This window comes from Vombatus ursinus, unplaced genomic scaffold (genome assembly GCF_900497805.2).
Source record: "Vombatus ursinus unplaced genomic scaffold, bare-nosed wombat genome assembly UNPS02014248.1, whole genome shotgun sequence".
NCBI lineage: Eukaryota > Metazoa > Chordata > Mammalia > Diprotodontia > Vombatidae > Vombatus > Vombatus ursinus.
The window spans coordinates 397,764-468,639 of NW_020954026.1; the positions used below are offsets into that span (position 1 = coordinate 397,764).

The window sequence follows — 70,876 nt, forward strand, 5'->3', positions numbered from 1 at the left end:
AGACAGAGTGAAGCAAGTTTCCAGCCCAAGACAGCCTGAATGGTCAATCAGAAAGTTATATTATGCAAGGCGGGGAGTGAGAGCAGTTCGGTGTGGGTGCACAGACAAGGCAGGCCTCAGTGAACCTGGAGCAGGCCTCAGAGGACTGAATCAGTGGAAGCTGTAGTGATTTCCAGATGTCTCAACCCACAAATATCAAAGGCAACTTAGAAGGTCAGTAGAAAAATTCTCTGTCTGCAGTGAGACAGAGAAGCATGGTTCCAGTCCTATTTCCCAAGCGTGGCCCTGGGACAGCAGCTGCTTCTGAAGCTTCCAACCCTCAGAATGAAAGGAAATCAGGGAACTGAGTGGCTGATCAGAGAGGGATTGCAGGGGTCTGTCTGCTGGTGAAGGATTCTCTTGCTTTGCCCATGCTTGGATATGGGTCACAGTTCTGGGTGGCAGTCCTAGAGCAAGGAGGAGTGTAGGCATGGTGGAGCTTGTAGTGACTGTGGAGAGGAAATCCTCCTCACAGTTCCAAGGCAGAAAAGAGTGCTTGTGGTCACTCATAGAACAGAGTATAGGGCAAGAAAGGGGTAAACATCTCGCCCCTTATTATACCACCTTGGAAGAACTGAAAATTTACAGTTCCTAGAGGTATCTCAGAAAACAGCTGCAAAAAACCCCTAAAGATTAGGACAGTACATTCTCCACATTGGAAGCAGATCCCTACCTTAAGAAAAAGTTTAAAACTCTGGTAATTGACTGGAATCATGAATAAACAAAGATCCAAAAAAGTCGGACCATAGAATCTTTCTTTGGTAATAAAGAAGATTAAAACATACAATTAGAAGACAACAAAGTCAAAGCTCCTACATCCAAAGCCTCCAAGAAAAATATGAATCAGTCTCAGGCCATGGAAGAGCTCAAAAAGGATTTTGAGAAGCAAGTATGAGAAATAGAGGAAAAACTGGGAAGAGAAAAGTGAGTGATGCAAGAAAATCATGAAAAACAATTTAACAACTTGCAAAAGGAAACCCCCAAAACTACTGAATAACACCTTAAAAAATAGCCAACCCAAATGGCAAAGAGGTCCAAAAAGCCAAGGAGGAGAAGAATGCCTTAAAAAGCAAAATTAGACAAAGGAAAAGGAATTCCAAAACTTTACTGTAGAAAATACTTCCTTAAAAATTAGAATGGAGCAATTAGAAATTAGTGATATTATGAGAAATCAAGACACTGTAAAACAAATCCAAGAGAATGAAAAAATAGAAAGCAATGTGAAATATCTCATTAGACAAACAACTGACCTGGAAAATAGATCCAGGAGAGAGAATTTAAAAAAAAAGTTATTGGACTATCTGAAAGCCATGATCGAAAGAAGAGCCTCGATATCATCTTTCAAGAAATTATCAAGGAAAACTGCCCTGATATTTTAGAAGCAGGGGGCAAAATAGAAATTGAAAGAATCCACTGATCACCTCCTGAAAGAGATCTTCAAAGGAAAACTCCTAGGTATATCGTAGCCAAATTACAGAGTTAACTGGTCAAAGAGAAAATATTGCAGGGAGCCAGAAAGAAACAATTCAAATATTGTGGAAACACAATTAGGATAACACAAGATTTAGCAGCTTCTACATTAAGGGACCGCAGGGTATGGAATATAATATTCTGGAGAGCAAAGGAAATAGGATTACAACAAAGAATCACCTATCTAGAAAAACTTAGTATAATCCTTCAGGAGAAAAAGTGGTCACTCAGTGAAATAGTGAACTTTCAAACATTCTTAATGAAAAGACAAGAGCTGAACAGAAAATTTGACTGTCAAATACAAGACTCAAGTGAAACATGAAGAGGTAAACATGAAAGAGAACTCATAAGAGACTTATTAAAGTTGAAATGCTTACATTCCTGTGTGGAAAGATGATATTTGTAACTCATGAGACCTTTGTCAGTATTAGGGTAGTTGGAGTGAAAAAATTTGATAGATAGATAGATAGATAGATAGATAGACAGATAGATAGATAGATAGACAGATAGATAGATAGATAGGTGTCACAGGATGAGTTGAAGATGAAGGGGTGATATCTGGAGAATAAAATTAAGGGGTGAGAGAAGATTATACTGGGAGGAGAAAGGGAGAGGTAGAATGGGGTAAATTATCGCACATGAAACAGAAAAGAAAGGCTTTTACAGTGGAGGGGAAACGGGGGAAGGTGAGAGGGAATGAGTGAATCTCATTCTCATATGATTTGCCTTAAGGAGGGAACAACATTCACACTCAATTGGGTATGGAAATCTATCTTACCCTATAGGAAAATATGGGGGTAAGTGGACAAGAGTTCAAGGAGATGATAGAGGAGAGGGCAGATGGGGTGAGGGAGTAATAAGAAGCAAACACTTCTTAGGAGGGACAGGGACAAAAGAGAGAATAGAATAAATGAGGGGTGGGATAGGATGAAGGGAAATATAGTTAGTTTTTCACAATGTGACTACTATGGAAGTATTTTGGATGACTACATATTTGTAACTGGTATCAAGTTGCTTGCCTTTTCAATGAGTGTGGGTGGAGAGGGAAGAAGGGAGAAAATTTGGAACCCAAAGTCTTAAAAACACATGTTAAAAATTGTTTTCACATGCAACTGGGAAATAAGATATACAGGAAATGGGATATAGAAATCTATCCTACACTACAGAGAAATAGAAGGGGAAGGGGATAAGAAAAGTGGGGGAATTATAAGGGAAGGCAGATTAGGGGAAGGGGTATACAGAATGCATGCCATCTTGGGGTGGGGGAGTGATGAGATGCAGAGAAAATTTAGAACTCAAAATCTTGTTGAAGTGAATGTTGAAAACTAAAAATAAATAAATTTAAAAAAAGGAAAATACCCTGATTTGGGGGCTGGATCCCAGAGTTGGGAAGGTACGGATTGGATTTTCCCTCTAAGAAAAAAGATGATCCAATTGAAGTTGTTGTCCCCTCACAGGTTTCCTAAAAGTATTCTTGACCTCTTCGTTTCTAAGGCTATAGACCAGAGGGTTCAACTGGGGATGCCCATGGTGTAGAACATTGACACTACTTTGTCTGAGTCCACGGAATGGCTTGAGCTGGGTTTAAAGGACATGAAGATGATTGTTCCATAAAATATGGACACTGCTGCGAGATGGGATGCACAGGTGGAGAAGGCTTTCTGGAGGCCTTCAGTATAATGGATCTTCAAGATAGTGATGAAGATTAACAAATAAGGAGTAAAGATGATGAGAAATGGGAAAAAGTCAATGAATGACCCTAAGATAAAGAATGCTAACTCAATGATATGAGTGTCAGATCAAGAGAGAACTAAGAGAGGAGGAGTATCACAGAAAAAGTGATGGACTGTGTTGGACCTACAAAATGAAAGGCTAAACATGTTTCCTATGACTGTTGAGGAGGTTAGAATATCTCAGATGTAAGCACCACTGAGCCGATGTGCACATACAGTTGATGTCATGGTAGTGGTATGATGTAAGGGTTTGCAAATAGCAGCATGGCAATCATAAGCCATGGAGGCAAAAGGAAACTTTCAGTAGTAACAAAAGCTCCAAAGAAGAAAAATTGTGTAGCAAATCCATTATAGGAGATAACCTTGTTCCCCGTGAGGAGTCCAGCCATCACCTAGGGAGTAATAGCTGAGGAGTAGCAAAAATTCACCAGAGAGAGGTTACTGAGGAAAAAGTACTGGGTCTATTTCCTTATGCTTTAGACATTCTTTGGGATTCTAGGTAAATAACTGAAACTCTCTAAGAATATGAGTTGCAGAGTAGGTCAATCAACATTATCAATCAATAAACATGCGTTAATGGCTTCCTATGTCCAAGGCACTGTTCTAAAAGCTGGGGATACCAAAGGAGACAAAAGACTACCCCTGCCCTCTAGGACCTTATGATCTAATAGGGGAGACACCATGGAAAAATGCAAACAAAGAAGCTATATACAGGATAAATAGAAAATAATTAAGAGAGTAGGTACTAAAATTAAGAGATATTGGGGAAGACTTCCATTAAAAGTGAGGAGAGACTCATTATTGCCAGGAGCAGTGTGATTACTGTTTTAGATGGCTCTACTAGTTCAAAAAGATTTTCCTTTTACCAAGTCTAAATTTGTTTCTTTACAACTTTTGTTCTTTGCTTCTCATACTGAAATCTAAGACTAAGATACAAATCTAATTTCTGCTCCACATGGTAGTTCAACTATTCTCCTCACTAAACACCAGATCCTTAAATTGATCCCCATGTGGTAGGGGATTCCGTCTCCTTGATATGTTGGGAATGAAGGATAAGAAGAACTGAAATTTTTTCAGGACTTGAAACACTATCAGTCACCCAGGAAGCATTTATTGTATGTCCACCCTGTGACCATCATCGTACAAGACACTGGAAAACCTGAGAAGGAAACAGAATTGGGTGTCTTTACCTTAAGCTTATAATCGAATAAACATTACAAGACACACAAATCTGAAATAGTTGCTAATGCAAATGAGAAAAGATGTATCGATGTGCAGATGAAGTAGTATAAGACTACAAAACTAAAGAAATTAGGAGAAGAAAGGAACATTTATGAGTAGATTGATTGAGGATATCTGTGAGGTGAGTCTCAAGTATTGCTTCAAATCATACACACACACACACACACACAACATTTTTGTGGTGTAGAAGAAGAAAAAAGATATTTTAAGTAGAATTAAGATTAATTCATTACATATAGCATATCCTCCCTAATTAAAATCACATGCATACCAGAGGCTTTGCCCTCTGAAAAGCTTTCCTAAAGGCTTTATTGACCTCTTTGTTCCTCAGACTATAAAGAAGAGGGTTCAGCATAGGGATTACTATGGTGTAGAACACTGAGCCCATTTGGTCATTGTCCATAGAATGACTTGAGTTGGGTTGTAAGTACATGAAGATTACAGTCTCATAGAATATAGACGCTGCTGTCAGGTGTGAGGTATCGCTGGAAAAGGCTTTCTGTGGGCCCTCTGCAGAATGCATTCTCAGGAATGTGATGAAAATGAACAAGTAGGAGATCAGGATGATGAGGAGGGCAAAAATGACATTGAAGACAGTCAAGACGAAGAGTATCACTTCATTGATATGGATATAAGAACAGGAGAGAACCAGAATTAGGGGAATTTCACAGAAAAAATGATGGACTATATTTGAACCCCAGAAGGAGAAGTGAAAGGTAAAGCCAATGTGGATGGAGGACTCAATGATACCCCAGATATAGCAGTCAGTCACCAGTTGTGTGCACAGATTTGCTCTCATACTGGTGGTATAATGGAGAGGCTTACATATGCCTGCATTGTGTTCATACACCATAACAGCCAGGAGGAAAAAGTCCACACTAGCAAAGGCCACAAAGAAGAACATTTGAGCAGCACAGCTATCATGGGAGATGACCTTGTTTCCTGTGAGAAGCCCAGCCATCATTTTGGGAGTAATATTTGATGAATAAACACAATCCACCAAAGACAGATTGCTAAGGAAAAAGTACGTGGGAGTGTGGAGTGGGGGATCTAAGTAAATCAGCACAATTATCCCCACGTTTCCCACCAGTGTTATGAAGAGGATTACCTGAAGCTCTGGGGCATCTGTCAGTCCCACAACAGTAAATTCATTCACCTCTGTGCTGTTCTGCATAAACTCAATTTGAGAGATGGTTCAGGCATCAATCACAACAGGAGAAAAAAGAATAAATTATCCTCTGAAAGACATTACTTATTAATAAAATAAATCATGAAGCCATTGGCTGGCTTCAGGTACAAATATCCTTTATTCTTCATCTAACTTCTTGGTGTACCCTCTGATATATCTTTGAACTTTGCTAACGGACCTCTGCTGCTACTCAGGAACAAAACACGAGCTTTCGATTAGAGTACTGTGGAATGCATGCTAAGCATAAGCTAAGAAGATTATGTGTTCCTGTAGGCATCCACCCAGGGAATGAGGTTCATAAGTCTGCCTCCCTAGAAAGCATTACAAGGTAAGTCATAAGTGAGCTTAGGACCTCTGATGATAAAGGATACTTGTATAGAGCTAATAACTCTGTTGGTGTATGCGTATGTGTGAATATATACACATATATATATGTATATGCATATATAATCATATATATCTGTGTGTATTTGTGTATGCATGCATGTATGCATATGTGTATTATATAAATACGTATATATGTATGTGCATATATATACATATATGTATATATATGTATGTATGTGTATATATATATATACTTGTATTTAATTAAAACCTCTATTTCCTCAGTACACATAACCTCCTTAACCTTGTGCAAACCAAAGGCTGGTCTGCCTACTCTACTAAATATACTCACTGTATCTATTATCATCAATAGGAACTTGCTTATCAGTATAGCCAGACATCACTTCTTTATTCTCATTCCCTGTTAGTCATTCAAGACAATTCTTGGAACTCTCTTCTCCTCTGACTTCTGTGACACAGCACTTGTGTTTTTCTTCAGTTTGCTCTAATTATTCTTTCTCTGTCTCCTTTGCTAAGTTCACTTTCTCCTAGTGATAAGCATTCCTTGTGGCTCTGTTCTAGGCCTTCCATCCTTCTTTTTCTACATTCTCTCAGACAGTTCATCTAGTCCTGTCAAGTCAAGCACCATCACTATTCTGAAAACTCTTCAAATAATATCTTTCATTCTGTCTGCTCATTGCTGCTCTGTGACAACGACACTGTTTACCAGAGATGGAGAACCTTTGGCCTTAAGGCCACATGTGGCCTTCTAAATTCTTAAGCATGGCCTTTTTACTGAATCCAAATTCTGCACTTAAGGATTGAGAAAGCCCCTTTGGCCTTAAGGCTGCAAATTCCCCGCCCCTGGGACTCTACTCCATCTAGTTTATAGTCCTATATCTGACTTTCAAGGAGTGGCATCTCGCATCATCTCAAGCTACTTTAAGGCTAAGAAATTCAGGCAAACAAGAAGTCTTAATATCCCTATTGATTTCCTAAGATAAATCAGTGATGATCTAGAAAAAGCCCTGGACTTGGAATCATAGGATAGTGATTTCAATGCTTGCTCTGTCACTTATTACTGGAAAGATTTAGAGTAAGTCACCGAACATTGCTCATTTTCCTCATCTTTCAGTGAAGATATTGGACTGAATCACATCAAAGTTTCCAACTGGCTCTAAATAAATGATAGTATAATTTCTTTAAAAATACAAGTAGATAATATAACCAGCTAAGGCAGCTAAGTTATATTATTTCTTGCATTTGTGCATCCAAAACTAATATCTTTCACATCAGTCCCTTCATCCAAGGTGATTCACAACTTGCAATGGTCTACTTCATCACATCTTCCTCTTAGAATCCCTAACTTCCTTCATGGTTCTACTCAAATACCACCTTCTACACACAAAACCAAAACAAACAAAAAAAAACCTACCTTCATTAACTCTCTCATGGTTTGGGTATTCAATCCTCAAGAAATTACTTTGTTTCTGCTTTTATATGTTGTGTTTACTTCTCTATCTACAGTTGTTTCTAGATTTCAGGAATATCAGAAGACATGTCAAAGATCAAGAACTTCACAAACCTCAAAGTATTATCATCATCATCATCATCATCATCATCATCACCAACCACTTGAGGGTAGAGTTTGTTTTCTTTTTGTATCCTTGTGCTTATTAAATTGCCTCGAATAGTATGGATATTTAATAAATGTTTACCAAATTCATTTGAATTAATTGATTTTAATTGAACATATAAATAATATTGACAGAAAGACCTTGTAAACAGTATTTAAGGAAAAAAAAGATTTCTAAAGAGAAGTTTATGGCTTAATAGATTCTGAGATAGAAAGGTTTTTCGAGAAATCTCTCCAACCCCCTCCTTTATAGACGAATGGACTGAGGCCCATAGAGATGAGGTGACTTTCCCTAAATCACATAACCTTCAAGTGCCAGATCCAGACTCAACTCCTATACTCTTTAAGGGTATTTGGCATGGTGAAAAACCTAGTGTTCTTAAAGGTGAGAAACTTCAGCTCCAATCCTGTCTACCAATAAATTGTTCTGTGACCTTTATCAAGTCACATTTCCTCTCTTGGCCTTGGTGCCATTTGTAAAATTGTGGAGTAGATATTAATGGTCTTTTATACATTTGACATTTATGTGGTCTATAGGGAAGCTAGGTGGTGAAGTGGATAGAATGTTGGGCCTGGAGTCAGAAAGACCTGAATTCAAATCTGGACTCAGACATTTACTAGCTCTGTGACCCTAGACAAGTCACTTAACTCTATTTGCCTTAGTTTCCTCATCTGTAAAATGAGCTTGAGAAGGAAATGGCAAGCTGCTCTAGTATCTTTGCCAAGATAACCCCAAAGGAGGACATAGAGAGTTACACATGACTGAAAATGAACAACAAATGGTTTATGCATTTAAAACTAATATCATGTAGTCATTTGAAAGGATTTCTAGCAATAAAATAAACACTATCCCTTAAAATATTGTGAAAAGAGTTCAAAATTCAAGTTCCTTATCATGGACCATGGAGGACATAGAAATACAGATAATAGGTATATAAGATAGTTGTCACATAAAAAATTGAGGTGCGAAGTCATGAGTTCAACATTTAGTTTGGTTTCTTATTACATGTGGGATGTTGGACAAGCTCCTTATGATCTCTGGGTCTCAATTTTCTCATCAGTAAAACTATATAACCTCTGAAATCTCTTCTTGCTCTGAGTCTTATCTATTCTTAGATTATACTACATGGCACCATGTGCATTTAGGGTACAAAATATGTGATTAAGAACCTTTTACACACACCCTATTTTTTCATGTGGCACTAGTACTGTAAATCTGAGTAAATTCTAACACTAGCACTTTAAAATTGGAGACCTACCTGGGTCCTTCAGAGTGGCTGTCAAAATTCCAAGGGATAGAAGTAGCACAGCACCTTCATTACCTCATCTCTAATCAGAGTCATAGGTCAGAGAAGAGAGAAGAGAGTGTATTGGAGAAACACTTCTTCACTTAATGTCTCTGAAAGATCAGAGCTGTCCAATACATGACTGTTATCAATCCATGTCAAAGCTTTTACATAGATTTTTCTGCAAGTAAAATCAATAGTTGGATTACATCATGGAAAAATAGTTTCTTTGCAATAATAATGATGATGATGATAAAAATGGGCAACCACTTGACCACACATTAGTTTCAGAGAAATGAGCCTAAATGGTGTCAGGATAAGCTTTCCATATCTAGAGGTCTGAGAGTACATGTATAAAGGCATGAAGAAATAGGTGCTCACAGAGAGAAATTGCTCATCTGAGGCACCAACAATTTCCTCAGTCTAAGTCTCAGTCTAACTGTATAACATGCAATTACACCCCTACTCTTTAGGGACACAGCCCTAATTTTTGCGAGGAGTCCTTGGGGTATTCTGCTGTTGTGTCAAGGCTTTTCCCTGATTCATAGAAGACACGGCTATTGCCACAAGAGTCAAGAAATAGTGTACATGAGTTCACTAGGCAGTAAGAGGTTGTAGACACTAGATGGGTTAGAGAATCATAGTGAGGGGATAAGACTCTTAAGGACAAGGGAATGTGGCTCCCCATAATTCAACCTGATTTTTTTGGCCTCTTTGGAAAGAAATGTCTTTTTGCATACTGTCCATGTAATCATCAACCAAAGAAGCTAGGCATGTGTCAGGTGGAAGATGAGGAAGTAGCCCAGCTTCCTTTTTCTAGTACACTGCATATCCTAAAGTAGTTTCCGTAATCCAGTCACCCAAAACTCAAAGATGTCTTCTGTCCTATTGATAGAAGAATCTTGAATAAGAACGAATGAGGTGATATGTGGTTCACTCTTATATGAGTACCTCTTAACTCTAGCAGCTCAGCTGGATTCTGAGAAGAATGAAGAACCATGATTCATTTCAACCTGCATCTCTCAAACTGGCTTCCTTCCCTGACTCCTTTTAAGAGTTAAATTGATGTATTTATCTTATGAATCAGAGAATTCCAGGACTTTAAATGACCTCAGTGACTATTCATCCCAGGCCATGCTTAAACAAGTATTCCTTCTTCAATATTTCTGAACAATTCAACTCCATTTGAAATTCCTCAGTGAGGAGCAAGTCACTTCTTCCTCAGGCAACCATCCCACTTTTGGAAGACTATCATTAAGATTTCCCTCCCAACCAGCCTAAATCAGTCTTCTGAATAGGGCATCAAAGTGATACCCCAGTCAGCTGTGGCAGCCACTGCCATACTTTGGGGGAAGATTCTTCCCTGATATCTTTCCTATGCTGTTCTTGCTTCCTTATTCCTGGTCTCTTGGGTATTTCCAATTAAAACAAGGGACTTTTACTTAAAGACATGAAATTAAAAGAGTTATTGCTCTTGGAACTGCCTGGCACAATATACTCTTCTACAAAGTCTTATGTAGTACTAATACTGAGCCCCAACAGTGATCTTGAACAATAGTCCCAAAATTTTGTTTGCAGCTCCCTGAAGGTTCTAGTAATCTTTCAAGGAATTTGCAACATTTGTATTATTTTCATAATAACACTAAAACATTTTAATTTTTTATATGGTAAATATTAAAATATATAATCCATATAAACAAAAGTCTTTTGGAATCCTTGTTAATTTTAAGAGAATAAATAATTCTTGAGATAAAAATGTATAAGGACAGATATTTAGGATTCTAGATCCTAGAAGGTCCCTTCTAATACTAACAGCCCACAACTCTGAGTCATGGAAAGGTGGAATATATTTGTGATCATTCCTAAATAATGTATTCTCTAGCAATCCCAGTTCAGTTTCAGTATGTGATATTATGAGAGTTTGGGGAGGGTACATAGAGCAGCTCTTCAAAGGACAGTAAACATCTTTAAAATGTAGTTGTGTCCACAGTAACACTGACAATACTGACTTCCTGTGACAGCCTTCTGGCCTGCAACTTCATTCTGACAGGCCCCATGTTCATTAGATTCTTACCTGGATTTTACTGAGCCAGTCTCTAACCTGAGTATGATGAAACAGCAGGCCAGAGGCAAAGTGCCAGTAATCAGGTAGCCATTTAATTAATTAGTTTCATTATGAGGAACAGGTTTGCAAATCAGGATTTCTCCTGATCAGAATTTCACCCTGCTGAAGTGAAGACAGAGATTATATATATAAATCACAATGGGAAGGAAGGGAGGAAGGTGGATTACAAACAATCATTTTCCAGGGCCAGAGTGGTTTCCCATGACATCCCACAAATGAAAACCAATACAAAAATTCTGGAATCCCATGAAAGCAATATTGCTCAAATTTTTGGAAGTCATTAATTGGTGAGTCACAGGACCAGCATTCTCTGATGAAAACTGGTTCTGTGATTTCAGATTGATGCCAGTAGTTGTGAGCATTATGAAGATTTTGATTGATCATTTCAAGCTAGATTGTAAACTTCTAACTCACAAGCTAGAAAAGGCAATTCTTGAGAAACCTAATTATTAGTGTATTAATTACATATGTCATATTGATTATTATGAAAATCATAATTCCCTTCACATCAAGAACCATTATGCAGAGGAATGCATGCTCACCCTAAATCAATAGAATGATACGGGTGACCCTAGATGTGTGGTCATGGGAAAATTCTGTCACCTCTCTGAGTCTCAATGTATGTACAATTATATCAATAATATCTGTAGTACTTGACTAATGGGGTTATTGTGAGGACCAAATGATATAATTCATGTAAAGCCATAAGCTAAATGGTAATTATTATGCCTTAAACCTCCCTCCTTAGACTTCACCTCTCCCCTCTGATGGTGTCATGTACCTGCCTCTTCCCCTAATTCTGCTGGAACCTCCGAGCTCTCAAAGATGAATTTTTTTGACTCAAAGATTTTATCTTACTTCCATTTATTTAACATTATAATTATTCCCCCTTTTCATGTTGAAGGAACTCTTGTTCTCCACTTGTACCTAATTTATATCTACCATTATTGATGCCTACTGTTGAATCCTGGGCTTTTTTGGATCATGATAATTTCAGGTATGAAATTAATGGTTTAATTTCATTTATAATTTATGGTAAAATCTTACAAAATAATGATCTTTACACCTCATGGGAAAAGAAAAGTTATAATCAAGTAGTTGAGGCAAATGGGAAGAAAAATAGAATGATCCTTCTATATTAGAAGTGCCCTAGGCAGAAAGGCAACAAGGCAGCAGTATGTAGACTGTTGCCTTGATGAATTGCATCCTCTGTCCATGGTTCTGACTGCAAAGAGAAGACAGATACAGCTATCACAAATTCTGTTCTATTTATAGGAATTAAGTAAATGGATAGAGTACTGGGCTTGGAGTCAGGAAGACTCATGTCTTTGAATTGAAATCTGGACTCAGTAACTAACTCCAGGGACTCTAAGCACTCTAGGAAAGTCACTTAACCCTGTTTCCCTTAGTTTCCTCTTTGGTAAAATGAGCTGGAGAAGGAAATGGCAAACAACTTCAGCATCACTGCCAAGAAAACCCTAAATGGGGTCACAAAGAGTAGGACCATGATTGAACAACGACAACAAAAGTTTTGGATTTGATTAAATTCAACAAACATTTATTAAGTGTCTACTATGTGCCAAGCATTATGATTGGTATATATTGCTGAGGATACAAAAAGAAGCAAAAGACAGTCCCTTCCCTCAAATAGCTTACAATCTAATGGAGGAGATAGCTTGCAAAAAAAGGTATATACAAAGCAGGGTGTATGCAGAATATACATGCAGGATAAATAAGAAGCGATTAACAGTGGGAAGGCACTACAATTAAGAGAGGTTGGTGAAGATTTCCTGAAGGAGATGGGATTTTAGTGAGGATTTAAAGGACTGCAAGGAGATGAGTAGTTGGAGCAGAAGAGGGAGAGCCTTCCAAGCATAGGGGGCAACCAGATATAATGCTTGGAGCTAAAAGAAGGGATATCATGTTTGTGAAAGAGCCAAAAGGTCAGTGACACTGGATCAAAGAGGATGTGTGGGGAGGAATATGTAAGAAAACTGGAAAGACTGGTAGGGGCTAGTTTATGAAGGGCTTTTAATGCCCTAATGAGCATATTATGTTTGTTCCTGGAGGCAATTGGAAACCACTGGGTTTTATTGAATGTGGGAGGAGGAGTGGCATGATCAGACTTATATTTTAGGAGAAACACTTTAGTGGTTGAATGGATGGAATAGAGTGAGGAGATACTTGAGGTAGGCAACAGTTTAGGACATGATGAGATGGAAAGGAAAGGGGTGACCTAGGAGTCAGGACAATTGGGCATGAAAATGGAATGAATCCCTTTTCTAGATGAGAAGGGCCCTCAGAAGAAAGCTAACAAATCACCCAGGAGTGAAGTGTATCATTTATAGCTTCTTTACATGGTCCTGATTGCTCATACAGGAGAGAGACTGTTAGCACATATTCTGTTCCTTTTCTAATAAACATTCAAGTTTTATTAGCTTTCATAGTTATTGAGTTTTAATGTTTATCTACATAATTTTCCATTAAGTGACCATAACTCTTTGCTAAACCAAATTCAGTAGAATTCACCTGAAGATAAAGCTCACTAAATATGAAAAACAAAAACAAACAAAAAAAACATCAAAAGAATCAAGCAACCAAATCAATAGGCATTAATTAAGCACTTACTATGTGTCAACCACTGTGCTATGAGTTGGAGATATTAATACATATAACTTCAAGACCATATGGATTTTTAAAAATTTTATTCTTAATTATGGAATAAAACAAGCATTTCCATAATGTAGCACAATAAAAAGAAGATTGTGCATGAAACTGCAAGTCTTTTATGCACAAATTGCTATTCCTTTCAAATATGCAACAAAATTATCATGTAAATTTCTTTTTTTTTCTTCCCTTCTCCCAGCCCCCAACCCTAGAGATGGCTACCATTAGACACAAATAGGTGAGTGTGTGTATGTGTATGTATGTACAATTATTATATAAATACTTCTAGTTACCAGTTCTTTTTCTGCATTGAGATAGCATCTTTCTTTGTATGTCCTTTGTATTTAATTTGGGTATTTATAATAGTCAAAATAACTTATTAATTCAAGGCATTGTTAAAGCAAGATTGCTGTTACTCTGTACAATGTTCTCTTTGCTCTGCCCATTCCACTCTTCATCATTTCATGCTTTTTGATTAAAATCTATAGATATCACTGAGGAACAGGAAAGACTGAAATTAGGTATAAAGTATTGATCAGCAAGGTGAGAAGAGGCTGGTGACTCATTTTCATTTAGTCTGTCTGGAAAAATAGAAACAAGACTAAGAAAGATATTGCAAAGCAAACTCCACAGGGGACTGAATGACTGTTCGTATCTGGCTTTCATATTACCACAAAGAATGTGGTAAATTGAAGATCATGCAAAAGAAGGCAAGCAGGATAGGGAATCATTTGAAGTAATTGGGCATGTTTAACAAGGAGAGTAGAAGCCTCAGTGAGGGACGATGACCATGGACTTTGAGGATTTCAGGAGCAATCAGGTATAGAATAAATTCTCATTTTGTAGTTTGAGCCCATAGTTTACAAGTAGGAATAATGGAGCAAATACATGAAGAGGCAAATTTAGTTTTAATATCACAAAAAACTTCCTATTAATAATGGAAAAAAAGTAGAATGGGTGGCCTTGAGAGGCAATGGTTTTCCCCTCTTTGAGATTGTTCATAGAGAGACTGGATGGTATCTTGTCTGGAATGTTACACTGAACATAACTATTGAATGTGTATTAGAATATGTGTCAAAGGAGTTAAATTTGACACAATAATATCATTAGCAATAAAACCAACACAAATAACCAGCTTTTACATTCTGTGAATCTATGATTCTAATTCTAAGTGATAGTAAATACATTAAAGGTAACTATGAAGAAAACATGCAGAAAAGTTATACATGTTTTAAAGAAAAACCTATCTAGTTAAATTAAAACTTTTATTTCTATTACCCAAAGGAATGAGACTTCATGGCATAAAGAACAAAGAACTGGCCTACATGCAGAACAGTAAGGTAGACAGTGAACATTTATTAAATGCTTACTTTATGCCAGACACTATGCTAGTTCCTGTCTGTGATTTGTCATGAGTGAAATTTAACAAAAAAAAGTAAACTGAGGCATGTTGCTCCAAGCAATATATAATTTTCTTAACAGGATGTGCTACCTGCCAAGAAAAGGGTCAATGGCTGCCTCAGTTTCTAGCCAAAGTAAAAAGAGAGCTCCTTTTTTATAGGTTTTGGAGAGTACAGAACAAAGGACAGAACATAGTGTGTGACATCAAGGAATTAAGGGGAACATAACTGGATACCTAGCTGAGGCATGGGAAACAACATAATTGACTGGAAATTTGTAATGATGGACTGGCAACAACCCCCTCCTTTCCTCCGGAGACTAAGAAGTTGTTTGAGTCCACTTGAAAGGACAAAAATAAGGGTCAAGACTTCTTTGAACAGCAAACCAGACATCCCTAAAGGATAGCTTGGTGGTGTAAAGATATTAGGCCAGACTCCAGTATGACAAGTTAAATCCCCCAAGGTTAGCATAATTGTTTGAGACAAGAATAGAACAGTGGACAGGATTTTTAAACTTAACCCATCACAAGTCAGCTAAATTCTGAACTAGGTTCCAAGACAGAGAACAATGACTTAGGCAGTTGCAGGACAAAATCAATTAACAATAAATAGGATCAATAAAAATGATATGGAGTCAATTTTATCTTCTCAGGTAAGATTGTGACCATGTGTAATTCATTAATCCTCTCTGTCTACTTCCTAACTCCATGAAACTCTCTGAAAATGTAAGCTGAAAAAATGAACAGAATGAACAGACCTTTTGTTAAACTTCAAGAAAAATCCTCAATAAAAGAACAGAGTTGTGAGAAAATTATCAGACTCCACAAATTTATGAAAATTATAAATCATAGAATCAAACACAGGAAGGCAAAGAAGGGGGCATGAGTCCCAGGTTCTGGTTCAAAAGGGAGAGTTCAAATTACCTGATCCATGTGAGAAATAACATATAGGACACAGAGATTTTGTTGTTCAGTCATTTATCCTTGTCCAACTCTTCATGACCCCATTGACCATAGTACTACAGTCCCTTCTATCTTCCACTATCTCCCAAAATCTTTCCAAACTCATGTTCATTGCTTCCATGATACTATCTATCTATTCATCTCGTCCTCGCCTGTCTCCTTTTCCTCTTGCCTTCAATCTTTCCCAACATCACGGCCTTTTCTAATGAGTCCTGCCTTATTATGTGTCCAAAGTAGTTAACCTTCAAGAACATAGAAAAGGTATACTTTAAAGATCAAAGTGGACAAGAAAAATCATTGAAAAATTTTCTACTGAATGATGATTTCATCCTATCCATAACTTTCTTAAAAACACTTTTGACTTCACTGTTCCTCAGGCTATAGACCAGAGGATTTAACATGGGGATTACCATAGTGTAGAAAACTGATGCAATTTTATCTGTGTCCATGGAATGACTAGAGCTGGGTTGTAAGTACATGAAGATTCCTGATCCATAGAAGATGGACACAGCTGTGAGGTGAGAGGCACAGGTGGAAATGGCTTTCTGGCGGGCCTCAGCTGAGCGCATCCTCAAGATGGTGATAAAGATGAATAAATAAGATATCAAAATTATGAAAAGGGCAAAAAAGGCCGTAAGTGACACAACAAAGAAGACAACCATTTCATTAATGTCTATGGCAGAGCATGAGAGAGCCATTAATGGTGGAATATCACAGAAAAAGTGATGGACCACATTAGACTTACAGAAGTGGAGGCTGAAAGTGTTTCCCGTGTGAATGGAGGAAGTAAGAAAACCACAGATGTAGCACCCAATGGCCAAACGAGCACATATACTGGATGTCATGAGGATGGGGTAATGGAGGGGCTTACATACAGCTGTGTAGCGATCATAGGCCATTACAGCTAGGAGATAACTTTCAACATTGACTAAGCCTATAAAGAAGAATAACTGCATAGCACATCCATTGTAGGAAATAAATTTGTCCCCTGGGAGGAACCCAACCATCACCTTTGGAGTAACAGCTGAGGAGTAGCCAAAATCCACCAGAGAGAGGTTACTGAGGAAAAAGTACATGGGTGTATGGAGACAGGGATCCCAAGAGATCAGGGCTATCATCCCCAGGTTTCCCACCAGGGTAATGAGGTAGATGATGGTGAAAATTAAGAAGAGAGGCATCTGAAACTCTAAGACATCTGTTAGGCCCACAAGGATGAACTCCTTCACTTCTGATCCATTTTCCATGAAGGACTTTAAGGATTTGGGTGATTCATCTGGGAAAAGAAAAAAAATAAGTTGTGGCAGTAATCAATATTTTCTCTGGGTCATGGAATCATGTATTTTATTAAAATATGAAACTGTGAGTTTCTGATATGACAAAAATTGTGTAGGTTAAACTTAACACAATAATACTAATGCTGTAATTATGATTTTTTCAACATGTTGCAATGAGGAAAATTACATTCCACACTTTGAAAATCATTAATGAGCTAATATTATTGAACTTTAATCTCCTCAGTTCCCATGACCTCCATGTTGATTCCACTTTAGCCATACAGAGAAATGTCTATATCCTTGATTGGACGATTACTCATAATTGTTCTTCCTCCATGATCCAGAGCTCTGAAATTTGTCTCTTCAATAATAATGTCTTCTCTTTCCATTACACATTTTGTCTCACATCTTGTCAAAACAAATTCACTCCTTACTTGAACACCAGTTGCTACATCCCTCACTGTTTTGAAATTTCATCAACCTTACTCTAATCTGTTTCCTTTGCCTTCATAGTCTTGACCCTGTGGTTGGTTATATAACCTTACTCTAATAGCTGTGTTAGTATTCATGACACCTTATACTTTCACCAGTCATTCCAACTCTGGGATATGCCTACCATCCACATTTTCTAGTCTTATTAACGTGCTACTGACCAAGCCCCATTACCCTGCTGACCGAGTTCACTGCAAATTCATGTTATTTTCTTTCACTTGAGTGCTCATATGCCTAAAGCAATCCACTTATTCATCTCTAACTAACTTCCAATGTCACCTTTCAAAACATGTTTTTCTCAAGTCTTTTTTTCTGTCTTCTAAGTCTTCTTATGCTACTTCCTTCATCCTCCATCTTAGCAGAGAAAGATGTCTTCTTTTTTGAATTCCCTCTTTCCCCTACTCCACACACTTTTGCCATCTTCGTCAACCCAAATTCTCTACCTTTATTTTAGGGGAAAAAACAGGTCTTCTCCTTGACAATGTTAAATTCTTCATTTTTTCCCCATTTAATACCCTCTTCTTTCCTCCAATAACAACTTTGTTGTTGCTGTTCACTCACATTTCAGTCATATATGACCCTAATCCTACTTGACCCCATTTGGGGATTTGTTGGCAGAGATGCTGGAATGGTTTGCCATTTCCTTCTCCAAATGATTTTACAGATGAGGAAACTGAGGCAAACAGGATTAAATGACTTTCCCAGAGTCACAAAGTTAGTATGTATCTGAAGCCAGATTTGAACTCAGTCTTCCTGACTCCAGGCCTGGTAATATATCCATTCCACCACCTAGTTGCCCCCAAAACAATAACAATCACCAACATTGATATGGCATGATAATGTTTAGAAATGTTTTTAAATATTAGCTAATTTTATCTCCACACTAATGCTGGGAAGTAGATGCTGTTATTATATCCATTTTACAAAGAAGGAAACTGAGGCAAACAAAGTTTAAGAGACTCACCCAGGGTCACATAGTAAATAAATGTCTGAAACCCAATTTGAAATCTGGTCTTCCTGAGAACAAAGGTAGCACACTATTTCAAAGATGTTTATGGTACTTTGCTTTGGTCAGACCGTGCCTGGAGTGTCGTATACAGTTCTGGTAACCACACTTTACGGAGGTCACTGATGATCTGGAGAGCATCCAAAGGTGGACAACCTGATGGCGAAGGACCTTGAATCCTTCATGTGAGGAATTGGGGCGGACTAGTTAAGCTAGAGAAGAGAAGGCTCAGGACACAACACCTGTGTTCAAGTATCTGTAGGAAAGATTGGAATTGTCCTGTTTGATTCCAGATCGGGGTGAGGGACAGGAGCCATGGATTAAAAATTATAAGGAGCTACGTGAAGCAGTGGGTTCCCCTCCCCAGATTTTTTAAGCAGAGGCTGAATGACCATTTTCATGAATATTTCAGAGGATTTAGATTGTACTCAATGGGCCATGAGCATTCTCCCAAGTTTAAAATTCTGTGATCCTCTATGAAGAATCCAAGCCCAGTTCTCTCTCTAACAAAATCAACTATGTCAAAATCACTTACCTACTCAGACATATTTGTTTCCTTTAAGGAACTTTAACCTCAGGACAACTTGCCCTGAATATTCTGGCATTGACAGCTGCCTGCCAGACAAACTTTGTAACTGAATACAAACTGGTCAAAAACCTGGAAGAGAAGTTCCAAGAGGAAATAGACAGTTTAGGTAAGAACCTCTCCATCAAAGGCTGCCTTTCCTCCTTCCTTCATTGTTCCACTTTTACATTCCATCTCTTCTTCTTTGTTCTACTACATCTCTGAGGGCTTACTAACCTCCCTCCTTCCACATCCACGGCTTCCTCTTTTCCACCAATCAAATATTTACTGAGGACTTGTTGTGTCCCAAGTACTGTCCCAGGTATCATGAAGTATTTAAGAGCTTAGGCACATAATGAGGAGATAAGATAATGTACGAGAAAGAGAACCATAGCAGCCAGTATCTGAGTCTAGGAATGTATCACAGTCAGATAGATAGCAAGTGCTACAAGAAGACAGAGTAAGGCTGCGTTGTATTCTGTTGAAAGACATTTCTTAGAGAAACAGGAAATTCAGAGTTCAATCTTTGGTTTAAGGACTGATTTTAATGATAAATCAATGAGCATTTATTAAGTACCTACTATGTGCAAGGCACTGGGATAAAGTGAATTATGAGGCATTTATAAAATTCACAATAAATATATCAAGCATGAAATTCCATGCTTTATATTTACACAGTTTTAGCCCATGAAAAATTAGTCACTCTATGCTACTCCAGAAGGCAGCATCAGGATCAACTGGCAGAAGTTAGAAGCAAGCAGGTTCCAGCTCAACAAAAGACTTAGCTAACATTTAGAACCATACAACATTGGGACAAATGCCTTATGAGGTGGTGAGATCCCCATTGCAATAAGTGTTCAAGCAGAGACTAGGTAGACAGCTGTCAGAGATGGTGTAGAGAGGATTCCTTCATTAGATAAGAAATTGGACTGCGTGATCTCCAAAGACCCTTCTGATTCTAGGGCTCTCATCACCTTTCTGGAGCCCTCTTCTCCTCTGGGAGATAAATTCCTGTCCAGGTTGTAATTTCATATCTTCAGCTATTTTCTATCCATGTTCTCTCTGTTACCCAACTTTATTTAATAGGGAGCAGGGGCAGGGGCCAGAGAGGAAGAGGAGTAGGATGAAGGAGGAAGAGGACAAAAACATTACTTTGGTATATATCCCTCTTGTTTTCCTTCTATGGCTAAGGTATTTATTCTTTGCTTCCCATCAGATACCTCTGGCCACCCACTGACTAACTACTACCAGCTTGGCTTGGATGTCTTGGCTTTGTGTCTTCTAAATGGAACCTATTCATCCTCCAAAATTGCTGAGCTCTTCTCTGCAGAGCAAATGAAGAGTTATATTAGTGGTCGGTTCTCTGTGGGTAAGTAATGACACCAGGCTATCTTCCCTACACAAAATCCAAGTGTGAAATCGAAACAGAAATTTAGCCTCCATCATCTCATCTACTGTCTCAGGTAAACATTTTAGGGAGTAGTCAATCCATCAAGAAGTATTTAATAAGCTCCTACTACGTGCCATGCACTGTGCTGAGACCTGGGAATACAAAGAAGAAAAAAGTCTCTACTCTCAAGTGTCTTACATTCTAACAGAGTAGACAACATACGTAAATTAAAACAGACAAGATAAATATAAAGTAGATGGAAGGTAGCCTTGGAAAGGTTAGCACTACACCCTGAAGGGACTGAGAAAAATCTCCTGGAAAAGATGGCACTTGTATGGAGTCTTAAGAGAAGCCAAGGATTCTAAGAGCAGGAGATTAGGAAGGAGAGTGTTCCAAATGGGGAATGGACTGTGCCAAAGCATGGAAACGGGAAATGGTGCTCTGTATCTGAGAAGTGTCAAGTAGGGTAGTATGGCTGCACCATAGAGTGCTGTGGAGGAGAGTAAAGGGTGTGAATACTGGAAAGGTAGGAAGGGGCCAGGTTTATGAAAAGCCATTTCCTTCTCCAGCTCATTTTACAGATGAGGAAACTCAGGCAAATAGGGTTATGTGACTTGTCCAGGGTCATACAGCTAGGGAGTGTCTGAAGCCAAATTTGCACTCATGAAAATGAGTCTTGTTGACCGCAGGCCCCACACTCTATCCATGATACCACCTAGCTACCTGGGAATCACCTACACAGAGAGAATGATTGCAGCCCTAGGAACTAATGATAAAAACCAAGTAAACGTATAGAGAGAAAGGAGACCAGGACAGAACCTTGGTTAATGGTTACAACAGGGATGAAGACCCAGCAAAAAAAGCTGAAAAGGAGAGGGTAAGACCGATTATGAAGAGATCTAAGAAAGAGCAGAGTGATGAAAACCCAGAAAAGAGAGATTATCCAGCAAAAGGTAGTCATCAGTGTAAAAGACTGCAGAGAAGTCAAATAGGATGAGTATTGAGAAGAGGCCATGAAATATGGCATTTCAGAGATCATTAGTAACTTTGGAGAGAACAGTTTCAGTTGAATGATGAGCTCACAAGCTATACTTTAGAGGATTTAGAAGAGACAGAGAAAAGGAAGTGGAGGTACTGGTCATAGATGGCTTTTTTCAATGAGTTTAGCAGAGAAGGGGAGGTAGTGGGGGATGGTGTTAGAGGGATATAAGATGAGAAGGGGGGAGGAGGAAACTCTTGGAAAATGGGCTAAATTTTTTTTTGGTGAAGTAAAAATCCTTAGCAGAAATAGTGGGGGAAGGGAGTGGTATGAGAGGGTTTGAGAAGAGAATAAAAAGGTTGAAACTGCTGTGGTAGGTAAAACAAAGAGCCCATTAGGGAGAACTATTGAGTACCTTGTTATAGTGAGATTAGCCAGCACCAATTTGTAGTAGACTCAATTGTCACCATTTCATGATTTCTTCCAATTAATTCAGTTTCAGCATCATGTCAGTGAAGGTGGGGGAGGTGGATAGTGCGAACAATCCAGGGTTGTGGTTTAGCAAGTCATGATTGGCATAAGGACAACAGAACAAGGAATTCAAGAGAAGGGGATTGTGAAGAGCAGAACTGTTCCACCAAGGGGTCAAAATTGGGAAGGGAAAAGAGTACAGCGAGAGTAGAGGTGATGGCCCAAGACAGTACTGGGGAATGGAAGGATTGGCAGTCATAGACAGGATGAAGAGAAGGCTTAGATATAGAAGGTAATGGAAAGATAAAAATGTGCTGACCATGTGCTGGAAATTCAGAGTTCTTGAGCATGGCAGCAGAACATTTGCTGGTGATAGCAAGAGCATCTTTTTTGCAGCTTAGGTGGAATGGAAGGGTAGGTTGTGAGGGCTGAATCAATTGTGAAAGTGGAAAGCACATGAACATGTTCAGTTGAAGTCCCCATAATGAGGGAAGTAGTGGGGTGAAGAGGAAGACTGTGAACAAGGCACTGAATTTATGGAGAAAGGAAAGAGAATGTCCTAGATTGGGTGATAAATTTGTATTGAATGAACCCCAAAGGAAGAGAAGTCACTGAGTGATGGTCATAAAGAGGGAGTGGCAGTGGGGAGCAAGGAGTATTCCAACCCCCACCACAACCAGTTAGTAGGGAGTGTGAGAGAAAATCTAGCTAATCCTGGAGAGGGTGGCAAGGGAAACTGTACCATCAGAAGGGAACCAGGTCTCAGTGAATGCCAGAAGACAGGAGTGAGAAAGAAAAAGTTTTAAGATGAAAGAAAAATTGCTTATTATGGAGATGTTCCCGAAAGAACATTGGAAGGGACAGGAAAATCTGGAGTGGGAAATTGGCAAGGGAGGAGGAGAGGATTGAGGGAACAAAAATGAGGAAGCAGACAGAAGAATACAGAGACTAAGATAATACTTTCCATTCAGGGAATTATGACATCGGGGTATGTACTATAAGCACATCCTTCCTTTTTCACCACGTCCTGGGTTTTATCACTAGTTTTGCCAACTTTTGATATGGGGGGAGGTAAGATGGATACAGTAGGTGGGTAAGAATAGTAGTAGAAGAGGAAAGATCATTGCTGAAGTGTGTGTATGGGCATATGTTTCTGGAAAGGCTGAAGCAGAGAGAGCTATAGGAAGGCTCCTCCAGGGGACATATCCCATGACTCTCATGAACTTGGGGTCTTTTTGCTTTGGCAATAGTGCGTCTGGAGAGATGATACCAACAACTCACCCTCTCACAGATGTGTCTCTGAAAATAGAAGGGTAGATATATCAAGCATACTGAACAACAGTGTGCCTCAATTAAAAAAGAAAACCAGAACAGAGATTTCATCGATGTAAGAAGCTGTAAGAATTTGCTCTGCCTAGGAAGGTCAGCATCTTCTCTGTAACTTAAAGTCACCGAGAATTGATACAGGTAGTGCATCAGTCAATCAAATTGGGGAAATTTTAGCTCACAGGTAAGTATCAAAGTCGTCATTCATCTAAATGGAAATTAGCTCAATCAGATACCCACTTTGCATTAGAAACTTGGTATTGATGACTTATAAAAATAAGTCCCACACATGCTGCATTCAGGTAGAAATAACATACACACAGAATAGGACTGAAGGTCACAAGAGAGGGAAGACCTACACATCCAGATAGACTACTGGGGACAAAAATGGAAGATATAACGTATTGTAGAAACATCACTGGCTCTGGACTCAGAGTGCCTGGGTTCAAATCCCCTCCCTGAAATTTACTACCTGTGTGACCTTAGGCAAGTCATTTAAACTTTCTGGGCCTCAGTTTCTTCATCTGAAAAATAATAGGGTTAGAATAGATAGTGTCTGAGATACCTTTCAGTTCTAGACCTATGAACCTAACATAAGAAGACAAAATAAAAAATATACCTTTTCTAGGTTCCCATGCACTAGCCTGGAAGAGTCTAGGGTAGCAGTAAACCAAGAGATGCCCACTTACCTCTGAGACACACACACACACACACACACACACACACACACACACACACACCGGTACCTATGCTATGTTTTTTCTGACTCCCTGAATCTCTTAACAGACACTGGGGCACTTGCAGTCCTGGCTCTGACTTGTGTGAACAGGCAAAGCCCAGATAAAATTATCAGTAAAAATATATTAGGGCTTGTGGAGAAGATCCTGAAGGAGAAAAAACAAGATGGCACCATTGGAAATATCTATAGTACGGGAGAAGCCATGCAGGTGAGTTTATGGAAATTAAAGAGAAGAGACATCAGCAATAGTAACTGAAGAGGGTGCTATCCCCTCCTTTGGGCCCCCTGTTCTCAGGGGGGATAGAACACCTGTGTTCAAGTATCAGAAGGATTCTCTCTGTCTCTCTGTCTCTGTCTCTGTCTCTGTCTCTCTCTCTCTCTCTTTCTTCCTCCCTCCCTCTCCCTCACTCCTTCCCTCTCTTTCTCTTTTTCTTTCTCTCTCTCCCTCCTCTCTTCTCTGTATCTCTGTCACTCTTATTTTAATTTTTTTATTGATGCCTTTCTTGTTTTTTATATTACTACTACTTCCCAATGACTCCTCCCCTGACCCTTCCCAATATTACTCCCTCTTGTAACAAATAAGTACAGTCAAACTAAACAAATCATGGTTTCCCCTTTAATACAAGTGCCTTTGCTGTATTGGTTATCTTCAATTTATCTTGTCTAGATCCCTTGAAAACAAATTGTCTTTTGCTATTCTTTGTATCCCCAACACTTAGCACAGTGCCTGGTATGTTATAGACTCTTAATAAATGTTTATTGACTGACTGACCATATGGTTCTGTGCATCTCTCAGGAAGAGCTGATCCCTACTACTATTTCTTTTACATCCCCATCCATCCTTCCCCCAGTACTTAGCACATGATAGATGCTAAATAAATGCTCATTGGCTGATTATTTGAGAGAGCAATAGAAGAGATTGAGATTGGTATCTCCTCCCCCAGAATTCTTTAAAAACAGAAGAGACCTTTATCCACTAGGAGAGTTTATAGGTCTAGGTTTCCTCTAAAAAGGGGAAGGACAAATAGACTGCTGTCACATTCCCCTTCAAGATGTAGTCCCTAGAAAACTTCAGATTTCAACATGGTTTCTTAAATTGAGATTTCCTTTTTTCCCTCTCTTTCTGAACCCTATTAGGCCCTTTTTGTGACTCCAGAGTATTATAAGAAAGAAGACTGGGACTGCAATCAGACTCTCAAAACCGTGCTAAGCCAGATTCCTCGAGGAACATTCGGCTTGCCCATCGCTGCAGCCCAGGTGTTGCCTGCCCTGGAGGGCAAGTCGTACTTGGACATTACCCATGTTTCCTGTCAGTCCAGACAAGGTATAAGCATCCTAAGAGAGATGTCTTTATTCTTTCCTAAGAAGAAATCTACCCAATGAAAGTGAGTCCTAGGAGTCCTTGGAGCCTAGATGAAACTTCTGGGAATGATTTGCCCATGAGGTTAATCCCAATGCAACATCTGGAAATGAAATAGTCAACTATCTCGAGGAGGGAAATCTAAGAGAATGACAAATTGGATGGTATTCTCGCTGGGCCATTAGTCAGCAAGGAAGGCTCTGGTGAACTGATTCAGTTTTCAAAGCAATTGTGCCCTAGGTAATTCAATCCTCCTTCACTGGCTCCAAGAACCACTAGAACTCATTTCCACATTGCTTGCTTTTCTGGGAATAAGTAACATGGCATTACACAACTTCCTCCTCAATTGAAGCATGACTGTCTAATCAATTGTGACTGATGGTGTCTCCAAGTTGCAGAAACTATAGTGATTATACAGGAGAGGGTTAAATGAACATGAGTGAAAAAACAATCAATCAACAAACATTTATTAAGTATCGACTGTATGCTGGATATGATGCTCAGTCCTTGAGATAAAGACAAAAATGAAATAAATTGGGAAAGGTTTCATAGAATAGAGCCTCTCACATTTAGCTATAAAAATATTACAAAGTACCCACCTCACAACAACCTTGTGGGATGGGCTGTGCATGTTTCTTCCCAGTCTACAGATGAAGACACTATGGCTCACAAGGGTGAAGTGACTTCTCCAAGGTCACACAGCTAGTCAGTGACAGGAGTGGAATTCAAACCCAGGTCTTTGGACACCAAGGTCAAGATGCATTCCTCCGTGGAATGTTGCCCCTCTCAGAGAACTGGAGTTATTCAAAGGGACAGCGAAGGAAGACAGAGACCTTTTCTTCTTTTCTTTGTTCAACTCTTAATGAATGTAGCAAAAAAAGGGCCAAGAGACTAGTGAGAAATGAGAGTCCCAGCTTCTAGGGTTTCTGTGCTGAACATTGAACCTGGCTGGTTGATGAGATGTCAGCTTTCACTGGGAGATCCTGCTTCAGTTATTTCATGGCCCAGATTTGACTGAAATCACACTCTGGATAGTAGAGAGAACATCAGAGACAGTACTACCACCATCAGTCTCTTTTTAGGTACCTCCTCAGTGAGACACACAAAGCAGAGTGCTGCACAGAAATTCCTCTAGCTAGGTAGTGCAGTGGATAGAGCACCAGGCCTGGAGTCAGAAACACTCATCTTCCTGAGTCCAAATCTGGTCTCAGACACTTACTAGCTGTGTGATCCTGGGCAAGTCAATTAACCATTTGCCTCAGTTTCCTCATCTGTAAAATGAGTTGGAGAAGGCAATGACAAACCACTCCAGCATCTCTGCAAAGAAAACCCCAAATGGTTTCACAAAGAGTCAGACATGATAAAAACAACTCAACAATGACATAATTCTGGTTCCCTCCCCAAGATGCTTTCTACTCTCTGTCTCTCTGTCTCTCTGTCTCTCTCTCTCTCTCTGTCTCTTTGTTTCTCTCACTATTTCTCTGTGTCTGTCTCTATGTCTTCTCCTCTGGCTATCTTTATCTCTGTTTCTCTCTCTCTGTCTCTTTCTGTGTGTGGTGTGTGTGTGTGTGTGTGTGTGTCTCTTTTTCACATACACACACACACACACACACACACACACACACAAGTGCTCTATCTTGCTAATCTGCTCAAATCTGCAAGGAATCCCAACAAGAGAGACATGACCATCAAGAGACATAGAGACAAGGTCATCAAATTACAAGTCAAATGACAAATGGTGCTAGCCTCCTCCAGAACTACCAAATGTTGAGTTTTAATTAACCAAAATAGGACTCTCTGAGGACAGGAGGGGCAGGATAAAGGAATAGACCCAAATGGAGTTGGAATGGACCTGGAGCCAACCAAGGATTTGGTCTTTCTCTCATGTTTTGCTTGCCATCTGACCATTACGTATCTGAGTGTTCCTCTGTCTTCTCCTCTGTCCCTGGCAGGTCACCTCAACATCTCCACCCCAAAACCTACAGAACCCACTCACCAATCCAAGAATATCTCAGTCACTTACAGTGTAGTGGATTCCATCAATAACAACATTAATGAATCCACCATCGTCTCAGTGCCAAAGGATTCTGTCTTCCTGAAGGTGATGGAGGCGGCTCAAACCAAAAACTACGCCAAATTTCGGTAAGTTTCTAAAAAGATTCTAAAAAGATTCTAAAATGAATTAGAATGATAAGATTCTAAAATGATTCTAAAATTCAGCTTATAATACGGATTGCCTACTTCTACAGACAACGCCAGAATGAGGAAATTAGCTGTTCTGAAACCCAAGGAAGAAGCAAGTCTAGATTCATTAAAGACTTTCTAGGTCTCAGCAATGAAGAAGCAACAGCACTATGGATGACTAGGAATTTAAAGGCTTAAAAACACCTGGAATTTGATTGTGTGAGCAAAATCTGGTTCGCTATTATAAAGTCACATGAAGATTAGGGGGAAAATCGATTCCCAAGAGCTAATTTTAAAACTGCCCAAAACTTTTGCCTGGCCAGCAAGCAGGATTAAAAGCCGGTCCCCAGTCACTACGTACAATTCGCCTAGAGCAGGAGTTTTTAACTCGGGCTCCATAGATTTGGTTTTCTTTTTAATATCTTAATAATTGCATTTAAATATAATCGGTTTCCTTCGTAATCCTATGTATTTTATTGTATTAATTTGGAAACACCGTTGTAAAAGAGACAGGCACAGTGAAAGAAACAGACACAGAAAAAGAAAGAGAAACAGAGACAGAGGAGTCCGTGAGCTTTCCCAGACTGCCAGAAGAGCCTGAGACCAAAAAAAAAAAAAAAAAAAAAAAAAAAAGGGATAAGAATTCCAGTTCCAGGTCACCAAGGAAGAGCAGACCTCAAGAGAACAGAAAATCCAGGTTCCTGCTTGGAAGCTTTTCCCCTAGCAGCACAGAGTAGAGAGAGCTTTTTCCTTTTTATGTAATAATAAGAATTATTATTATGTAATGTTTTAAGTCTGCAAAGCACTTTACAAATATTACCTCATTTATCTTTCTATTCAGTTTCACTGCATTTTGCTTTGAATTAATGTGTAATTTTGTCTAGTCTAATAAAAACAAAATATCAAACAACCTAGAAAAAAATTTAAGGAATAATCTCTAACACCAGCATGTCGAAAGCACATGACCACCATATGCACCAAGGCTATTTAAACTACCCCAGAAGTTCATGGAGCAACACAGGAAAGGTAGCGTGGAAACAATGACCTTTCTCATGCTTTCCAATGTCTCCCAGGTTCCTGGCCTCCTTATACATCAAAAAATAATTAATCTCAGGATGCCTTAAAAGAGGCATAGTGACCACAAAAAAGGAGATAATGTGTGCTCTGGTCTGACCCCAGTGGGGCATCTTGTGGAGTTCCACATGCTACATTTTAGGGACAACACTGAGAAACTGAAGCGTATCCCAATGAGGATAGGAAGGAGCCTGGGATAATTAGCCTAGAGAAGACTGAGAGAGGAGATAACTACTTGGAAGTATTTGAGAGACTGGCTTTGTAGAGGAGAGATCACACTCACTCTGCTTGGCCCCAGAGGGCAGAAGTAGAAGCAATGAATAGAAGCTGAAGAGGGGCAGATTTTGGATCATGGAAGGGAAAACTTAGCAGCAGATAAGGGTGCCCAGAAGTGAAATGGGCTGCCTCAGTAGGTAGCAGGATAAGAGCAGCCTGTTGACTTGACTTGTTGAATAGGTGGCTTAGGAAAGTAACTGGAAATCAGAAAGGCCTGAGTTTGAATTCCGCCTTGGATACTTAATAGCCTTGTGTCCCTGGAAAAGTCATAACCTCTGTCAGCCTCATTTTCACCATCTATAAAATGTGATTACAATTCCAGGATCCTTTCTTATAATACTCTGAAGTCACAAAAAGGGCCTAATAGGATTCAGTGAGATTAGCTTGGAAGCCTCCTTGAGGATGGGGAAATGTCCTTTGGTTTGTTTTGGGCTTTTTATATCCACAGTAAGTGTTTAATAACAGTTTATTGACTGATTGATGGGGGTTGTTTGTGAGGATAAATGTGATACCACATGCAGCATTTTGTAAATCTTAAAGGGCCACATAAATGCTAGCTATTTCCAAGCAGGGAATTGGGAACCACTTGTTTCACGGTAGAGGCAGATTCCTATTCAAGTATGGGTAGGACCAAATGACTTGTCAGATCTCAGACAGCCATGAGATTATGTAATTCTGTTACTCCAGGTTCACAACGGAGTCAGGTCAATGGGGACCATATGTCACCTCTGTTCATGGTATTCAGGCCAGCAGTAAAAACAGAACCTACTGGCAGCTCCTGAGTAATCATCAACCACTGGACCAAGGTGAGCAAAGATGTGGCAGATAAAATAAAGAAGCAGAAAATTCTCCGAGCACTCGTACTTGGAATTCTGCAGTGTGCAAAGCTCTGTTTCTGGGGAGATTTTTTTTAATTAGAAAATGTCCCATGAAGTAAGGGCTTGTGGGGGTGGGTAAAATCTATGGCATTGCTCCTTTACTTGGAGACCCTAGCTTTCATCATCTGACTCAGTCTTCTCTCATTCCCCCCTACAGGAGCTGGGACCTTTGTAGTGTCTGATGGCGACAACCTGGAGGTCAGGCTGAGTCAATATTGAGGGAAGAGATATTGGAAGAGTCATCCAACTACAATATCCAACCTTTCTACCTGTGGAGTCCACCCTAGGATTCCTTGGAGAAATAGAAGACCCCTTGCCTTTCTCCTCACTCATCTCAGCCCCTTTGGGAGGCAGCTTTGTCCTTTCTCTCTCTCTCTCTCTCTCTCTCTCTCTCTCTCTCTCTCTCTCTCTCTCTCTCTCTCCCCTTACACAATAAAAATTCAACAGAATAATAGTGTCATCGACCATTTCTGCTAATAAGAGGGCTTTGGAAATCAAAGAAAGGAACTTTTGTCCAGCCACCATTAAGAGGGTCTAGGTAAAAAATGCCTGGTGTGGATATAAGTGCTTTAAAATACATAGTACTTCCTCTGCTTTATTTGTTCCTCACTGTGACCCTGTGGAATTAAGACAATGAATATTTATTAGTCCCATTTGGCAGATGAAGAAACTGAGGCCCAAAGAAGAAAAGTAAGTAAAGATCCTAAGATTTCAAGCCAGAAGAAATCTTTGGGAAAATCTAATCCAGTCTCCTCATTTGGCACATCAGGATGACAGAGGTTAAGTTGATGGGGTTCTCGCTCTCCCTCCAATTCCCTTTTGCTTAGTTCTCTGTGTACATGTTGTCTCCCCCAATCCAACGTAGCTTCCTTGAGGACAAGGGGAATTTCATTGCTTTCTTTGCATCCAGAGCGTCTTGCATTCATTCATTCATTCATTCATTCATTCATTCATTCATTCAATAAGCACTTATGAAGTGTACCAGGCCCTAGAGCTACACAGATGATTAAAAAAAATAAAAAATATAATATCAAGCATCTCTCTTCTTGTTTTATTTTTTGACATTAGTAAACCCAGATATTTTAGGACCAGAGGGCAAAGTAGAAGATGAAGTAGTCCACCAGTCACCTCCTGAAAGAAATACCAAAATGAAAAATACTGAGATTGTAGGCAAAATCCAGAGCTCACAAGTCAAGGAGACAATACAGCGAGTAGCCAGGAAGAAATCATTCAAATACCGTGTAGCTGTGGTCAGGATCATACAAGATTTAGCAGCTATCATGATAAATAGGCTTGGAATGTGATATTCCAGAAGGCAAAGGAACTAGAATAACAACCAAGAATAACTGAGCCAGCAAAACTGAGTGAGCAAAACTATTGGGGAAATGGACATTTAATGAAATGGAGGACTTTTCAAGTACTCTTGATTAAAAGATCAGAGCTAAATAGAAAATCTGACATTCAAACACAAGTCTCTAGAGAAGCACAAAAAGGTAAACATGGATGAGAAATCATAAGAGATTTAGCAAAGTTAAACTGTTTACATACCCAAATGGGAATAAGATACATGTAACCCCTAAGAACATTACCCATCATTAGGGTAGTTAGAAGTACTCTATTTAGAGGGCATGGCTTTGGGTCTATTATGGTAAATGATCTCAAAAGAAGAATGGAAGAGTGAGAAAGAGGGATGCATTTAGAAGACAGAAGAAGGGAGAGGAAGAATGAGGGAAATTATCTCACATAAAAGAAATGCTTAAGGAAGAGATTTACAATAGAGGGAAAAATAAATCGGGGAGCAAACAGCACTTCAACCTCACTCTCATCTGAACTCATTTAAGGAGGAAAAATAATATATACCAATGTAGTTGGGCATAGAAATTCATCTCACCCAACAGGGAAGCAGGAGAGAAAGAGGCTTAAAGAAAAGGGGTGGGGGAGTGATAAGAAGGTAGGTAGATTAAGAAAGGCAATCATCAGAGGCAAAACAGACGTTTGAAGAGGAGATGGTAAAAAAAAAAAAAGAGTAAATGAATAGAAGAGATAGGATGGAGAGAAATGCGCAGCAGATATAACTGTGAATGTGAACAGGATGAACACATTCACAAAAGGGAAGAGGAAAGCAGAATAGATTAGGAACCAGGATCCAACAATATGTTGTTTACAAGAGACACACTTGAAACAGAAAAATAAGTAGAGTTAAAATAAGGGGGCTGGAGCAGAGCCCTTTTTAAAGAACGGGGGAACAATCATGATCTCAGACAAAACAAAAGCAAAAATACATCTAATTAAAAGAGATATTAAGGGAAATTACGCTTTGCTAAAAGGTACCACAGACAATGAATTAATATCACTACTGAACATATATGCACTAAATACCAAAGCATCAAATTCTTGGAGGAAAAGTTAAATAAGTTATAGGAGGAAACAAGACAGCAAAACTATATTACTGGGGGACCTCAATTTTCTCTTTTCAGAACTAGATTAATCTGATCATAAAACAAACAAAAAAATACGGTAAGGAGATGAATAGAATTGTAGAAAAGTTAGATGGGATAGCCCTCTGGAGAATATTGAATGGGAATAGAAAGCTCCACCTATTTCTCAGCTCTGCATGGTACCTTCACAAAAACTGGCCGTGTATCAAGGTATAAAAACTTCACAAACAAATACAAAAAAAGCAGAAATGTTAAATGCACCCTTTTCAGACCATAGTGCAATAAAAATATATTCAATAAAGAGACTCTGAAGTATAGAATAAAAATTAATTGGAAGGGGCAGCTACACGGTGTAGTGGATACAGCACTGGTGCTGGAGTCAGGAGGACCTGAGTTCAAATCTGGCCTCAGACACATAACACTCACTAGCTGTATGACTCTGAGCAAGTCACTTAAACCCAATTGCTTTACCAAAAAACAAATAAATAAAAATTAATTGGAAACTAAATAATCTAATCCTACAGAATGAGTGGGTCAAAGAACAAAGCATAGAAGCAACTAATAATAGATGCCAACAATGAAACAACATACTAAAATTTGTGGGATGCAGCCAAAGCATGTTTTGTGGGAAAATTTATTTCTCTAAATCTGTATAGCAATGAAAGAGAGAAAGAGCAGACCAACGAATTAAGCAGGCAACTAAAATAAATCTAGAAAAAGAACAAATTTAAAATCCCCAATTAAATACCAAAATATAAATCTTAAAAATCAAAAAAGGGATTAACAAAATTGAAAGTAAAAAGTCATTGAACTGGTAAATAAAACTAGGAGGTGTTTTATGGGGGGAGGGGGAACAATAAAATAGGCAAGTCATTGGCTAATTTGATTTAAAAACAGAAGAGAAAACCGTATTACTAGTACAAAAGGGTGAATGGACAACCAACAAAGATGAAATTAGTGCAATTACAAGGATATATTTTGTCCAACTTTATGCCAATAAAACTGATCATCTAAATGAAATGAATGTTTACAAATACATGAATCGCCCAGATTAAGAGTAGAGGAAATAGAATACTTAACCCTATCTTAGAAAAAAGAAATTTAACAATCATAAATGAGCTCCTTGAGGAAAAAAACTATAAAAAAGGACTACATGGGCTTACAAGTAAATTCTACCAAAACATTTAAAGAACAATTAATTCTAATACCATATAAACTATTTTTAAGAATAAGTTAGAAAATAAAGGAGTTTACCAAATTCCTCATATGACACAAATATTGGTTTGATATCTAAACCAGGGAAAGCAAAAACAGAAAAAGTATAAACAAATATCCCTAATGAATATTGATGCAAAATGTTTTAAATAAAATCCTAGCAAGGAGATTACAACAATGCATCATGATGATCATGGCACTATGACCAGGTGGGATTTACACCAGAACTACAGGGTTGGTTCAATATTTGGAAAACTATAAGCATCATTGACCATATCAATAACAAAAACAACAAAAATCATATGATTATATGTCAAAAAGCTTTTGACAAAATACAACATGCATTCCTGTTATAAAAAAACAAGAATAAGCATTATTGTAAAGGAGATGTACTAAAAACCATTTCGACAAGAGCAGGCGTGAAGCAAGGATGTCCATTATCACCATTATCATTCAATATTGTACCAGAGATCTTAGCTACAGCAATAAGACAAGAAAAAGAAATTGAGGGGGCAGCTAGGTGGTGCAGTGGATAGAGCACCAGCCCTGTAGTCAGGAGCACCTGAGTTCAAATCTGACCTCAGACACTTGACACTTACTGGCTGTGTGACCCTGGGCAAGTCGCTTCACCCCACTGCCTAGCCAAAAAAAAAAATTGAAAGAATTAGAATAGGCAGCAAGGAAATAAAAATATCACTTTTTTGTAGATGATATACTCGGAGAACCCTAGAAAAATCAACAATAATAATATTAATAACTAGCAATTATATAGTACTTAAAGGTTTGCAAAGCACTTCATATGTTATCTCAATTAACGTTCACAATTCTGTGAAATAGATGCCATTATTATCCCTATTTTACAGATGAGGAAACTAAGGCTGAGAAAAGTTGAGTGATTTACCCAGGGTCACACAGTTGATAAGTGGCTAAGGTAGAAATTGAGCTTAGAATGGACATTATGTTGACTTACTTTGTTACTAGCTTATAATGACCTTGTTCTTACCTCAGACCACTCAGTGAATGAATTTTAATTTCTTATTTTGAAATGCCTTTTGAATTTCATTATCATTTGTAAACATTCTGATAAATGAAAGCTATTACAAAGTTTTTTGTTGTTTTCTTTGGGTTTTTTTAAAGCTCAAATAGTAAATTAGTTTTCTGGGAAGTCTGGTTTTGCAACCCGTCCCTGTTCCTTATCGCTGCCATTCTCCTCTTGTAGTTTACCCAGGTGTCATGTTAATGTTTCTGTCTCACTGCTGAGAGACCTTGCAAATACCTAGAATTTGTTGGCAGGAGTCACAATCTGCCAGCATTGGGGCTGACCCGCAGGAAGATTGTGAAGTAGGTGGTTTGTCTTTGCTACACTCCAACATCCCTTACGGCAGGTAAGGGACACACGCGGGTGTGTCCTTCATGCTCAGGTCATCGTGTGCAGTAGGACATCTCCTAAGAGAGGGGGACAGAAAAATCCCAAACTTCTCTGCCTTTTCCTTGAGATATTCCTAATGCTGCCTGTCCCAGATCTATCCGAAGAAAAGTTCATGTCCCTAGAGAATGACCATGGAGTTCGTGAGAGCAACAATGGTTAATGACCAAGTTTGTCCCTGGTAGAGGACATGCTACGTATGACTCATTAGAATCTCCTTACCTGACTTGGACATGCTGGCTGTGTGACTGTAAGCAGGCCACTTGTCTTCTCTGAGATTCAGGTTCCTCCTGGAAAAAGGGGGTAATCATGCCTAAAGCAAGTCTATAGGATTGTTGTGAAAGTTCAAAATGAGGCAGCACGCCCCAGGCAGGTCAAACCACCACCACCACCTTGACTGTCATCTTCCCTCAGACCTTGTTAGAAACAGACCAAGACCTTGAACCCAAGAATCTTGGAGATAGCTCCCCAACAAAGCACAAGACCTGCTTCTAGCCCAGCCCTCATTGTCATCATCAATGGGAGAAATCATCACTTTCCTCCTCATAAACATACACCACCATAAACAACCTCTGACCAACTGCCAACAACAATCAGACGGAGTAGCCTGAGAGGGGCAAACATCCCCTGACCACCGGTCCTGCTTCCAGCCACCATCCAGGGATGTCCCCACCCACTGCCAGGCTCGCTGCCACTCACACAACAGGCAGGCTGACCCGACCAAAGCAGCAGGGCTCTCTGGGGGAAAGACAGGAGAGAATATGTGGCCCATAGTTCAGAATACCGCCAGCCACCACCTTGAACAGCATCTCCCCTCAGACCCTGATGGAGAGAGCCCAGAGCCTTGGCAGTGGCCATGCTTCCAGCCCAGTGCCGTAGCCACGATCCTGGGAAGCCCCTGTGGAGACACTGCCTGTCAACCATCCCTGCAGGTGCTAATCACATATTCTGAAGACCCAGAAAAAAAAAAGTTCTTCCCACCAACGTCCTGGTTCAACATCAGAAACCGATACGATTTTGTCAGTTGAAAAGACTTTAAAGATGAGGCATTGACATCTGCTTTACCTCTGCACCCTAAGAACCACGCAACCTTTTGTCCAACCTGCAGCTGAAACCTCCCCGATGTGTTGTCCTCTCTATTAGAATGGGAGCTCCTTGAGGGCAGGCCCTATCTGACTTTCCTATTAATATCCCCAGCGCTTAACCCCGGGCTGGGCACCTGGTAAGGGTTTAATAAATGCTTTGTGTATTTACTCATTCAAAAGAGATCATGTGTATAAGGCACTTTGCAAACATTAAAACCGTATACAAATGTCCTACAAAAAGGCCACTAACACTCTCCTAGAAAGAACTATCTAACTTGGTGCACACCACCTGCCATCTCATGCCTTTCTGCTGGCTGTCCTCTGTACCTGGAATGCCTTCATCTCCACTTGATAGAATCCCTCACTTTTTTCATGATATAGCTGAAGCACCACTTTCCTCAAAATCCCTTTCTCAATTCCCCAAACTGGTGGCCCCCTTCCTTCTAAACTAACCCCCATCAAATTTGTATTTCTTCTGGTTTATTTGGAATATATTTGTATATGTATAGATAATTTTTCTGGTTACAATGGAAGCTCCTAACAAGTGGGAGTTTCATTCATTGTTTTGTAGTCCCAAAGCCCAGTGTGTGGTAGCGGCTCTATATTCAGTGGAGTTCAGATAGAAACTGTCCACAAGCTGCTATCACTGTTCTTCTTTGTTTGATGTCTGTCAAACATCATGTTGTTTTTGCCACTATCCACTTTGTTTTTCTATTCTTTTTTGATGAAGGTTTTTTATTTGTCCTCATATCTTCGATGATTCTCAGATGTCACTGTCCTGCTATTATTTTCTTATATTTAATGACCCACGAACTATTGTGCAGGCCGATAAGATGACTGCTTCTTGTAATTGAATAAAATTATTAGGAAATAAGCTCGTCTTCTACATACTCACTGCAAGCATCCACAGTACAACTCTAGCTGCAAGCACAATGCGTACATCAGTCTGTCCTCACACGACTTTTATTTCATTTGCTATTACTATTCTTGCTGTTATTATCATCTCGTCTTTCTCCTCTAGTTAGATAGCACTCATGGAGAAATGGCCCTGGGATAGATCTCCATCCTGCTGTGATTCTTTCAGTGCTGGATATTCTACAGACTATTGTGCAAACAGACAGAATAACTGCTTTTTGTCATTGAATAAAAGTGGCAGGACAGACACCCTTCCTCTCTCGGGTCAATGACTCCAGCAGGAGGCAAGATGACGGAACAGCAGGTACTTCAGCCTTCCTCCCCCTGGCTTTCGCTTCTTCCTTAGCTCGGGATTTTGAATGCTTTTCGTAGCTTGGAGATGATGAATATTAAACATGGCAACAACGATCAAAAATATAAGTCTTAAGTTGTAATGAATCGATACGACGTCTTGGCGATGGTGGAAAATGGTTTTGTCTGGGGTAACAATCTATCTCCAGGGGAGTTTATTTTGATATGCTGAGATTACTATCATTAGGTGATTGTTATTATCATCATGGTTATTATTATGATGAGGTTAATATTATTATTAGGCAACTGGGTTTTGTAGTGACTAGAATGTTGGACTTGGAATCAGGAAGACCTGAGTTCAAATTTTGCCTTAAATATTGTGTGACCCCGAGCAAGTCATTCAAGCTCTCTCAGTCTCAGTTTCTTCATCTATAAAATGGGGATAATAAAAGGTTATTGTGAGGAGCAAATGAGATAACAGATGTAAAGCACTTTGCAAACCTTAAAGAGAAATGTTAGTGGTTACTGTTGTTGTTGTTGTTTTATTGTTATTATTTACAACTCTGAAGAATCTTCTAAAGATGCCATGTCTATTGCCCAGATGTCTCTTTCCCAGGACAACTGCCAGAAAGTCACCTTGGAGGATCTGCAGAAGGTAAACACTGATAAGAATGCAAGAAAAGAATATCTGTTGAACAGAAGAGGTTGAAGGTCAGGGTACTCTAAAAGGCAACCATATAAAGGACAAAGCAAGGGAAGGGCCACTTTTGCTGAAACAGATGAATGGTAGATAGTCCTGCAGTAGAAGAGCCCCAAGAGAAGAGGAAGGAAGATGATCCTGTTTACAATCCCTCTCTGGAGCCTCCTCTGGGCTGTGAGTGGGGCCCACACGCTCACCAAGAGTGAATGCTGTGAGCATGGTCATCCCCTATTTGAAAATGGGGTTGGGGAGAGGGGAGATGAGAAATATCTGTTGACTGGGAGGCAGCTGAGAATGTGATCTTTGTATTTGTCCTGCATGTGTGTTCCCTTCTTCCCACCCCCCCACTCCTAGCAGAATGTAGGCTCCCTGAGGGGGGAGGTGAGGATCTTAGTAGTGGGAGAAATTGGAATATCTAGAGGGGCATTGTTGCAGAAATGAAAAGTCACTCTGGGATCCATGGCATCAGTGAAAGTGATGGTGGGAGAGGGGGAGCTGGGCCATGTCATTCCTGATGGATCGGGTCATGTGGCTTTGACGTCCTTCATGAAGGAGACAAAATAATCCATGGTATGAAATTTGTGGAGATGAGTCCACTGTCTTCCTGGAGCGGATGGGGAGTCTCTGTGGGGCACTTGATGAGGATTAATAAGTACAAGGTAGGATTTGATGCTGTTTGTTATACAGTGAAATGAGCACTAGTTCAGAGCTCAGAAGACCTGGATTCAGATCTTGCCTCTGACACTCGCCAGCTGTGCGAGCCAGCATAACTTAATGTTACTTAATGTCCAGGGGCCTCAGCTTCCTTAACTATAAAAAGAGAAGGTTGGAAATCTCTTCCAGTTCTTAAAAATGTGATCTTAACAAATAATCATATATTTCAAATTAATAGCAACACTTTATGACCCTATGACTTCCAAAAGTTTAGGAAAAGGAAATGGCAAACCACTCCAATATCTTTGCCAAGAAAACCCCAAATGGGGTCACAAAGAGTTAGATACGACTGAAACAACTGAATAACAATGATAAGGTCATGTTTGGAGCTGAGGTAACAGGCTAGGAAGAGACTTTCTCAAGGCCCTTAATAAAAGCTGTACAATATTCACTTCCCCTCAAAAATCACCACAATGATGACCACCTTTAGGGTGTCAGCCTACTGATTTAGGTAACCTTGTTGTTTGTGTTGATGTCAGCATGGTTGGCCATGAACATTTAAGATCCTTCCTGTTACTTAAGTCACTATTTCTTCAAAAATTGTGCATGTGCAAGTTTTGAATATACTTTGATAAATTGGTTCCCAGACATTTTATGTATTTTGTATGAATGCAGAGAGAGACACTTCCTTTTCTTTTTCTTCTGTCTGCACTGGTTGTTGCTACATATGCATGCTGTTGATTTTTGTGAGTTTATTTTTGTATCCCGCTACTTTGCTGAAACTATTCATTGTCTCAGTTCCTTACTTTGCTGATTCGCTAAGATCTTCTAAGTAAACATCTTAGGAAAGTGTGCTGGACTTTGAGCCAGAGAAGGTGAGCTTCAATCCCACTTACTACCTGTGTGACCCTGGGCAAGTCATTTAATGTCTCTGGGCCTCCATTTCTTCACCTATAAAATGAAGGAGTTAAAGGAGATGATCTCTAAGGTCCCTTTTAGCTCTCACTCTACAGTCTTATGATAATATGATCCTGTGTAAAATGTGTCTCTGGGAGGAAGAATCACCAGATGCTTGAGTAACTGCTTCTGGTTCCTAGCTATTCCTGCAGAAAAACAAGCCTTGGTGGATGATCTCCAAGATGTCATGGAGAGCTCTGTGACTCCATCCTCCTTTCCCAATCCCAGCATCCTGATTGCCATGAACCTGGTTGGGGCCCACAGTGCAGAGGCCCAGAAGCTCCTCACTGAAATCATCTTGTCCACTGACCTAAGAGGTAACACAAATTGGCAAGCTCCATGAAACTTTCAAAATTTCCAGTTTCATAAATCAACTGCAAAGAAAGCACTCTGGAAACCCCAGAGCTCTACAGAATGGGAGCTCTTTCTCCCTTCAGCTCTATTTTAGGTTCAAGTTCAAAAACCATCAGTGAAGGGCCCTTTCTATACAAAGTACACCTCTCACAAGTCATCACCTAGCTTCTGCTTGAATATCTCTGATGAAAGTAAAATCACTCCTTCATACAAGCTTGCCAGTTCCATTTTGGGACAGCTCTGAATAGTCGGATGTTCTCTCCCATAAGGAAACAAACTCCATTACCCACTGTTCCTAGCTCTGCCCTCTAGGACTATGTAGAATAATTCTAGGTTCATTTCCAGGAGGTATCAGGATCAAGTGGAAAGAATACTAACCCCAGAGTCAGGGTACCTGGTTTCAGATCCCAACTCTGATACTTCCTACCTGTGGGACCTTGTCACTCAACCTCCTTGGGTCTCAGTTTCTTCATCTGTAAAATGAGATTTTGGAGTAGATGACTTCTGAGTTATCTAGAGCTCTAAAGCTGTGATCCATGTGAAAACTCTTCAGATATTTAAACACATTTAAGTTTCCTCTTCTGTGGGCTAACCATTCCTCCTTCTAACCCTTCTAAGGCCCCTGAGGTACCTTGTGGTCATTTGCTTGAATGCATTTTCTGAATGGCAATGGCAATCTAGTTCTAACTTTGTTCTTTTTTCCATGAGAAAAGCCATTTCAGGGGCAGCTAGGTGGCGCAGTGAATAGAGCTCTGGCATTGGAATCAGGAGGACCCAAATTCAAATCCAGCCTCAGACACTTAACACTTACTAGCTATGGGACCCTGGGCAAGTCACTTAACCCCAATTGCCTCACCAAAAAAAAAGAAAGAAAGAAAAGAAAGAAAGAAAAGCCATTTCACAAATTTACTCTCTCTAAGGTAACCTCCCTAAGAAAAATCAAAGTTATCTGGATAAAATAAAAGTGAGCAATTTCCCTTCCCCAAAGTGGCTCTGGCCAAGAGGCTTTCATGTCTATGAATCATAGGGTGAGTTCTTATTCCTACCCCCTTGACTTCTCTGCAGATCTTACTATTGGCCAGCTGGCCCTCAACATCATGGCTCTCACCTCATCCTGCCAAGATCCTGGAAACAGACTCTCGATTCTGAAAAAGCAAATGGAGAATTGGGCATCTTCAAGTAAGAGGGGAGCTGAAGGGGGAGGAGGAGGAGGTGACCCTTCCCCTGGAACTCTAAACCCAGAGGAAGGGAATTGGGGAGGCAGGCAAGGAAAGAGAACATGACCTCCAATTTATTCCCTCCCTTTTTTTTCTAGAGATGATTACAAATCCTACCAGGTAATGGAAGGTTTGTCTACAGATTCCTCTCCTCCACAGAAAGTGGGAGGAGTCACTTAGGCATCTAGAGCCCTAGATGTGGAATGCAAATCTTGCTTCTGACAGTTATGAGCTGTGACCTCGGGCCGGGCTCCGGGTCTCAGTTTCCTTATCTACAAAATGTGAAGAGATAGGGATGCATTGTATCATTGAGGGATGTAGTATCCATGTGTCAATGGACACTGACACTACCTCTATCCACATCCATCACCTTCATATGCTCTAAGGAATTTAACCATTACCCACGCCTCTCCTTCCTCATTATAGATAGGCTTTCTGACAATCTCACACTAAAACACTTTCTCTGCCTCCTTTCCAAAAATAATCTCAGTCATCCAATCTGACCTCACTGGGACCCCATTTAATTTTTAGGCCCACAAGATCCATATTCAGTCTTCTATGGACCCAGCCTGGGACTCTTGGCTCTGTGCCAGAAGAACCAAGCGGGCACCTTGGAACTAGCCATCAAATTTTCCAAGATGTTGCTAGCCAATACCTCACGCTTCAACATGGGTGAGTGAAGGGTTGCTCCAAACCCTCCTGAGCTGCAAATGGGCTCATAGGAGGGAATGTACTAAATGACAACTCTGGGACCCAAAGGTAAGTAGCAACTAAGAGACGGGAGCAGAGGAGGAGCAGAGGTAATAGATGACCAAGTCCAATGTGTAGGATCTAGGGCAACCAGAGAGGATTGGTCCCAACTTGGGGCAAATCAAGTAATTAATTCACAAGCTTTTCTGAAGTCCCTGCTGTGTATACAGCACTTAGCTAGGCACTAGAGATACAAAGACACAGAATGAAATAATCCCTGCTCTTAACGAGCTTACATTCAGATGTGGGAAGTTGGGGGCAGCTAGGTGTCACATTGGATAGAGAACTAGCCCTGGAGTCAGAAGGACCTGAGCTCAAATCTGACCTCAGACACTTGACACTTACTAGCTGTGTGACCCTGGTCAGTTAACCCCATTGCCTAGCAAAAAAAAAAAAAGTGGGAAGTTTATTTCTCTATGTATATGTACATACATAAGATATATAAATAAATAGATATAAATATAGATATATATGCATACATATATACACATATGTATATACACACAAATATGTCTAAATATATATAGGATAACTATGAGAATAAATGCAAAGTAGTTAAGTAAAAGGTAGTTTGAGAGAGTCCTAAATCAAAAATAATCCCAGAAAAAATAATAAGTGATATGTATATAGCATCTCAAGATTTACAAGGTGCTCTTATTGCATTATCTTATTTATACCAATTCAACAAATATTTATTAAAGGCCTACTATGCACATGCAATCAGTCAGCAAGCATTTACTAAGCATCTACTATGTGCTGGGCTCTGTGCTTGATAATATGCATACGAAAAATAAAACAATCCACACAGAAGAAGCTTGCATTCTATCGGCAGAGACAAGTACACATGCAAGTGTTACACAGACTGATTACAAAGTAAACACAAGGTAGTGGGGCCAAGAACTCTAGTCAATAGAGAGAATCAGGGAGGGCTTCACACAGGTGGTGCTGAAGTTACATCTTGAAGGAGGAGGGGGATTCTATGAGGCAGATAGGAGGAAGGAACACATTCCAGGAATGGAGGATGGCCATTGCAAAGGCATGGCGATAAGAAATGGAAGGCTTGTGGAGAAGGAATTTCTTAAATGGCCAGTTTAACCAGATCGCAGAGTACAGGAAAGGGAATGATGTGGAGTAAGGCTGGAAGAATAAGTTGAGCAAAGGCTATGATCGTCTTTAAAAGCTAAATGGAGAGGTTTCTGTTTGATCCTAGAGGCAACAGGGAACCAGCCACTGGTATTCGAAAAAGAGACAGTCAGATCTATGCTTAAGGAAAAGAGCTTTGACAGCTGAATGGAGGATGGACTAGAATAGGAAAAGACAGGAGGCAAGGAGATCAATTAGAAGGCTATGGCAATAGTCTAGGTGAGATGCAATGAAGATCTGAACTAACATGATATCTGGGAATGAAGAAGGGGGTAAATATGAATGATATTGTAGAGGTAGAAATGATCTAGGCAACTATTTAGATTTGTGAGATGAGTAACTGTAAGGAACAGAGGAAAATGCAAAGGGTATAAACCTGGGAAACTAGGAGGATGGTGGTGCCTTTGCCAGAAATAGGGAAGCCTTGAAGAGGGGTGGGTTTGGTAATAATAAAATAACTTTTATTAAGCACCAACTATGCGTCAGGCATTGCAGTAAGTGCTTTCAAATATTATCTCATTGGATCTTTGCAACCCTGGGAGATAGGTGTTATTATAATCCCCATTTATAGTTGAGGAAACTGAGGCAAAAACCAAGGTTAAGATGCCAGGCCCAGTACTCTATCCATTATGCCACCTAGCAGCCTTTATAGATAAAGAGCTCTATTTTGGACATATTAAGCTTGAAACACCTTTGGAACATCCGGTTTGAAATGTTCACTATGCAGGTGGTATCCTAGCACTCAAGCTCTGGGGAGAGACTAGGGCTGGATATTTAGATCTGGAAGTCATATGCATAGGAACTGACTCAGTCACCAGCAGAATATGTGTAGAGAAAAGAGGGCCCCAGATAGAACATTAGGGAACATCTATAGTTAGGAAGCATGATATGGATGATGAGCCAGCAAAGAAGACTGAGACGGAATGATCATATAGAAAGATAAAAAGAACCAGGAAAGAGTAGTGTCAAAAAAGCCAGAAACTAGTCGAAAATAAGAGGGTAGTCAATAATGCCAATACTGCAGAGAGGTCAAGAAGGATGCAGAATGAGAAAAGATCATCAGATTTGGCCATTAAGAGATCATTGGTAATTTTTAAGAGACCAATTTCAGTTAAGAGTGAAGGTTGGATGACAGATTGCGAAAAGGGCTGAGGAGTGAGAGAGATTAAAAGAGTGTTTACAGTTTTTTCTAGGAGTTTGGCTGAAAAAGGGAGGAGAAATATGGAGTGGTAGCTTGAGAAGGTGGTAGGATAGGCCTAAGAAGGGTTTTTTCATGATGGAGAGCTTCGGGCATGTTGGAAGACAGTAGGGAAGGAACCAATACAAAGACATTGAAGGTAAGAGTGGAGAATAATAAAAAGGAAAACTGTTAAAGATGGAAAGCTATGGGATTAAGGGCACATGAAGACGGGGTGACCCTGACAAAGAGAAAGGCCACGTCATCATCAGACACTGGAGGAAAGGAGAAAAGAGATTGGCATGATGACAAAGGCTTTTGAAATAAAAGGAATGGGAGAAGAAAGAGTTCAAAGCAAATGGCCTCAATTTTCTCAACAAAGGCACAGGGAAAACAAAACCAAAAACAACAGTCCTGGCCCCCCAAAAATTTACATTCTACTTATTTGTCCATCATGATAACCTATAAGGTAGGTGCTACAGACTGTATTATGCTCATTTAATCAACCAATCAATCAGAAGGCCTTTATTTATCATGTTCCAAGCACTGGGATAGGCCCTAGGCATACAAAGACTAAATTAAAACAATTCCTGCCTTCATGTTGCTTACATTCTGTCAAGAAAGACAACGTGTAGCTATGTGCAAAGTGGATACAGATTGGATGCAAGGAAATTTGGGGGAAGAAGGCAAAAGCAGCTGGGAGGGGATGGCAATCAAGCAAGACTTCCTGTAGGAGACAGTCTGAGCTTTGAGGGAAAGTGGAGATTCCAAGAGGCAGAAGTAAGGAGGGATGGCATTCCAGGCATAGGGCATAGCCAATACAAATGCACAGAGATGGGAGATGGCACCTCTACGTGAGGAATGAAGAGAACCAGCTTGGCCAAAGCATAGAATGCATGAAGAGAAGTACTACGTAACAAAGCTAGAATGGTAGTTTCTGAAAGGCTTTAAATGCCAGAGATACTTATATTTGATCCTGGAGGTAGCAGGTACTGGGGTTGATTAAGTAAGGCAGTGACATGGTCAGATCTTCATTTTAGGAAAATCACTTTGGAAAATCAGATCACTTTGGCAGCTGTACTGAGAATGAATTGTACTAGGGAGAGGCTTGAGGCAGGGAGACTGATGCAGAGGCTATTGCAATAAGCCAGGTAAGAGGTGATTAGGACGTGGACTAGCTGTGTGAGTGGAGAAAGGAAGGGTGTTGGAAAGGAAGAAATAACAAGAATTGGAGCTGCCTGACATGTGGGACAAGTGAGGGCGAAAAGTTATTAATGGCTAGGACTGCGATGGCCTAGACAGAAAGAGGGAAGTTCAAAGGAGAGTAGGTTTGTAGGAAAAGATGAGTTCTGTTTTGTATGTGGTGGGTTTCGAATGTATACGGGAAGTCCAACTTGAAACGCCTGATGTTATAGGTGAGGAAATTGTGGCCCAGAAAGCTAAGAGATCCAACCATAGTCACACAGTGAGTAAGTTTCAGAGATGTAACTCAAGCTTGGGTCTCGATTGATTCTAAATCTGGAACTTTTCTGTAGGTACTACTTTGACTTTTAAGCAGAGTCAAGAGCAGAAGAGCATGGTGTAGACCAGGGGTGGGGAACCTCGAGGCCACATGTGGTTTCCCACTCCTGGTATAGACAATTAGCTAGGAGTCAGGAGAACTAAAATCTAGGCCCTATTCTGCCACTTACTATCTAGGTGACTCCCAGAGTGTCACAACCCCCACGGCCCTCATCTTCCTTATCTTCAATATTGTATCTCTCCAACACCCCTTCCAGGTCTTACCTTCAATGAAGCAAATGCACAACGGTGCCCACCCCTCCTCCAAGTCCCAAACAGTCTCCTGTTGGCAAGTGGCTCTTCTCTGAAGACCTAAGCCCCTGTTTTTCCTAGTTACAAAATGTTAAGGCTATCTAATTACTTCTCTGAACAAGTACATAACTATTTACAACCTCTCTCCCTATAAAACCATATCCTCCCCCTCTTTCTTTCATATAACACAAGACCCATCCCTTGTAAGGTCATCTCATGCTTTACTCCAACACTGAATTTGACCTTTAATCCTATTTGTCACCTACTGCCGTATCTCTGCCTCATCACTGACCTCCTTCATTCAAGTCTGAATTTCACAGACAGGCAGGCATTCCTTCTGTGCGTCTGTTCTGTAAACAGATGGGGGGAAAGATCCTTTTGGTCACTTTCACAGAAGGCCAGTTTTGGCCTGTAGAATCCATGCCCACCCACAAGCTTTTGGAGGGTTTGCCTGTCTCTCTGGTTAGTCAGCACGGTCCACTTCTAACTAAACTACACTTCAGCTTTCGGTTGGAGGGACAGATGTAGACTAGAAGACACACTGCTTGAAAGTGGGGATTGTTTCACTTCTGTCAATGTATCCCTGCTACTGGCTGTGTGACGCTGGGCAAGTCACTTAACCCCATTGCCTAGCCAAAAAAAAAATATTTTTTTAAATATTTTTAAAATATTAAAAAAAACATATTAGGCCTTCAAATACTTTAAGAGAGCCATCATGTTTCCCCATCTACCTGTCTTCTCGCTAAATCTAAGCTTCCTACTTCCTTCAACCAAGCTTCAGAAGACACGAACTCAAGATCCTTCTGGTTGCCTTGGACATTCTCCAGCATGCTGAATATATGTTGGTTGAATTGAATTGAATTGAATCTTGGCGTGACATTTTGCTAGGGCCATAATTTCCTTATCTTTTCAGGCCTGAACCTGCTTACTCATTCATTTAGTAAATCACCTGTTACTCCAAAGTACAATACCAGGCCCATAGCAGGAGCTTAATGATTCTTCCTTCCTTTCCATAACACTATGTACTATGAAGGTTGAAATATGAAATATTTATATTTATATGAAATGTGAAAATATTTAAGACATGTCTTGCCCCTTTGAGGAGTTTACCATCTAGTCAAGGGACAGTGCACAAGTAACTAATGAAATGCTGATAGTGACAATAGAGGTAAGAAGGATTCAGAGGAGAAGCAGATCACATCCAGCTCAGGTGAATGGAACAAGCTTCCTGGAAGATTCCATCGGGTGAATGTAAGCCCCCTGAGGCCAGGCACTGCCTCCTTCTTGTCTTTGCATCCCTAGTACCTAGCAGAGCACAGGCACTTAGCATACACTTACTGAATCAATAAAATTAATGAAGCCGATGCATTTGAGCAGTGACTTGCAGGATGAATAGACATTTGGGGAGGGGAGAAGAAGGGAGGAGAGAAGACACGGAGAGGGCATTCATGTGAACAGCAATCTGCATTCCCTACGTTCTTCAGATACTGGAGCTATGGCAACCTTGGCCCTGACTTGCGTTAGCAATATGATCCCTGGAGATCTGAACAATGACTACAATCAGTTATTTGGTCAAGTGTTAACAAGCGTTGTGGAGAATATCAGCAGCAGAATTGAAGACAATGGCCTCATCGGGGGATCTTACAGCACAGGCTTAGCCATGCAGGTAACCAATAAATGTCCACTGGGAAAACCCAAGCATTTGAAGATAGTCAACTGGGAAAATTTTAATAATGACTCCACCAATATCTAGCTGTGTGATATCCAATAATCCCTTCATTAAATCTCTTCTTTGGGGAGGCAGTGTGAGAAAATGTAAAAAGTACTGGCTCTCCAATCAAACTTCCAAGCCCATGACAATATCCACATGACCTTGGGCAAATCACTTCATTTTCATGGGCCTCCCTGTAAAATGAGGAGTTTGGACAAGGTGGCCTCCATCTCTAACTCTATGATCCTATGATCATTAATGTGTCTGACTCTGTTTTTCCCTTGGTCAAATGGGAGTAATGATGGTTGATTCTTCCCAACCTCACAGGATAGGAACAAGAGTTCTATGCAAAAAACAAAAGAGAGAGAGAGAGTGAGTGAGATTCCTTGAAAAAAAATGGTACAAAAATCTAAGGAGATATTGTTTTAGATTATAAAGATAATTATCATTCATTATCAGACATGGCTTAATGGCTCCCCCAGAAGGCCATGGACATCACTAGATTATAGGCTTACAGCTTTAAGGGAACTCAGAGGCCATGGAATTCAACTTCCTCATTTTACAGAAGAGACCATTGAGTCTAATGTGTAATAAGCACAGATATGATGCTGACTTAATTTGCTGCCAACCTATTAGTGACCCTTCTTCCACTGTAGACTGATCAGGAAATGTTGACTTTCATTCTTTGTCTTTGTTAATTAATCGTATTCTAGACTTCATCACCTGCTGTATACACTCTCAGAGTCACAGTAATTTCTGATAAAGGGCAAGCACTAATTCAAACACTGATAACCCACGTCACCTGCTTTTTTCAGGGGGTTGGTTACACAGCTGGGTCTTTCTTTTATTCGATAACCGCCACTATATCGATATTTACCCAGGAAGTTTGCAGTCTGAGGCTCAGGATCATAGGACTGTATATTCAGACCTCGAGGGTAAGCAAGTCCAACCTCATTATTTTACAGATGGAGAAACCAAGGCCTGGAGGTTTTGTCTGACTTTCCCAGCATCACACAAATAGTTCACGCATGAGAAGGGAGTCCCTAATGTCTAGTGGGATCTACTTAATGTCCTGAACTCTCTGACAGAAGTCTCATTTGCCAATCCCTGGTCAAATTTGGAAGCAGATGTTTGAGGTCAAGGACACTGGCAAAGAAAGGACAGCTGTACCGTACAGGTTTCTGGGCCATTCAGACGCCTGTTTATTCTGTGGTATAGCTACGTGGCATAGTGGGAGTCATGCAGACCCGAGCTTGAATACTGCCTCAGATACTAACAGTATGACCCTGGGCACATCACTTAATCTCTCCTAGCCTAGGTTTCCCCATATATAAAATAGTATATAATAGTAATATTATAGTAATAATAATATAATAGCATCTCCTTCAAAGGCCTAACAATAAGTGAGGATCAAATGAGATAACATATGTAAAAGTGTTTTGCAGATATTAAAGCACTGTGTAAATGTTTGCTATTATTAGCTAGACAATGTGGGGGGCGGCTTTTTAAAGGTATCAAACCACAGCCTCATAACTAATGTTGGTCATCAATTTGTTAGAAGCAAATCTAGATATGGGGATGAACACAGTGTGGACAGAGAGAGCGCACACACATTGTTTCAGTTTGAATAGCAATGAGAATTATTTGCATTGCATGCTTAGGAGTTTGAGAGGTGGTACAGACCAAGAGAGGTGGGTCAATAGGCCCTTGGGAAGTAAGCACAGTGGCTAGACAGAAGAAAGGATTTACAAATGGCATGGTAGAGAGTGAATGCTAGAGCCCAGTGCAGAGTTGGCCAGCCCCACCTGTGGCCTGAGCCTCAGTCTAAGAACTCCATTTAGGGGAAGGTGGGTCCCTGTGATAGCCACACGACGATTCTACCAAGAGAAAGACACCAAGGTCAAGTTTCCAACCTCGTTTGGTCTCATATGACTTATTGAAATTGATCTTCAAGTTCTCTTTTGGGAAGAAGAGTAGATGGAAAAGATGGCAGCTGAGGGTATAGAATAAGTGGGATGGTGACAACAGGTGAGGTTAGTTAATGACCTCCAACCCCCCTTACTGGATTCAAGACTCCTTTGGCTGTGTCAGCATGCCCAAGTAGCTCTGTTCCGGGTTCAACCAAGAAGGAAAGGCACAAAAGGGCCTGCTGTTCTTTGCCTTTTTCCCAGAAGACTAATATCATCCAAGTATCTTGACTGAGGTAGCATGGTTCAGAAAGACAAACACTGGCTACAAAATCAAAGGACATGGGTTTGAATCCCAGCTAATGGTGCTTACTTCCTCTGATGGGCCTCAGTTTCTACATTTGTAAAATGAGGGGGCTGGACTTCCAAGGTCCCTTCCAGCTCTCTAGTTATGATCCTCACTCTTAGAATCACCCTGCTTACCCTTAGTTATGCTCTAAAAGGTTCATCACCAGGTGGGTAATGGTGATTTTTTTTTCTTTTAGAGGAGGGGGAGGGGAGAGACTAATTCCAGAAATTCTAAACAACTATCTAGTAAGTCCTAGAGGGTCACAAACCTCATTGGTCTAGAGATTACCCATACTGACAAAATCATAGACCCTTAACACAATGGACTATCTCTATAAGAAAAGGTGGCATCACTAGAGGCCAAGTGTCTTTGAGAGTTGGGTTAGCTAGGTGGTACAGTGGATACAGTGCTAGGCCTGGAGTCAAGAAGACTCATCTTGCTGAGTTCAAATTGGCTTCAGACACTTATTAGCTGTGTGACTCTGGGCAAGTCATTTAAACCTGTTTGCCTCAGTTTCCTCATCTGGAAAATGAGCTAGAGAAGGAAATGGCACACCACTCCAGTATCTTTGCCAAGAAAACTCCAAATGGAGTCATAAAGAGTCAGATACAATTGAAAGGACTGAACAATAACAAATTTTTGCTAGTTAAACAATCACATCTGCCACTGACAATCCATGCTATGAAGGCATAGCACATGCTCTGTAGCTACTCTATCAACCCCAACTTGCACTGGCAAGCCACTGGCCTCTTTTCCCCTCAGGGTTCTAGGCATAACCCATGATGGGTTGGGAAGACAGTGGAATAGAGGGGTCTAGTACTGGTACGCATGAGCCCCCACCGGTGTGTTTCACTTATTGGTATCAATTAGCCAGCCAGATTTAATTTGCTTTTGGAAGCAAGTATTTACTAAAGTAGGATAATAAGAACAATTGGTACAAACATTCCCCGCTTCCAAAAAGGTAACATTCTTCCCAAGGACATAGAGTCTAGGGGAAAGTGAGCCCAAGCTTGAAGAGCACATGTGGCAAAGCTCTTGGTTACTGGAAGTCCTTTTCTCTTTCTGTGGAGCCCCTGTGAAGTTTCCCATGGGTGTATAGTGTAGCTTTCTACAAAGTTCTGAAGTTGCCTTTCCTCAATGTATCTAGTTTGTCCTTAGGCACTCATGAGATGTCCAAATCCTCCCATTCAGAGTTCACAAGGTCATGCTCTGGTCAAAAAGATGAGGGAGTAAACACTTAGACTCTTCTCTCCACCTCACTCCACAAGGAATTCCTTCTCAGGGGCTTAACTGGAATTGCTGGGTTGATACTCCAAGGCTGGGTTATGATCTGCTTGATATTTTACAAAAGATCCACAGGTTGTGATAGGGCATGCATTAGATTAACTCAAGTGCTTTATTGATTCAACAGAGATTTCTCACCTGATAACGGCATAATGGTTAGAGGATCTTGTAAATTACTTTAGGGTGGAGTGGAGCAATCCCCTCCCTTACAACTGGCTTATTAGTGCTCCCTATTACCCCTAGAATATTTTTCTGCCTTTCCCAGGCCCTTTCTGTGCAACCTGGAGAGAACTGGAACTGCAAGAAGACTATGGAAACAGTACTCAATGAGATTGAGCAGAACAGATTTGCTAACCCCATGTCCATCGCCCAGATCCTTCCTTCCTTGAAGGGCAAAACTTATTTAGATGTGCCCCATGTTATTTGTTCTACTGGTAAGCATGTCTTTAAAGATCCAAAGTTCTTCATAACAAGATTTAGGAGCTCCCCAACAGACATCAAGTCAGTGAGCCAAATGGCCTACTATGTGCCAGGTACTGTGCTAAGCTCTGAGGATACAGAGATTTTAAAGAAAAAATAAGTCCCTACTCTCAAGGAGCTCACAGTCTAACGATGTAGCTTACGTATGTTTTTAATAACACAACAGCCAACTACCTCCATCTACACCCTCCTCTCCTACTGAGATGCCCTGACATTTGCACACGTAGCAACACATCCCTGCAAGTGAAAAATCAATACGCTCCATATTGATCCTCCTCCTTGGAGAATCAGCCCCTACTGCATCAGCAGAACAAAAGGGGCAGAAACCACGTGGTAGCACAGGATGCATTCTTCAGGGTCCCCTCTAACCCAAAGAATCTTCAGGGCCCAGGTGACTCCTGTCTCCCTATTCCGTGTGTTGTTTCCCAAATCTTCGCAAGCTCTAAGGGGCCACAGGGTCTTTGTTAGAACATTCTGGGTGCCCCCTGGCCTATGCTCCCCCCCACGCCCGTGGGTTATTCTGAAACTTGATAGCTGAGTTTCTCACACTGTTGAGATGATTTTTCCTTGGTGTTTGTTTATAGGTCTACCTCTACAGTTGTCTAAGGAAGCTCTAGCTATGCCTCTAAAATTCCCTAAAGGGACAGGTCTCACATCCAGTTTGAATATTCTTTTAAAACAAAAGCATGGAGAAAGGCCAAAGGGGCTTCTACCAGACTTTCTGTGATGGTAGGAATAAAAACAAGAGTTTCCCCTGCCACACGACTTCATCAGAACCATTCAGAGGGCCCATCCAGGCATTGAACTGCCCGCCTCTTGAAGTTCTTTTGAATGAGATCCCAATGCCAGAAAAGGCATCGGCTCTGCACGTACAAGCTCTGCGATCTATCTTACAAAGCCCATCTCTTTACTCTCTGCAGGCCAGGAGGTGAGGCAAACTCTACAGAGACTCCCCAGTCCCCTCTCGACCTCAGCTTCTAATATCACCGTGACTTACACCATCAACAACCAGCTGAGGGGGGTGGAACTGAGCTTCAATGAAACGGAGATTGTCAGTGTGAAAAAAGGATCAGTCCTTCTCGTTGTTCTAGAAGAAGCCCAGCGCAAAAACCCAAAGTTCAAGTGAGTTACACCTGAAATACCCTCCAAGTGCCCAGGACACCATTTTCTTCTCTCATTTGTCATTCACTGGACAAGTTTGCATTTACTGTGCAACTTCTACCTAGCATTTAGCCTCTCCGGGCCTCAGTTTCCTCATTTGTAAAATGAAGAAGTTGGACTAGAGGGGCTCTGAGGCCCCTTCCTGTTTGAGGTCCATGACCCTCAATGTGCCCATGCCTCAGATTCCCCCTCAGGCAGATGGGGGTCGTGACGGTTGTCCTCTCCAGTCTCACAGGAGAGAAATGAGGATGTCTATATGAAACAGATTGAGCTACCTTGGGAGAAAGGTAATACAAAAATCCAAGGAAATGGTGATTTAGATGACAAAGATAATGTAGAGTCTCTTAGCATTCATTATGAGGGATTTAATGGTCACTCCAGGAGGTCCCTGGACATCCCTTCTTCATGCCAGCCAAGGATATGCTTTCTAATCATTTAGGATTATAGAACTATACTACAGGACTGTGCTAGGGTCTACAGAAAATACAAAAATTAAAAAAAAAAGATATGGTCCCACAATTGAGCTAGGGGCGTGAGCCCCGCATGGGGGAAACATGACATAATACAAGAAGGTAAATGAGCAAGGCCAAATGAGAGGACCCAAATGAGAACAAGAAAATCAGAGTACTTTGGAAGAAGGAAAGGCCACTGTGGGCTGGAGTGATCTAGAAAGGCTTCGTATACTAGGAAGGACTTGAGAAGAACCTTCAAAAATAACTCAGACTTAGGGAAAGGGGGAGGCCATTCCAGAAAGCGAAAGCATCACAGAATCTGGGTGGGAAGGAACTCAAAAGCCTATTCCAACTCATGCCATCATCATCATCATCATCACCATCATCACGCTAAAATAATAATAGATAATACTATGACAAGGTATTTGTCAGCATAGAAAAACTACAACACATCTGTGATTTAAAGAACTCCCAGGGAGTCGTCTGAGGCACATACGGTTTAAATGACTTCCCCGACATCATACAACTGTGAATGAATGAGTAAGTGACTGAGTGAAATAGCATCTGTAAGCATTTACTATGGACCAAGTAGGGCAACGAGGTGGCACAATGGTTGGAGCACCGGGCCTGGAGTCAGAAAGGCTCATCTTCTTGAGTTCAAATCTGGCCTCAGACACTTTCTACCTATATGACCCTGGGCAAGTCACTTAACCCTGTTTGCCTCAGTTTCCTCATCTGGAAAATGAGCTGGAGAAGGAAATGGCAAACCATTCCAGTATCTTTGCCAAGAAAACCCCAAATGGGGTCACAAAGAGTCAGACACAACTCAGTAACAACAAAAGGACAAAGGACCGTGCTAAGCACTGGAGATTAAAGTGATCTTAATTAGCTCAAATTCAGCTACAAGTCAGCTGGACTTGTCAAAAGTCATGGTCAAATCAAAAAGCCCTTATTAATGCCTACTATGTCACACATCAGGCCACGGTCCTTAGGATGCAGCAAGGAAGCAGATGATCATAAGAAATCATCTTTCATATCATTTTCACTGGTACAGTAGTCATAGTAGTAGATATACATACTATATGACTTTGCCTCAGATAATAATATGTCAATATAATATAAAGCAGAATGGAATAACAGGGTCAAAGATAGGTTGTTCCAAAAGTCGCAGTCCAGTTTTAAGCTACTAAAGCTGAGAACCACACTCAGACCTTGGGGACATCATGGTGCAGTGGAAAGAATGGGAATTTAGGACCGGAATTGACCCCCACCTCAAGTCACTTAACCTCTCTGAGACTCAGCTTCTTCACCCATAAAAGGAAGATCATCCTACTTTCAGTATCTCCCTCCTGGGATTGTTGTGAGAATCAACTAAGATAAACTAGGTAAAGTGTTTTGCAAACCTTAATGCACTATAACAACCTAACTCTTATCTTCACCATTTTGTTGTAGTTCAGTCATACCTGAATCTCCATGACCTCATTTGGGGTTTCCTTGGCAAAGATACTGGAGGGTTTGCCATTTCCTTCTCCAGCTCATTTGACAGATGAGAACTAGGGTAAATGAGGTGAAGTGACTTGTCCGGGTCACACATCTAGTAAGTGTCTGAGGCCACATTTGAACTCGGGAAGAGTAGTCTCCAGCTCAGTACACTATGGCACCACCTCGTGGTCCCAGAGACCCTTCCTATACGATGCAGTACCTCCACTCTATTTAGAACCCATCCGTGCTTCTTCAACTTCCTTACTGCCATAACTTAACCTGAGATGTTTAATCATCTGCGATTTTACCCTTACAGATTTGAATACAAAATGACGTCTTGGGGTCTTTATATCACCTCCATCAACAACATTAACGAAGTTGAAAACCACAGGACCTACTGGCAATTCCTGAGCGGCATAACTCTTTTGGACCAGGGTGGGTGAAGGCTAAAACCAGCGAGTATGAGAACAATCACAAAGGAGGACCGGCTGGGCCGGGAGGAGGGAGAGGGGAACAAATGGTCATCAGTTATTCACTGGGCTTATGGAAAATCCCCTGATATACTCCCATAACTGAGGTACCAGGTGGCAGAACCCAGGCCCAGGGTGTGTAGAAGAACACACTGGTTTTACCATCACTGGTACGTCCCAAAAGTGCTTACTTCACAATGATGTGATGTTCATTCCCCTTGAAAATACTGACTGTCCCAAAAGTCGTGGTTCAGTTTTAAGCCATTAAGAGCTGAAAACTACGCTAAGACTTTTGGATCCCCCTGTATAAAAGACATGGTCTTTGTGGGTTACAGAAAGTTTCTACCTCAACTCTTTCTCGGTTTTTTCCCTCCACAGGGGTCAGCTACTACATCCCCCATGACAATGAACACATCACAGCCAACTTTACACAGTACTAAGATGACATCCACACTCAACTTTTTATCAGCTTTTCATTGGGAAGAAATGGGACAGATTAATGTCAAAAATGTCTAGGTCATATGTGCACCTGCCCTACAAAGGTCAGCAATGATTACACAGAAATAAAAGATGCATCGAACAATCGCTTGAATTCCTATTTATTCTCTTTGGTTTCAGAGGGAAGCCTATGACTTGAAGACATAAATAATCCAGTTTCTCAGCTCTCATGGAAATTATTGGAAGTCATGATTTGAACTGAGGTCAGGGGAAAGGAATGAGACAAGAAGATACCTTCAGGGAGCCAGAGCATGCCATAATGGATAAGATACTGGACCTGGCATCAGGAAGACCTAGTTTCAAATCCCACTTGAGATACAGGGTCATAAAAATGGACCTCAGAGTTCATCTAGTTCAACTCCCACATCTTTCAGATAAGTAAATTGAGGCCCAGCAAGGTTAGGTAATTTGCCCAAGGTCATACAAGCAGGAAGTGTCAGAGTCAGCATTTGAAACCAGGTCTTATGACTCCAAATAAACCACTCTACCAATGTGAACCTAAGTAGGTTGGTTAATCTTTCTGAACCTCAATTCTCTCATCTGTAAAATGGGGATAATAATAGCACCTACTTCTCAGGGTTTTTGTGAGGATCAGATGAGATACTTGTAAAGTGCTCTGCAGACCTTAGTGCTAAATAAATGCAAGCTACTGGTATTATTGCTCTGCCAAATTCACTGTAAGTTAGAATGTGATGATATAATAAGAGAGGCATAAAATGCTTGCTTTATTAGTTAAGACAACTTAAGCACAAATAGAGAAGTGATGATATAGATACTAGAGGCAGCTGGGTGGCACAGCAGATAGTGAGCCGGACCTAGAGAGTTAGGAAGACCCGAGTTCAAATCTTGCCTCAGACATTTACTAGTTGTGTGGCCCTGGGCAAGTCACCTAACCTCTGTCTACCTCAGTTTCCTCATCTACAAAAAATAGATAATAATAGCACCTCCCTCCCAGAGTTGTCAGGATAAAATGGTATATTTTAAAACACTTGGCAAAGTTTAAAGTACTATATAATTGCTAGGTATTATTATTATCTCCCCCCCAAAAAAAAAAAAATACATACAATTTGCTTAGAACAATAAGGGTAGTGACTCTGCCAGCGTAAAGTTAAAAATGTAACAGCTGAATTTGGTGAGAGGAAGAGTGGAGGAGACCGTCCCGTCAGGACAAAAGAAAAAGGTTGTCACAAACACGTCCCTTTCTTAAGGACTCAGCTGGCCACTGTTGACAAAACCTGCTCATTTCTCTGACGGAATTTAGTCCTGTAATGCAGGACACCATGTTAGAGAAGATGTAAAATATTGTGATTCATGGCAAAAGACTGCCCCCTTATGGCGGTATGTTGTCCATTCCCTGTCTATGATTATGTGATGTCTTCTATAGAAAAATGTGATTGCACCCCCAGAGTTTACCAATTCTTTGCCCATATGCCCATAATATGGAAGCAAACTAAAGTCACCTTGCTCCCTCTTTAGAAATATTAAGAAGCATATTGCAATTATCCCAGTCTTAAAACTTCGGACTAATCTAAAAGAGAAGCCCTATGAGTCTTTCTCTAACTATGCATTTAGAAACAAAGCCCTATTTTCCTCTCTCTAGATCAGCCAAGGAGCAGCTCCTCCCTGAAGTGATTGGGATGGTGACTGGACAAAGGCAAAAACTCCTAGATTGGTTCACCTTGACCGGATTAAGATAATGAGAGTCACAGAAAATAGAGGTCTAAGTTACTTCAGGGGCAGCTAGATGGTGGAGTAGATAAGAGTGCAGGGCCTAGAGTCAGGAAGACTTCTCTTCTTGAGTTGAAATCCGGCCTCACTGACCTAGCTGTGTGACCCTGGGCAAGTCACTTAACTGTTTGCTTCAGTTTCCTCATCTGTAAAACGAGCTGGAAAAGGAAATGCTAAACCACTCCAGCATCTTTGCCAAGAAAACCCAGCCAAGAAAATCCAAAAGGAGTCATGAAGGATAGTACACGGCTGAAAAACAACTAAACAACAGCAACAATTACTTCAGTTAATAGAAATGTGGGGCAGCTAGATGGCACAGTGGATAGCGTACCAGGCCTGGAGTCTGGAAGACTCATCTTCATTGAGTGCAAATATGGCCTCAGATACTTACTAGCTGAATGACCCTGGGCAAGTCACTTAACCTCGTTTGCCTCAGTTTCTTTATCTGGAAAATGAGCTAGAGAAGGAAATGGCAAACCACTCCAGGATCTTTGCCAAGAAAATCCCAAATAGGGGTCACGGAGAGTTGGGCACAACTGTAAAATGACTGAATAACAATAAAAATGTCTCTTGAATTCACATTTAACCAACTAGAAAGGAAAATCCTTAAAGGGAATGGTCAACGAGGGATTGGCTTTTGGAAATATTATTTTCCAAAGGTGTGTCACACCAAAAGTTAATTGACTATTACTGCTTAATGAAGCAAATGTGTCCTCAACGTTACCCTGAGCACTATAACTATGTTTCATCTCATGGTGGAATTATCTGTTGTTTTGAAAATACCACTGTAACTCAAAAAAAGGCTTCGGAGAGATTTTTGGAGTCATGGGATAGTTCTGTCCATCTTTGATTCTCTAAGCAGAAATGCTTAAATTCAAATTGTTTCCGTAGACTTACAGCTAAAACTCAAGATTACAGAATTTTCTTCCATAATTGTAAGCATGTAACAAATGCTTTTTCACTCACTCATTCCAAGCAACCAATTAAGAGTAAGCTCAGCTTGGTCTGACAGAGAGAAAATAAACTTTAAAGTTGGTTAAAAAGATCTGGTACTAAAACATGGCTAAATGGGGAGGGGGGAGGGGAGGTGAAGCACTTAGGCCAAGGGCAATCCTTCTCACAACTGGATTTTGTATCAGGGTCCTTGGGGTTATGGCTGCCTTGCTTGTAAACAGCTTCTTAAATTGTCTGCATCCGTGCAGTTATCTTGCAGATAACTCTATCTTCAAAGGCCGACCTGAGAGCATGCTATTGTAATGACTTCCTCTAAACAGTACCCCAAAAATAAGTGTGGAGAAAAGATCTACATTCCAGAGGCAAAAAAGTGGTAGTGAATCAACTGATAAACATTTATTAAGTGCCTACTGTGTGCCGATCATTGTGCTAAGTACTGGGGAGACAAAAAGAGGCAAAAGACAGTCCCTGCCTTCAAGGAGCTTACAATCTAATGGGGGAGATAACAGGCAAAAAAAATACATATACAAGGCAAGTTATATACAGGATAAATAGGAAATAACTAAGAGAGAAGGAACTGGAATTAAGAAGGGTTAGGGAAGGTTTCCTGTAGACAGTGAAATGTTATTGGAACTTAAAGAAAGTCAGAGGGTTCAGTAGTTTGAGCAGAGGGAGAATGTTCCAGGGATGGGGATCGCCACTGAGAATTCCCCGGAGCTGAGGGATGGAGTGGCTTGTTCATGGAACAACCAGGAGGCTGGAATCATTGGATCAGAGTACTTGGTGAGCAGTAAGGTGTAAGAATAGAAAGGGACGGAGCAGCTTATGAAGGACTTTGGATGCCAAACAGCATTTTTATTTGATCCTTCAGGAAATGGAGCCATTGGAGTTTATTGAGTGTTGGGGGGGTGGGGGTGGGGAGTGACTTGGTCTGACTTGCACTTTAGGAAAATCACTCTAGTGGCTAAATGGAGGGTGAATGGGAGTGAGGAGAGACTAGGCAGGCAGACCACCCAGTAGGCTATTGCAATAATCCAGGTGTGAAGTGATGAGGGCTTGCACCAATGTGGTGGCAGTATCACAGGAAAGAAGGGGGCATATTTGAGAGATGTTGCAATAGCCTTTGATTGGGGGGCGGGGAGTGAAGAATCTAGGATGACTCCTAAGCTATGAGCCAAAGGGACCAGGGAGATGGTGTTGCCCTCTACAGTAATAGGGAAGGTTGTTGTTCAATTGTGTAGGACACTTCGTGACCCCATTTGGGCCTTTCTTGGCAAAGGTACTGGAGTGGTTTGTCATTTCCTTCTCTAGTTCATTTTACAGATGAGTGAAGTGACTTGTCCCGAGTCACATAGCTAGTGTCTGAGGCCAAATTTGAACTCGTCTTCCAGACTCCAGGCCGTGATCTATCTACTGTGCCACCGAGCTGCCTCCAAGGAAGACAGAGGTTAAGTGACTCGCCCAGCGTTACACAGCTAATAATTAGCTGAAATTGGATTTGAATTGAGATCTTCCTGGCTCCAGGGCAGGTATGCTATCTACCACACCACCTGCTAGGTGGCATGCTAGATAGCATACCTGCCCCAACAGGGAAGGTAAGAGGGTTGATAATGGTGAAGGGAGCTGGCAGCCAGCTGACTAGTATTTCCTTATGTGGGGACATTGGTGTCATTAACTCTAAGATTTCTGCAAGATGTGAATTAAATCCAAACCAAAGTCCCCTCACTTTGGGGCTGACTCAATAAATTGGAAGATTTATTCTAAGCCGTAGCAAGACATGCAGATAAAGAAGTATCAGGTCAAAAGATATTTATTGTAGAAAAATGTTCACCCTCAACCAGCAACAGTCAATCCCATTCTAGCATCGCTTGAATAAGCTCTGAGGTACCTTCCAAATCTAAAATCCTAAATCCACTACTCCTATGGTAAATCTCATTTGTCCATTACTCTACATCAGCCAAGGTCCAACCTAAACGAGATTAAAATGTAATTGGAAAATATTTAACAAAATGGATGAAAATACAATAATAGATAATGTTAATATGTGGTTTTCTAAGTCAATATGCACCTGCAAGGATTCCCATGTACCTTTTAGTGGACTATTTTTGAGACACTACCACTCTACATAGGAGGTAAATATAATTTGCTCTCTTCTGATCACATCTATCCCACACAAATCTATTACCAGAGTCCAGACTACTCAATAACCATTTATTAAGTGCCTACTACGTGCCAGGCACTATGCTAAGCACTGAGGACACAAAGGTAAAAAAGTCCCTGATCTCAAGTCACTCACAATCTAATGGAGGAAACACCACCAAATATTCACAAACAAGCTATAAAGGAAACAATCCAGAATGATTAACTTTTATTTCACAGACAGCTGAAAACCGTAATCACGCAAACCTCCATTTCAGCAGTTGAACTTCTTATTCTTTGCTTCTGAGGGAATGAGTAATGAAAAAGGGCGTGGAACGGGAGCCAGGAGCCCCAGGTTGTAGCGCTGGCTCACCACTTTTGGGGTGATCTTGGGCGAGTAGCCTAACCTTTCTGATCTGTTTAGACCTATCTCAAAGCCTCTGCAGCATGTCAGAGCCTTGCACAGCACAGCATTCGGAGTCAGTACCCTCCAGGCTATGACGAGGCACTGGAGGACGTAAGCAGAAAAGTACTTTAAGGATCTTTAACTCGTCAGTGTGGGCACGTCCTTCACGAATGCCGATCACAACCCCTCTATAACTTCGTAGCTGGTTCCTGACAGAGCAGTCGGTGAGAAGCTTCTCCAAACTTTAACTAGCCTAGTCATAAGACAATAGGCGTGGACTGTTCCTGAAGGCTTTCCAGTTCGGCAGGACCCCTGAGCCAAAGGTCCAGTCCTACTGTCTGTCTAACGACGTAGAGTCAAAAGACCTGGGCTGAATAGGAATTTTAGTCCTATTCCTTATTACGCACGGGATCAGGCTCCTAGACTCCATTCAATGACAGCACAGCGTGAGGAAGGGACGGGAGCTGTTCAAGGAAAAGGGGCGGATGGAGGACGGGAACAGGGAAAAGCCTTTTTCCTTGACTCCCTGGGTCACAGACCTACAGCCCGAGGGGTCCTTGGCAGTCATGGCCACCTGCCCCACCCCCATTTTACAGATAAGGAAACTGAGGACCAAAAAGGTTAAGTGACTCGCCCAAAGTCACCAAAGTAGTACATGGAAGAAAGGGACTTTAATTCAGATCCTCTCGCTCCAAACTTAAAGGAGCGCTCATTGGTCAGTCAGCCTCGCCCCTTTGCAGAATAGGAACCTGAGGCCCGGAGGTGGGCAGTGACCGGCCCAAAGTCACTAATGGTCAGGAAATAAGGCGAGGGGGAGCAATTCTGAGGCCCGAGGGCTCGGAATCCGGCAAGGCTGAGAGGAGAGGAGCGAGAAAAAACCGTCAGGGGGGCCGGAGGTCTGAGGCCGCCAGGCCCAGACACCGCCGGGCAGCCCCAGGCCGGAATGACGGAACAGACGCCCAGAGCGTTCAGCTAAGGCCAACTGCGCAGACGCCCGGAAAAGCTCAACTGCCGAGACTCTACGCAGGACGGCCCAGGTTCCCGCCCCTTCCGCCCGGTCCACCAATCAGACGCGATGTGTTCCCTCGACCCCGGGAAGCGAGCTCCAATTGGAGCAAAAGAAACTGAAAGGGGCGGGGCGATGACGTAATTCCGGTCTGTCATGGCGGCGCCCTGAGAAGCGGCTGACGTCCGGCGGTCTCTTCCCGGCTCTCGCCGCACGTTTTTTCTTGTCTTCGGTGACCCCGGCGGACCCCGGCCCGCAACCATGTGGAGGCTGGTGGCGCGCGCCGGCACTCCGGTCCTGAGCGTGCTCCCTTCAGGTCAGGCGTCCTCCCCGGCTTCTCAGACCCGCTTAGGCCTGCCGCGTCCGCTCCCCTCCCCCACATCCCTCCGCGGCCCCTCCTCCCCCATCCCAGCTCTGCTGAGCGCCGAGCGCCGAGTTCTGCCTGTGAGTGTGTAGGGCCGGGAGTTCGAATCCCGCTTCCGATGCTCCCGAGCTGCGTCACCCTGGGCAAGGCGTTTAGACTCTCTGTCCCGTCTGTGAAATGGGGCCGACAGCGCCCGCGACCGCCCGCCCCCGAGAGTTGGGGTCAGCCATGATTGGGATAACCTGACCTTGGGCAACTCCCCACCTCCTCGGGCATCTGCCATCTGTGAATTCAGTTCGTGGGGGGAAGGGCTGGGCTAGACAATAACAGTAGCCGCGTGTGAATGAGTGAACAAGCATTTTTAAGTGCTTACTGTTTACCAAGGCCTGGCGAGATAGTTTCTGGCCTCAGGGAGCTTCCATTCCAAGACGGAGACGTGGCACTTGTACCAGAGTTAAACTGTGCGCCCTGAGCCTTCGAGGGGCTCACAAAGCAGCCCCCGGGTGGGAAATAGCCCCAGGGCTCCCATCAGCACCTGGCAGGTGAGGAAACTGAGGCAGCTCTCACCGTTGGTTTCGTTTGGGGAGTGGGAGTTGAAGCTGTGCTTGGTTTCTAAGGTCGTTGTAGCTCCCTTCTAGGATGCTAGAGAAGAAGAATGGGGAAGGGGACACCCCACATGGAAGGTTCCTAGCCTTTTCTGTGTCCTGGATTCCTTTGGCAGTTAGTGGAAGCCTGTGGACCTCTTCTCAGAATCATGTTTGTGAGTGTATAAAGTGAAATGCATTGGGTTACAGAGGAAACCAGTTATATTGAAACACCGGTAGTGAATTTTTAAAAACACATTCACAGACCTCGGCCTAAGAACACTGCCCTGTGAAGTAGTGAGCTTCTTGTCATTGGAAGTGTTTAAGCCTCAAATAAAAAGATGGTGACTTCTAGGACATTAGTCTCAGTTTCATCCATAAAGCCAAGTCTGCTTTTCCTTCAACATGGCATATTCAAAGAGAGATCACATTCAATTCTGCAACATCGGTGAATTCCTTTCCCTCAGCGGAACATTCCCACTCCTCCAGCCAATGGTCATGATACCGTGCTTGTAGACGAAGGATCATCTGTGAGGCAGGTGGCAGGAAGGGTCAGCGTCTATGCTCCAGGCCCAGAGATTGCCCCTTCTCCCCAGGGTTTTGAGCTAGCACCATCCAGGCTCCCAAATTCTGGTCATCGTGTGTGTTTCTCCCTGTCATTTCTCAGTCCATTGTCCAATGGTTTGGCTTTTCAGGTCCTGGGGCTGCCCAACCCCTCAGTGTTGGCATGAAGACTTTCCTCCCAGTACCAACCTATGAAGGTGAGAGATCTTAATCTCTAGTTAATCTCAGTCTTATTTCCCCAGCTGGTACTAGGCTCACCAGTAAGTGCTGTTGTTTGGAGGGTGGGGAGAACCCGTAATGGCAGAGACAGTCATATACTATATATCCCCAAAACATAGCCCCTAGTTGTGCTGGGCGCATGGTTGGACTCTCGCTTCTTAGATGGAGCAACAAAGTCCAATCCATCAAGCATTTATTAAGCAATTCCTCTGGGTTTGGCGCTGTGCTGTGCTGAGCACTGAGCGTACAGAAACAAAGCACACGCAAAGATTCTTGCCTTTGAGAAGCTTACATTGTCCTGGCCATTTTTAGGCCCGGCCATTTTACAAAGTCCAAATATGGCTGCCACGCTCGGATTATAGTTTGATGGGTTTAGTGCAGGCCTGCGCAACATCACCAACTGTGGCATGATCGGCTTGCAATCCGCCAAAGGATTTTGGGCAGCCTTCAAAAATGCAAATCCCTCAGCAAAACTGACTATGCAAAGTTCCCTTAGGGCAGGCCTGCACAACATCCTGCCCACACTGGTCTAGTGGCTGCCATAGACCCAAGGAAGAGATATGAGAATACTCCTCCTCTGCTCCTTTTTAAGAGGCAGTGATCCACAGGTGCAGAATATTGTGTAATTCTTTGTTATAAGGGATTGGTCTCTAGAGGAGGCAACGTGAAAACAAGAGATACTAATGAAAATCTATTTTTTAATGCCTTAGCCAACATGCATACGTTAGGGTCTACAATTTCACCAGTATGGCCACTGCCTCCTCCAATCCAGGTGGCAGTCTCTGCCCACTTTATAAAAGATGTTTGCCATGGCCAAAAAATTGTGGTGAGCCTCACCCATACTCAAGGCCTTTCTAGCTTGAGTAGGACCTCCTCTCATTTAAGCTGTGTGGACATAACCTTCAAGATCCCCAAGTCTTCTCAGTGCTGAAATGAAGCATTGGAGGATTCTGAGCACATAGGAAGAGACTTTTCCTTCCTTTTTATAGCTACTGACTTATAACCTCCCTCAATGAAGCTTTATGCCTGGAGGTCTGTGCTCCTTAATGACTTGTAGGCCCACCCTCTGCTAACTGCTCTTTTCCTCAGGCGTTTCTATTCCCGATAAGCCCAAACTCAAGTTTGTCGATCGGATGCCACTTGTGCCAAAGGTGAGGCGGGAGCCTAAGAACTTGAGTGACATCCGAGGGCCGTCCACTGAAGCCACCGACTTCACCGAGGGTAATTTTGGTATCCTGGTGAGTGAGCCAAGAAATCAGCAGCTGGGGAAATAGGGGCCCAGAGTGGTGTTGATAGGTCAGGTCATGAGCCTCGGCTGAGCTAATTCCAATTTCCTCTGCTAGAACACAACGCTCCCCTCTCCTGTGTGCCTCCTGATTCATTCTCATCTCAGCTCAGATCCCACCCTCTGCAAGAAACCTTCCCTGATCTCTCTTAATGCTTGTGCCATCCTTTTGAGATTACCACCACACTCCCCTCTCCATTGTCAAACATACAAATTAAAATGTGAATCTAGTCCAGGGCAGGGACTGTTTTTGCCTTTGGTATCCCCGTGCCTGGCACTTAGTACGTACTTAATAAGTGCTGGTGGGTGGTTGTTCTACCAGAGTGAAGGATGTGCTAAGTAGGCGGCCACGTGTGGTGGCTTACAGAGGGAGCTACAATGAAAAATGCTTTTTAATATGACTTTTTCCAAATGCACATATTTTCAGTGCCCAAAATTCCCACCATTTGTAGCACATGGGTATCTGTTCAGGGTTTTATCAGTTGAGTCCTGGGTGGTAGACAATTCATATCTATCCTCAGACACATTCTAGCTCTGGACAAGTAACTTAATCTCTGCCCCAATTCCTCAGCTGTAAAAAATGAAGATTATAATAGCACCTATCTCCCAGGGTTTGTGAGGATCAAATGAGATAACACTGTGTCCGGCACGTAGTAGGCACTTTATGCTTATTCCCTTCCTTTTCATAAGGAGCTCACTTCCATATCTCACCTTCTACTGTGCACACAAATACTTTATCTCAACACTGTCCTCTTGCATAATTTGGACCAGAGTTGCTTCCACTTAGCTGGGTCGGCATCATGCCTCACCCAGAGTAGGTGCTTAACAGATATTTTTGGTTTTGAATATAAGTTCTTCTCATTGCCTGTACATCTTCTAGTAGAAAAACAAGTGAGGAGGAGACAAACCCCAGAGCAGGAACAGATGAGAGGAGTAAGGGAATCAACTCCACTGTAATGAAATGTTGGTTGCTTTTGCCTCTTTGCCCCCCCAGTAGCATCTGGGGCAAAGTTGTCATGGGGGTGTTTCTTGTTGAAAGCCTTTCACACTCTTGCTCCAGCCTAATTCTAGTGTAACTTCCTGCTGTCTCCACACTCCCATGAACTTTCTATCGAAGCCAAACAAGCTTATTTGCTGTTACCCCCACACCTCCCTTGTCTCTATGACTTTGCATAAACTGTCCCATTTTCCTGGAATGCTCTCCCTCCTTTGCCTTTTGGAAACCTATATCCTTTCACTGTCCCCTTAGGAGAGACCTTTCCCAATTCCCCCAGCTGTTAGTGCCCCCTCCTGAAATTCCTTTGTATTTTTTTCTGTACATGTTGCATGTTCCCAGTAGAATGTAAGCTGCTTGAGGTCAGAGATTATCAATTTTGCCTTTGAATCCGTAACACAACATAGTGCCTGCCTCATACTAGGTGCTTAAAGTATGCTGATTGTTTTTCTAACTCCTGACTCTTTTTCAGGCACTAGGTGGCGGTTATCTCCGCTGGGGCCATTTTGAAATGATGCGCTTGACAATCAACCGTGCCTTAGACACCAAGAACATGTTTGCCATCTGGCGTGTCCCTGGCCCTTACAAGCCCATCACCCGCAAGGGCATGGGCCAGCGTATGGGGGGTGGTAAAGGTGCCATTGACCACTACGTGACAGCAGTCAAGGCCGGTCGCCTTATTGTGGAGGTGGGTGGCCGCTGTGAGTTTGGCGAGGTAGAACCCTTCCTCAAGCAGGTGGCACACAAGCTGCCCTTCCCAGCCAAGGCCGTGAGCCGAGAGTCTCTGGAAAAGATGCGCAAGGAGCAGAGGGAGAGAGAGCTCAACAACCAGAACCCCTGGACCTTTGAGCGCATTGTCACTGCCAACATGCTGGGACTAAGGAAGGTGGTGAGCCCCTATGACCTGACCCAGAAGGGGCGCTACTGGGGCAAGTTCTTCCTGCCTGAGCGTGTCTAGTGACAGCGAGGGGAAGAGAGCAAGTTTTGAGAGAAGCGGCCCCACCTCTTGCCTGCAGCTTCTCCCTAGAAACTTCTCAGCACCCCCAGATGACTGAGGATCTCTGCAAAGCACTGGGATGAGAAGAACCATAGTGTGCATCACGGAGCGTTAAATAGTTGGTTCTGCAGAAGTCTTGGCCCCTTTAAAGGACTCTAGAAACACCTAAATGACTTCTTTTTGTCCTTGCCTCAGAGCCAGGGAGACCTGGATTTAGTTCTTCCCCCTAATACACACTAACTTTGTGACTCCAGGCAAGACATTAAACTGCTGCATGCTCTTGGCAGCTAGAAGACATGCTGACCTGCACTGGTAATGGGAGTTTCTTCACCAAAAAGGAATCCTTATCCCAGGAGTCTTTAGATCTGTTTTTGTAAGTCTTGGACCATTTTGGAATTCACAGGCCCCAGGTCAAGAACCTCTGCCCTGTTTTCCTTATCCTGTGAGATCATCGGTGTGGGGGGGACTTCCAGTGTGGAAATTCCCTTCCACTGATGCAGCTTAATAAATTTTCTGTAATTTATAGTCATAAAAAGTTGTCTGGGACACAGAGGTTGACACTGAGTCAGTAAACATTTATTAAGCACCTCCCTTGTGCCAGAGACTCTGCTAAGCACTGGGGATGCAAAGAAGACAGTCTCTGACCTTCCCATGGTTGTCCAGCTGTTGTTTGTACTTTTTTTTTTTTAAGAGGACCATGACATCAGGCAGGTGATGCCATGACGTGCAGGTGAATTGGATTTAAGTGAAGGAGGGCTTTGCAAAGTCACCAGCCTCACGGTTGCCCAGCTAGCGTGTCAGAGGCAGGATTGAAACCTGGCTCTTCCTGACGCAAAGGCCAGCCCTCTGTCCGCTCTGGCACCCTCTGCCTCTGTACATCAGTGACTCAGAGAGGGAGTGGTAAAGCAAAGGTAAAGGTGTAAGTCATCAGGAGAGAAAATGTTAAGAGGAACAAAACACAAACCCACCCTTCACCTTTACCCCACCCTTCCCCATGCCTTTCATTGGTCTTCAGATTCATGGAATATCCACTTCTCCTGTCCCCATATACAAGCCTTGGACACAGCTGTCTTCACTCAATGTGACTTTATTTGTTAAATTCACATACTCACTTGACAACTGTATTTTTAATACAGCAACAGAGAAATTGTAATCAGGATCTAGACTTCCTCTATCCAGGCCACATTGCCCACTAGTCCTAGACTTGATCTCAGTGAGACAGAACAGAAAAGCCAGGAGCACTGAAAATCTTCAAAGAGCTGATAGCAGGGTTAAACATTTGTGTGACTGTATCTAACCCTGGTATCAGCTCCTTTTTGTAATACTCTAAGCTACCCTCTTAGACTCTAAGCTCTTTGTGGACACTCTGTAGTCATATACAACCATTTCTAATTCTCCCATCTTCCATCACTTAGCACAGTGCAAACATAGTCACAATGTTTGTGACTCAAAGCCTGCAATTCTATGTGGTATCACTGGCAACTCCTGCCTTTCTGCCTGTAGCACCCCACCACCACCACCACCCTGTGATTCAGGGGCTGAGTGAACACTCTCTTTACCTTCCCCCTCTCCCGGAGCTAAAGGAGTTCAGAATCAGTAGAATTACATGCAGAACCACTCCCCTCTCTTCTAAATGTAAGCAGGAGGAAAGAACAGCACGTTCAATGTAGATGGCACAAATCTGAATTTAAGTGCCCAACTTTCAGATTCTGAAAACTTCAAAGTGGATGCCACAGTAGAGGAAAGTTTAGGACCTTAGAGAGCATTTAGTCTACCCCCTTGTTTTACAAATGAGGAAATAGGTTGTTAAATGATTTCTCATGGTTGCACATCCACTGTTTGACAGGATTTGAACCCAGATCTCCCTGAGGCCAAGTCCAGTACGCTGTCCCCACCACCCAATTAGCTCACTTAAGCCTCAGATACACTTAAGTTGTGTACAAGTTCTGTTCCTAGAACAGCAGATGACCTTTTTACAAAAACGCACAAGGGCAGCTCCTTAAAGTATCCTGCATTGTATCCTTTCATAATATAAACAGTCACATTTCAGTGAATCACAATAAGCTTGAAGCCTCGGCTCTATTCTGGAGGATCTGGGGACAGAAGTGGGAACCAAATGCTTTCTATCACCACACACCAAATTGCTGGTCAGCAAGGTCAAGTTTTGTTGCCAACAGGGAAATGGTTGAAACACAAGTTGTAGGGAGAAGTGAAGAACCAGCATCTTCATCTGTCCATCACCTAACAACTGGGTCCTAATTAGATGGAGCCAAGTAATGGGCCAAGAACAGTGCCTGGCTTTGGAGTCAGGACCTGGCCAGAAATCCTGCCTCTGCTGCTTAAGAAACTGGGTGGTCGCTAAGATCCCCTACAGCTCTGAATCTATGAAACTAATTGAATCAGCACTTGAAGAGAGAGAGGATGAATGTAATCTTTCTCAATAAGCTTTTTGGGACTCAAAAGGCAAATTGACTCATTATTTTGAATATCCAAAACCCAAATGTTTACAAACTAAAATAGGCCCTTAGAGGCTGTGTGACCCAGGACAAGTTACTTCACCACCCAGCCTCAATTTCCTCATCCGAAAATAAGGTGTTTGGATTGGATATTTTGCCTCAGGTCTACAATCCCATTCTCTCAGTAGTCTGTAGCTGGCATTCTCGACCATGTTGCCAACAAAACCCGAGGTATGAGTTCAATCTCAGTATAAGCTGGTTTATTTTGCTGTGTTCTGTACTTACTGAAATTTGGTGTTTTCTTTACTAAGGTCCTGCCATTCAGTCTTATCCAACTCCTCATGACCCCATTTAGGATTTTCTTGGCAGATACTGGAGTGGTTAACCATTTCCTTCTCTAGCTCATTTTACAGATGAGGAAACTGAGGCAAACAGTTATGTGACTTGCCCAGGGTGACACAGCTAGCGTCTGAAGCCAGATTTGAACTCAGGAAGCCAAGCTGTCCGGGCTCCAGGCCCAGGCATTTGGCCACTTAGCTGCCCATGTACTAAAAAGCCCTACCCCACCAGTAACCAACCATTTTCTAAAAGGGCTATTAGTCACAAGGGGGTGCCGTAGGATTATAGATCACAGTTTCATAAGGTCATAGCTGGAGGAGACATCAGAGGCGAATCTAGTCCAATTTGCTGTCCCCCCATTTTACAAATGAGGAAACAGATCCAGAAAGGTCATAACTTGCCCAAGATCACACACTAGTAAGTTTCTGACAGGATTCAAACCTACTTGTTTCTGACTTCCAAGCTTTCATTCTATCCAATCACCACACTATCCAGCAAGATGTCATTGTAGATTAGTGTAAATCCATCACCCTTAGGAAAAGGGTGCACCCCCCTTCAGATGTGGGTTTGGTTCGGTGACGTGCTTTTTGATACTAAGGAACACCATATTCCCAGTTAACTAAATAGTAAAGCCATCACCCTAACACTGCCTCAACAACATGAAAGATTGAAACTCAGTTTCTTCATCTTCTAGATTGGCTCGGGGGCATACTTCGCTAATCCGAAAATAGAGTGGGCTGCAAATACCACTTTGTAAAGAATTTCTTCTATTCAACTCACATTATTAACTGGAACAAGTGGGCCCTGGGAAAGAGGTAGAAGA

At 41.6% G+C, this 70,876-nt stretch overlaps 6 protein-coding genes across 6 annotated transcripts in view; 3 read left to right on the plus strand and 3 right to left on the minus strand.

Moving 5' to 3' along the window:
- Window positions 1–4,377: 4,377 nt before the first annotated feature.
- LOC114042066 (olfactory receptor 5B2-like) lies at window positions 4,378–5,658 on the minus strand. The gene is made up of 2 exons (XM_027860771.1): window positions 4,756–5,658; window positions 4,378–4,401 (listed from the first exon to the last, which is right to left on the minus strand). Exons 1-2 carry the CDS (start codon window positions 5,656–5,658, stop codon window positions 4,378–4,380), a joined length of 927 nt encoding a protein of 308 aa, XP_027716572.1.
- Window positions 5,659–5,842: 184 nt separating this feature from the next.
- Window positions 5,843–17,320, minus strand: LOC114042067 (olfactory receptor 5B12-like). Its single transcript, XM_027860772.1, has 2 exons — window positions 16,390–17,320; window positions 5,843–5,859 (listed from the first exon to the last, which is right to left on the minus strand). Exons 1-2 carry the CDS (start codon window positions 17,318–17,320, stop codon window positions 5,843–5,845), a joined length of 948 nt encoding a protein of 315 aa, XP_027716573.1.
- On the plus strand, window positions 17,319–30,539 carry LOC114042068 (transcobalamin-1-like). The gene is made up of 8 exons (XM_027860773.1): window positions 17,319–17,340; window positions 19,412–19,543; window positions 20,630–20,782; window positions 24,366–24,526; window positions 25,456–25,642; window positions 27,631–27,820; window positions 29,900–30,018; window positions 30,248–30,539. Exons 1-8 carry the CDS (start codon window positions 17,319–17,321, stop codon window positions 30,307–30,309), a joined length of 1,026 nt encoding a protein of 341 aa, XP_027716574.1. The 3' UTR covers window positions 30,310–30,539.
- A 7,753-nt stretch (window positions 30,540–38,292) lies between these two features.
- Window positions 38,293–56,041, plus strand: CBLIF (cobalamin binding intrinsic factor). Its single transcript, XM_027860748.1, has 9 exons — window positions 38,293–38,371; window positions 39,912–40,088; window positions 41,191–41,304; window positions 41,874–42,014; window positions 47,709–47,890; window positions 51,741–51,909; window positions 52,876–53,077; window positions 55,367–55,485; window positions 55,899–56,041. The coding sequence occupies exons 1-9, from the start codon at window positions 38,293–38,295 to the stop codon at window positions 55,958–55,960; spliced, it is 1,245 nt and encodes a 414-aa protein (XP_027716549.1). The 3' UTR covers window positions 55,961–56,041.
- Window positions 56,042–62,397: 6,356 nt separating this feature from the next.
- MRPL16 (mitochondrial ribosomal protein L16) lies at window positions 62,398–67,793 on the plus strand. The gene is made up of 4 exons (XM_027860747.1): window positions 62,398–62,567; window positions 63,895–63,960; window positions 65,072–65,220; window positions 66,734–67,793. Exons 1-4 carry the CDS (start codon window positions 62,513–62,515, stop codon window positions 67,217–67,219), a joined length of 756 nt encoding a protein of 251 aa, XP_027716548.1. The 5' UTR covers window positions 62,398–62,512; the 3' UTR covers window positions 67,220–67,793.
- Window positions 67,794–70,135: 2,342 nt separating this feature from the next.
- STX3 (syntaxin 3) overlaps window positions 70,136–70,876 on the minus strand; it is a 57,559-nt gene continuing 56,818 nt past the window's right edge. The window contains exon 11 of the mRNA XM_027860752.1: window positions 70,136–70,876. This exon is cut by the window's right edge and continues 591 nt beyond it. The gene's annotated coding sequence lies outside the window, so the exon portion shown is untranslated.

Excerpts from the sequence above, each read along its gene's own strand:
- LOC114042066 (XM_027860771.1), bottom strand. The coding sequence starts at position 5,658 with ATGCAGAACAGCACAGAGGTGAATGAATTTACTGTTGTGGGACTGACA. Across the intron at positions 4,402-4,755 it reads TTCAGAGGGCAAAGCCTCTG|GTTTTCCAGTGTCTTGTACG; the intron begins GTATGCATGTGA and ends TTTCCTTCTCAG.
- LOC114042068 (XM_027860773.1), top strand. The coding sequence starts at position 17,319 with ATGAAGGACTTTAAGGATTTGG. Across the intron at positions 17,341-19,411 it reads GAAGGACTTTAAGGATTTGG|GAACTTTAACCTCAGGACAA; the intron begins GTGATTCATCTG and ends GTTTCCTTTAAG. Across the intron at positions 27,821-29,899 it reads AAAAACTACGCCAAATTTCG|GTTCACAACGGAGTCAGGTC; the intron begins GTAAGTTTCTAA and ends CTGTTACTCCAG.
- LOC114042067 (XM_027860772.1), bottom strand. The coding sequence starts at position 17,320 with ATGGAAAATGGATCAGAAGTGAAGGAGTTCATCCTTGTGGGCCTAACA.
- CBLIF (XM_027860748.1), top strand. The coding sequence starts at position 38,293 with ATGATCCTGTTTACAATCCCTCTCTGGAGCCTCCTCTGGGCTGTGAGT. Across the intron at positions 40,089-41,190 it reads CTTGTCCACTGACCTAAGAG|ATCTTACTATTGGCCAGCTG; the intron begins GTAACACAAATT and ends ACTTCTCTGCAG. Across the intron at positions 51,910-52,875 it reads CCATGTTATTTGTTCTACTG|GCCAGGAGGTGAGGCAAACT; the intron begins GTAAGCATGTCT and ends TACTCTCTGCAG.
- MRPL16 (XM_027860747.1), top strand. The coding sequence starts at position 62,513 with ATGTGGAGGCTGGTGGCGCGCGCCGGCACTCCGGTCCTGAGCGTGCTC. Across the intron at positions 63,961-65,071 it reads CCCAGTACCAACCTATGAAG|GCGTTTCTATTCCCGATAAG; the intron begins GTGAGAGATCTT and ends TCTTTTCCTCAG. Across the intron at positions 65,221-66,733 it reads AGGGTAATTTTGGTATCCTG|GCACTAGGTGGCGGTTATCT; the intron begins GTGAGTGAGCCA and ends ACTCTTTTTCAG.